The 57,552-nt window shown below is 41.4% G+C and overlaps 2 protein-coding genes across 6 annotated transcripts; both read right to left on the bottom strand.

The window, feature by feature from the left end:
- Window positions 1-8,016: 8,016 nt before the first annotated feature.
- LOC106098949 (uncharacterized) lies at window positions 8,017-19,909 on the bottom strand. Of its 3 annotated transcripts, none has more exons than XM_025905943.1 (4): window positions 19,521-19,909; window positions 17,301-17,651; window positions 14,329-14,679; window positions 8,017-8,547 (listed from the first exon to the last, which is right to left on the bottom strand). In XM_025905943.1, the coding sequence occupies exons 1-4, from the start codon at window positions 19,612-19,614 to the stop codon at window positions 8,369-8,371; spliced, it is 975 nt and encodes a 324-aa protein (XP_025761728.1). In that variant the 5' UTR covers window positions 19,615-19,909; the 3' UTR covers window positions 8,017-8,368. The 3 variants fall into 3 exon arrangements, with proteins under 3 accessions (XP_025761728.1, XP_013132602.3, XP_025761729.1); XM_013277148.3 differs by having other exon boundaries at window positions 17,301-17,520; XM_025905944.1 differs by lacking the exon at window positions 8,017-8,547 and adding an exon at window positions 9,150-9,658.
- A 2,052-nt stretch (window positions 19,910-21,961) lies between these two features.
- LOC100703296 (NXPE family member 3) lies at window positions 21,962-56,101 on the bottom strand. Of its 3 annotated transcripts, none has more exons than XM_019360274.2 (6): window positions 55,371-56,101; window positions 38,835-39,293; window positions 27,516-27,805; window positions 27,028-27,098; window positions 24,001-24,207; window positions 21,962-23,905 (listed from the first exon to the last, which is right to left on the bottom strand). In XM_019360274.2, exons 1-6 carry the CDS (start codon window positions 55,407-55,409, stop codon window positions 23,352-23,354), a joined length of 1,620 nt encoding a protein of 539 aa, XP_019215819.1. In that variant the 5' UTR covers window positions 55,410-56,101; the 3' UTR covers window positions 21,962-23,351. The 3 variants fall into 3 exon arrangements, with proteins under 3 accessions (XP_019215819.1, XP_019215818.1, XP_019215820.1); XM_019360273.2 differs by lacking the exon at window positions 55,371-56,101 and adding an exon at window positions 48,906-49,674; XM_019360275.2 differs by lacking the exon at window positions 38,835-39,293.
- Window positions 56,102-57,552: the final 1,451 nt, after the last annotated feature.

Genomic DNA, 57,552 nt, shown 5'->3' with positions numbered 1-57,552 from the left:
TTCAACATGAAATACAGTAAGAGTGCACTCGGATCGTCTGCAGCCTGGATTTAAAAACTACTCTAAGCTACATTTATTTTTAGTTGTTTTTGGATGTTGGAGAACCAGAAAATTCATCCACCATTGCTACGATTGCTGTCTGCATTAGTCACACTGCTATCATGTGTAGTATTAAAACCACATAAAGTTTTCCTTTTTTTTTAAAGCAACATGTTTTTTTCTCAGAAAGCTCAGAAGCTGCACATGAAACAATAAAACTAATGCTAACGTAGACAGAAAACACTACATGTGGTAAGGCTAATTTACTTTGGGATCATCTACCTGCTTCTCATCCTATCCCTTGCATCCTCCTCGTTACACTAGCACTCTTGCTATCCTTCGTCACTCAATCCACAGACCTTCTTTGTGGTCTTCCTCCATCTTCAAAAGCATTTGTCCAGTATATACACTGTATCTCCACTGTTTCTGTTAGATTTGTATTGTGATTGTCATTTATGCTTAGAAATATTTACTCATATATGCTTAGAAGTATATAATCATTTGTAGATTGAAAGAATGTCTCCCAGGAGGTCTGTAACAACTCTGTGTAGCATGAAGAGGGGAGTGCGTTCACTCCTCTTCAGAGTGTTCTGGCATAGATCACACACCTCCTAGGAGAGGTCGTATCTTCTCCTGCTGATATATGGTATAGCAAACACGCGTATATCTGTTTGAGTCTAAGAGCCTTTTGTTCAGATGTACCGCTAGACTCCTGGCACCAGCTTTGGGGAGTCTTCCTGGGGTTACATCTTGACCCCATACACACACACACACACACACACACACACACACAGGGTATTCTTTGTCCACATGCATACCTATATAAGATGTCATATGTTAATGAACCTATGCATATTCATGTAACCACAATAAAAAGAGTGCTATGGGGAACCTGGCTGAGAGTCTGACGGAGGTCAAGTGGGTGGAACGACACTTGGCTCCAGGCAGGCCTCCCTCATGCATGAGTACTACAAAGAACTTTGCCTACTTGTGTCTTGATTTTGCTGTGTAGCAAATTGTCCTGAACGTTCCAGCGAATAGGTTTATGCTACAAACCTATCATTAATTGGTCCTTTGAGAGCCGGATCCTTGGAATTGACATTCACCGAGGGGAAAAAGAGACACACCGAAAGACGTCAGCCAGGACTTATAGAGGTCCTGCAGCAAAGACCCGAGACGTGAGAATTCGTCATCGGGCCGGCGGATTAGCCGTCTGTTTTTCTCCTCGATGGATGACGATTGACAGGATCTGACGGGACTGATGCTGCACGCAATAAGCAACACCAAGTAAGTTCAAAGAGAACGACTAAGAGATTACTGTAGCTGCGCGGGTACACGCGAGCACGGTCGCGCGGCTTGCACGCGGACCTTAGCCATGCGGTTAGACGCAGGCTTATAAAAAAAGAGAGCGACGGCTCCTTAATTGAGTGCGGCCGCGCGGGTTGACACGGGCCTAAGCCGTGCGGGGTCGCGCAGGCTGGGGAAAATTATAGGCCTATTGTGTTGTTGTTGTTGTTGTTGTTGTTGTTGTTGTTGTGTGAATGACTGCGGAGCAGGCGCGGTCTGTGACACGGTTGTTGTTATCATGGGTTCCCGAGCAAGTAAGACTGCCTCACAGGGAGACGACACATTCATGCAAGGATTTACTCCCGGCAGTGCGAGGTATTTATATGCTCATAACTGTAATCACCGTAAACCAGTTGTTGGAGAATGTCAAATGTTAGAAGTTTTCAGAAAACAGCAGCCTTGAAGAGCGTGTGGAGAAGGCCAGTCCACATCAGCAGCAGTTAAGATATGCTCTGGTGAATGGCTTTCCCCCACCCCGTGCTGACACAAAATGTTTAGATGATTTCCCTGATCAACAACAGCCTGTGCTCCAGACCATTAATTTAACCAGTTGTTAACAGTAATCTGCATTAAGCTTAAGGTTGCTCAAATTCAGTACAATGACATATGAGATGAAGTAAAATAGATAAATATTTTACCTAATTACGTGCATAGAGGCACTTGACCTGTTTGCAAACTGTCATCCTAATATGAGCCATTGTTGAGATATAGAGCACACCTGTGAAAACAACTATTATGCTGAACCCTGTGTGAAACAGCTGAAAACTACATGATGGAGAAGCCGAGTTAAATATGAAAGTGTAAGTCTTTGCCACTATGGGCAAAGCACGCAACCACTGTGTGAGGTTGTGTTGCTGTCTCTTCTGAGCTGATGAGCAAGCTACACATTATCAGATCAGGAGCTGGCTGAGAACTCATCAAAGAGAGAGAAACAGAACTATGATAACTCGAGTATGTAGCGTATCCGTGAGTTCAGCTTCTTCTTTCAGATGCGCAGCAGTTTTCCTGGATCTTGATTCATGTGTGTAGAGTGTTCATAGCATCAGCATCATGTTTTTGTTTATTTGTTTTGTTGGGTTGAAAAATAATTAAATAAACTTGTGATCATACTTATGGATCACCATGGCATATATCATCAGCCATATGATTTATTTATGCAGATGAAAAAAGTGAGTGTGAATGTGTCTGACGTCACAGTGTGTGCACTGTGTAAAAGTAATTGTCTCCAATTGTGAGAACGGTGATTCTGCAGGTCACCAGTTATAAAAAAAGAGTAAAAAAAGAGACGAAGTTTATATTGTAGATGAAAACAATAATAGGAAAAAGGTTTTGTGTTTATCAGCCAAGAACAACTACAATCTCATTTTCTGCTTTTAAGAAAGGAGAGTTCACAAAAAACAGAGAGAGAGTTCTGTGTGTCGGTTAAGTAATGAGAATAATGATCAAAATGTCTCAGTGTGTCACTTGCAGGTGAGGAGCAGACCCGGATCAATTTCCCATATGCAGCAGTCGGAAGGAAATTATAGTTTAACATCATTGGAAACATTCGGGCCAATTTTTTGGCTAACTTATTTACAGCTCCATGTGTTCCTCATCCTCGCAAGCGAGCTCTCACTCCTCCCTGAAGACAAGGAATGCAGTTCCAAAGAGCAATATCATGGCAGATAAAGAGACAGCAGCAAAGTCCTGAGCAAAGAGTCCCAGCAAGCAGCAGCAGTGTGGACAAACAGCATCGGAGAAGAAGAGCAAACCATCATCCTGATTAGATGAATGGCACTGTGTTTCCAACAAGCTGCAACTTCACTGTGCTTGTGAAAAGAACGTTTGAGGAGAACTGAGGAGACTGTTGGAGTTTGACATTTGCCACTTTCGGAGTAAAATGGCAAGAAGAGACAGTGGAACAGGACAAAGCTGAAGAAGAACTGCCGGCTATTGGACTGTTGAAGTGGGAGAGGACAACAGAGTGAGAGCAGGAGGTAAGAACACAGAGAGTGCTGTTGTTTAATGTGGGAAATCAAAATTTGGGTTAGCAAACCTGGGGAAAAGAAAACTGACTGCTTAAGTGGAGAATTGTGAAGGAATCTGAAACACTACAAAAAGAAACATATACAAAATCACACACACAAGCAGAACATGCATTAACCCTACTAACACAAACAAAAGAGCTCATGAAGAGTAGACAGCATCTTGAGCATGTGAGTCTGTTTATCATCTTATCCAAGTCAGTGTGATGAGGAGTGATGCAAAGACCAGTGGACTCATAGCACATTAGTAAGAAAAAAAATAATGATCAAATAATAGCAGAGAAGTGTGTAGGAAAGGCAGCTTTAAGAACATGCCCTGCTGGAGATGCAGCTCCACAGACATCGATTAAACCTGCCTAATAACACAAACACACATGCAATGAAAATCAGCTTGTTATCTCTCATCAGTCTTAAAATAGTGTCAGTTTAACAGACACTTGTTATCAAATGTTGAATTTATCCAGTGCTGACAATTAACTCTCTAGGTTGCAGGACAATAGTTTAATTTTTGTGAAAAAAATAGAAAAGAGATTCTGGTTTGACCAACCAGTGATCAGACAATAAATTTAGTTGTTAATATAGTAAATTGGGAGATGCTTTCTGCCTGATTGATGCAGCACAAGTAATTTACTGTATGAGGGAAAATTCTATTTTTGTGATAATATTTTGAACATGCATTTCTGTTGTCCTGTCATCTTAGTGGGTTAATAGCTGATATGCAAATTAGTTGATGGTTCTTAGATTAATGAAAGGTGACTGAATTCTAGCACGAGTGAATGGGATGTGTTGGAGTTTGTTAGAGTGGAGACTCTAAAACACTGAGTTTCCTGTTTTGATGTGTGAGTGAATCCTGCACCCAGATACACAACTCTGAATACATAAGAACAAACGTTTTTTGTGAAATACCTGATGACGTCACATGTTTTATGATGACGGGGAAAAAGGAAAACTAAATAAAATTTGTGGCCTAAATGAGTAAAAAGTACAGTCCTGGGGATTAAATTCATAGCTAATAAGACATGAGGCTTATGTTGTGTGTTGTGCGGCTGATGGTTGGTTTGGAGTTTATCTAGCTGATGATTTTTCTTTTGTTGTGAAGTTGAGCCTGACAATTAGTATGATGGTATGATAAATCATGCTAATGGTATGATTTACCCTCCTGAGATGAGGAGCGTGTGTCATGACTTAACGAGGCCTTTTTATTTTGATACTTTCACAGTGCACTGAAAGTTTTGTTTGATGACCTCGTTTGAAGCAGATCTGCACGATTAGAACCGAAGCGCTATACGACACGTCGTCGAGAAAATTGTTGCAAGTGAGTTTCTCCACATTAAAATGGGCTCAGGAGAAAGCCACTTATCTGGGACAATTAGAAAATAAGTTCCTGTCCAAAAGGATTCAACGAGAAAATCCAGTCTAAATTCTTTTCTTTTTGAAATGACGTCATTTTGCTGAGAAGTGGAAATGAAAATGCGACGTTAATTTCCACTATCAGCAAAGAAAGAATGAATGAATGCATGAATGAATGAGTGAGAGAAAATAAAACTGACTGACTGGTAAAAGCGGACAGAAGCTGACAGACTGACTGACATCACTGTGCGAAGTTAACCCCCACCTGACAAAGGTGCAGACGAATCTATGTGTGTTTCTCTTTTTTGGAGCAGAAAGAGGACAACAACATTTGAGGTTGCGTGATGATTTAACTTTTTAAATGCCACTTTCTGTGTCTGAGAATCTATCAGGGGTGTGTTATTCATGGGCTTGTGCGCAGCGCTAACATTTCTACAGCATTACAGTTCTTCATGTGATCTATACCAGGACAGCTGGTTGATGTTTTTCTACTACAGGATTTCTGGGTTTATGTGTGAGGAAAACTGTGTTTACAGGTTATGAGTTGGTGATGCTGTTACACTGTGTTGTTGGGAAAATGTGAAGGTTACTTTGATGATGTGAATAACATGTGAGACATTCCCTGTGTTGAAACTAGTGTTACTTCTTTCCACAGCTATGGATGGCTAACTTTATGGTCTTTTTACAGCACCTCTGGAACCTGTCGATCTGCGCCTGACCACCAGGATTGTCCATGTGTGTTGCTAATGTTTGTTTTTCTAAGAGTGCATGTAGAGGATTCAGCAGAGACGGACAAGTAACATGAGAAAGCAACTAAGAGATGCAGTGTTTGTGGAATAGTTTGATATGGGGCTCATTAGCTGGCCACTACTGAGCTCCTAGTGTTAAATACATGGAGTGACTTTGCTTAAGGGAAGTCACCGATTACACTAATGTTAACTGAGTACATGGGATGATCCATGTCTGAGGCAAATTATGCCAATAATTGTAGTCTACTGATTTGAGAAAACCTGCACATGATACTTGTCCTGCTGATGCTGAATGCTTTATTGCTACTTATGATACAATTGTTTATAAGTGTGAAGTTTGATTTCACTTCCAGGTTTTGTTTTCCAGGCCATGATGGTGTGTATGATGGCTCCAGGCGGAGCCAGATGTTGAGCACACTTACTGTGCAAAACACACTAACATCTTTTATTGCAGGGTTATGGAGCTGCTCCAGAGGAGATGCCCTGATGTTGCTTGGGACGTGATCTGGCTAACCTTTTTCTTTCAGACAGGAATCTAGGTTTGATGAGTTGACTCATGGGAGTGTCCATGCGTCAAGAGGAGGGGTCCAGAATTACAAGAATTACATGAAACTATGTTTTCTATGTTTTCTAAACTATGTTTTTTAAGATTGTTGCAGTGATTTGTGTGATTAACAGTTAGTCAACGGGTATTAAACCTATGCAAAGTGGTGCATCTGTGTTCAGATGAGGCTTTGATGGTCCATAGATGAAGCTCACTGAACTAAAGAATGTGGTTTGATGATGCTTTACATGCTCTCCAAATAGGAGTTTTTCCTCCTAGCAAGGAAATAGAGGTGCAGCAATTAAAGTATTGCTGAAAGGAATCTCCTGAGAAATCTTCAGAGGCCCAGTGAGAAACAAGAACCATCCCAGGCATAGCTGACAGTCCAGGCAGTGGTTGAGGTCAAAGGTCGAGCTGGTTGGGGCCCATCATGAGAGCAGACTTCGGAGCCACAGCAAGGACCACGAAGCTGCGTTGGAATGAGAGCTGTGCCAAGGGGGCTTTCCAGAGGCCAACAGAGGAGATTGTGGACAACAGACGGGCACCTGAAGGATGAGGGGAGCGTGCCAAGCTCCATCGACAGAGCAGGGGGAGTCCAAGGATGGCATCATGATTCTGTGAAAAGCACAGGAACCAGAAGCTATGGTGGTGATGATAGCGGTTTCCTATGAACATCACCTAATGCTGTGTCACTATACTGTGCATACGATTACACTCTGAAGACTGCTGGGATCATAGCAGCAGTAAGATAACTGGATCCAGCACCCTTTCCACAGAGGGGTTTTCCTGCAGAGGATGGACAATGGAGGAGTCATATGTATCCCCCACAGTACAGAGGCCTGAAGTGAGGTGATGGGGGTTGGTAGAGGCCATAAAACTAGAGTGCTGAAGAGGTCTGCAGCTTTCACGATGTTGACAAACAACAAACTCAACTGGTATGTTTGAATGTCTATTCTACATACATTTGGACTCTGGTCCTATGGACAGTGATGGAAACAACTGGAAGACACATTTATGACGCCCTGCAGAACTTAAACCACTCTGCAGAGGGACGTGTGATTTACATGTCTTGCAGAGGAGCACCACCAAGCTGGAGTGTTTTTGAAAATGTTAATTTCTCTTTTGACCATTAACAATTCATTTGTTTGCTTGTAGGATGCAGTTTACCATTGGGTGAGAACTTGGATAACTTCTAATATTTTTGTCAGACTGTGTACATTGACATATGCTGAGTATAAAAATGGCTGCATTGACACTGTCAGACATGAGGTGATCATAACTGGGGACTTTTCTAGCATAATTGCCAAAAGGGGGGAAATGTTAGATTTGTATTGTTTATTGTCATTTATGCTTAGAAATATTTACTCATATATGCTTAGAAGTATATAATTATTTGTAGATTGAAAGAATGTCTCCCAGGAGGTCTGTAACAACTCTGTGTAGCATGAAGAGGGGAGTGCGTTCACTCCTCTTCAGAGTGTTCTGGCATAGATCACACACCTCCTAGGAGAGGTCGTATCTTCTCCTGCTGATATATGGTATAGCAAACACGCGTATATCTGTTTGAGTCTAAGAGCCTTTTGTTCAGATGTACCGCTAGACTCCTGGCACCAGCTTTGGGGAGTCTTCCTGGGGTTACATCTTGACCCCATACACACACACACACACACACACACACACACACACACACAGGGTATTCTTTGTTCACATGCATACCTATATAAGATGTCATATGTTAATGAACCTATGCATATTCATGTAACCACAATAAAAAGAGTGCTATGGGGAACCTGGCTGAGAGTCTGACGGAGGTCAAGTGGGTGGAACGACACTTGGCTCCAGGCAGGCCTCCCTCATGCATGAGTACTACAAAGAACTTTGCCTACTTGTGTCTTGTTTTTGCTGTGTAGCAAATTGTCCTGAACGTTCCAGCGAATAGGTTTATGCTACAAACCTATCAGTTTCCACTTTGCTTTTTTTTTTTTTTTTGGTCTCTAAACTGCTCAGCCTTACCTGTTCCTCTGATGTACTAATTTCTATTTTTTTTCCATTCTGGTCACTCATAGTCAAAATCTTAACATCTCCAACTCTCTCACCTTCAGCTCAGCCTACTGTCTTTCTTTGCCACCATTCTAAATCCTACATCACAGCCAACCCTCAATGTTTGACCAAAAAAACCCTCACAAAACATACAACATACCACCTGGGCTCATTACAGTTAATTTTAACAAACTCTTAAACAATATTACATGAACAGGAATACATTAATAACTAAACCTAACACTGAAGAAGTTCAAAAAGGTTAAAGAAAAAAATTATTCTTTAATAAGCAGGTTGGCTATGCATGGAGCTGCCTTATGCCAGCCAACACAATATTTCAAAATACCTATGATGACAACAGTAGCTCCCATAGCAAAAACAAGTGGCTGAAAAAATGTAGATGGATCACACGCTTCCAATCTCTGGTCAATCTCAAACCCTTCTGGTACTGGTACTGTTGGTGAGAATTAGAAGAGAGGTGTCAGACATGATCTACAGGGTGGGCCGTTGGTGATATTTTTTGATGCATTCTCAATCATCCAGGAAAGTTAATCTCCAAAAGTTGAATCTGTTCATCTGGACGTAGCGTTTTGTGGGAGAAACATTTCGTCACTCATCCAAGTGACTTCTTCAGTCTCTGGCTGAGTGACCGAAGAAGTCACTTGGATGAGTGACGAAATGTTTCTCGCACAAAACGCTACGTCCAGATGAACAGATTCAACTTTTGGAGGTTGGTGATATTAAAGTCCTGTTTGTGGCACATTAGTATATGTGAGGGGGTAAACTCCTCACACCACACCACTGTTTTTCTTGTGACATTACCAATAAGTGTGACGTGTCACATGGCCCTCTTCCTATTGAAAAAACAAAAGTTGTATCCAAGATGGCCGACTTCTAAATGGCCACCATGGTCACCACCCATCTTGAGGAGTTTGCCCCCTCACATATACTAATGTGCCACAAACAGGACTTTAATATCACCAACCATTCCCATTTTATTACGGTGTATCCATATAAATGGCCCACCCTGTTCTATTATTACTTTATGCAGTCTCATCAACAACATGTTTACAGAAAAATACATAAAATTAAATTAAAAGACAAATAAACCCATGTTCCTTTCTCACAACAACAATCTGACACCTGTACTACAAAGCAAGCTTTGGATCTCAAAGAGTCAACTCTGGGTTTTCAGTGTTGAGCTACATTCACAGTGGATTCTGATCAATGAAAAGTTAATGACACTGGATGACTTCAGATGAGTATAGGCAAAGTAACCTTCAACACAGGTGAGTGTGAGCGGTGAGTGCTTGAAGCTACTACCAATGAGAATGCAGTATGCAGTGTACCACCGAGTGACGTTTTACCTGGAAGTAAATACATTTGAGGTTACCTAGGCAACGGAATTATGGGATGTGTGCATGTAACCGGTCGTCTTCAAATCAATGTGCAATGACTTAATCAATTCCAGTTTGGATGCAGCTTTAGGAAAGCGGTTCACTTCTTATTGGGTTACAACACCACGTGAAACTCAACTGCAGACCTAAGGCTGATCAGTCAGTCATCTGGAAAACAGCATCAGTAAGAAATTCACATTCACTTTATTACTGACTTCATTAGGTACAGGATGTTCAGCTGCTCATCAGTTCAGACATCTAGTCACCCATTTTCATAGTTTTAACACTAGAAGTCCCAGAGAAGAGCCATTTGGCTTTTCTACCTATAAAACCCACCGTCGAGCCAAATGGCTGGTAGGCTTTTAGCTAATATCCTTAATCACCTGTGAACAGCTGCTTTTGTTATGTAAATAAGGTGGGGCCATGCTGAACCACTTGGAGTGGTTAGTTTCCTGAGCCACAAGGAAACTTGTGTTTCAGTTTGCCTTAGGGAGAAATCAACACACATGGGTGTATTTCCTTTGTTGCTGAGATTTATTGATAAAACAGTACAAAAAAACAACCATTTGTACACATATTTACAAATAACAATAAAAAGTGAGTGAGTACATTTCAACATTTTCAGCAATCACTCACAATCCTGGCACTGCCATGGTATCTGTAGTCTGCATTTACCATGTGTATCTGTAGCAGTGAACACATCGCACAGTGGCATGATTGTTCTTGCATTTGTGTTTGACCTGACACGTGGCTCTTTTTGCAGGGCTAGGTGTGGAGGGTTGTGTCCGAAGCAACTGTTCTTTTCTTGCCTTCTTCCCAGCCATATGAGAGTTAGCCAACTCTCTTGCAAACTCCACCAGGAAGTCCACCCGTCTTTCCTGCGTCCCGTTGCATGCTTGATACAGCACATGTGCATTCAGTGCTGCCATGTCAATCATGTTATAGAACACGGCAACTGGCCAGCGCCGTGTTCCTCTGCGGACCGTGTACTCCCGCACCATCTGGTCCATCACATCCACGCCACACTTTGTGGTGTTGTAAAGGGTGACAGTGTTTGGCTTCCTTTTGGTGGTGTTATCAGTCTGAACCATGCTGTGCATGCTGCTAAGAATATAGACTGTCTTTTTCCGTTTGGCCGCATACGCCGTCAGCGTGGCAGCAGAGGTTGAAAATACCTAAGAAATAAGATAAATTGTTATTTCCATAGCACTTTTACACACAATGAAACACATAAACATAGAACCACAAAAGACCTGCAGCCTACCTGAGTGGTGAATTCATTGCGATTTGTGTATCTAGCGGATTGAGGAATTTCCCGGCGAATCTTGCTGACTGTGCCGAGGATGGTGGTTTTCCGTCTAAGAAGTTTTTGCGCAAGTGAAAGTGATGTGAAGAAATTGTCCGTGGTAACATTTCTGCCCTTGTCTAGGAATGGTTCCATCAGCCTCATCACTACATTTTCAGACAGTCTCTCCCCACTGGGACGATTGGGGTCCTTGCCAAGATATAGGAGGACATTGCAAATGTACTTGGATTTTAGGTCGCAGGCCACCCAAAACTTGATCCCAAACCTGTCAGGTTTACTTGCAATATACTGCAGGAAACAGCACCGAGTCTTTGATGGGAAGAGCTGTTCATCAACGGTGATATGTAGACCAGGGTTGTAGCACGTGATGCAGTTGGTGACAAATGATCCCCACACACTGGAAACTGCAGCGAACTTATCAGTCTTTGCTCGATCACTGCGGGTGGACCTGTCATCAAAGCGTAGGTGTTGCATGATGTCTTGGAAGCGGTTACGCGGCATAGTTCCAATGATCTGTGGGTTTCCCAGGTTTGCTGACCAGCAGTCACGTAGTGATGGAACCCTAGTAACCCCCCGCAAGATCAAGATCTTTGATCAAGATCAAGATCAAAGACTCGGTGCTGTTTCCTGCAGTATATTGCAAGTAAACCTGTCAAGTTTGGGATCAAGTTTTGGGTGGCCTGCGACCTAAAATCCAAGTACATTTGCAATGTCCTCACATATCTTGGCAAGGACCCCAATCGTCCCAGTGGGGAGAGACTGTCTGAAAATGTAGTGATGAGGCTGATGGAACCATTCCTAGACAAGGGCAGAAATGTTACCACGGACAATTTCTTCACATCACTTTCACTTGCGCAAAAACTTCTTAGACGGAAAACCACCATCCTCGGCACAGTCAGCAAGATTCGCCGGGAAATTCCTCAATCCGCTAGATACACAAATCGCAATGAATTCACCACTCAGGTAGGCTGCAGGTCTTTTGTGGTTCTATGTTTATGTGTTTCATTGTGTGTAAAAGTGCTATGGAAATAACAATTTATCTTATTTCTTAGGTGTTTTCAACCTCTGCTGCCACGCTGACGGCGTATGCAGCCAAATGGAAGAAGACAGTCTATATTCTTAGCAGCATGCACAGCGTGGTTCAGACTGATAACACCACCAAAAGGAAGCTAAACACTGTCGCCCTTTACAACACCACAAAGTGTGGCGTGGATGTGATGGACCAGATGGTGCGGGAGTACACGGTCCTATAACATGATTGACATGGCAGCACTGAATGCACATGTGCTGTATCAAGCATGCACCGGGACGCAGGAAAGACGGGTGGACTTCCTGGTGGAGCTTGCAAGAGAGTTGGCTAACTCTCATATGGCTGGGAAGAAGGCAAGAAAAGAACAGTTGCTTCGGACACAACCCTCCACACCTAGCCCTGCAAAAAGAGCCACGTGTCAGGTCAAACACAAATGCAAGAACAATCATGCCACTGTGCGATGTGTTCACTGCTACAGATACACATGTGGTAAATGCAGACTACAGATACCATGGCAGTGCCAGGATTGTGAGTGATTGAAATGTACTCACTCACTTTTTATTATTATCTGTAAATATGTGTACAAATGGTTGTTTTTGTAGAAATATTTTTTGGTTTTTTTGTACTGTTTTTATCAATAAATCTTTTGGAGATTTATTTTCCTGGATGATTGAGAATGCATCAAGACGAACACAAAATGAAGTTCACAGCTTTTAGCAGTTCCCCCTCCCCACACACAAACAAAGAGGCAGTTTGCAGTTAGAAATCCGCAATCATTCACACACCCCCACTCCCCTCCACAATTCTCAGGTAACGACCCAATTTACATATGAATTGATGCTAAAAGACTAGCCAAGTTAGCTTCCACTTAGCTGACAGAGGGTTAGAAAAGCCTGGGACTTCTAGTGTTAACTGAATGAAAGGGGGCACGGGGGAGAAAGGTGATATGAGTGACTGTTAATGTGGCACCAACAGCAATTGGGTTATTTCAGTTTTTCAGAAACTGCTGATCTGCTGGAATATTTCAACACAACCATATCTAAGATTTACTGAGGATATCCACCCTCAAGTGACACCTAGAGGAACAGCAGTTTTTGCCATTTACATGTTGGCTTCTTTTGAGCACCGGTACACTTTGCACAGGTAGGCAGCCTATCACAGGCCGGCACACAGAACCAGAAAAAAACATTCATTCTCACATTCACACCTACAGCCAATTTAGAATCAATAGTCAACAAAGCAAGCAAGTCTTTAGACTCAGGACAGAAGCCAACAATTGGGGGTGGGTTTAAAAATCGATTTCCAGATTCAAATCATTTTTAGTTTGAATAATGCGATATTGATTGATTTTTGTTCCACACAAAGTTGTAAACACAAAGATGTAAACACTTTATGTTTACATCTTTGTGTTTACATCTTTACTTCCTGCACAGTGCTCTCTGTCAGTGTACTCAGAGACCAGTTTACCATCAAAAATCTGTTTATTACACAATTCGCTTAAGACTCTGCTGTTGTGTACAGTGCTGTCCACCACTATTTTTTTGTTTGTTTCTTCTTTTAATGACAAAAAAGCCTAATACAGTGGAACCCCGAGTTACGAAATTAATTTGTTCCCGAGGGTCTTTCGTAAGTCGAAAATTTTCATAAGTCGAAGCACCCATCACGCCTTTTGAGTGAGGCGATGCTGAACGATAGGCTATAGGCTAATTGCTAATAACAATACGTTGTTCAAGGGGTTGTCACATGATCCGGAAGGCATTGTAGGCTCAGCCAATCAGAACCAGCGGATTTCGTTACACAGGCATTTTGCCGTAACGCGGGCAGAAATATTGCCGTTCAGTGCCTTTGTAACTTGAATTTTTCGTTAAAAGGGGTATTCGTAAGTCAGGGTTCCACTGTATCTTTTACAAATTATGCCCTCTGCTTCACTTCAGCAGCATCAGGTAATGTTCATATGTTGATTCTGGGTTTTCTTCCGTTTTTGTTCTACTGCAGAATATTTTTAAGGAGGTAATTTGCTATTCTGTGTTTTATCCTCAGTAACATTGATACAAAGGCATCTGCTGTGATGGTTACACCTCTGATGAAGTCTCACAAGTGTCAGCTTTGTTTTTCTATACAGATATAAAAATATGGGTATGCACTGAGAAATGAGCATAATAGCATAATAGTTCTGACAGAGTCTAAATTGAATTGTGTCGAATCAAATCAATTCAGGACTTTTGAATCAGAATTTAATCAGTAATTAAAATCAGTGACGATACCCAGCCCTTTTAACAGCTCATGTTACAGTTTTCACTCTGTTTGTAAGTCACTCTGCTGACAGTGGACAGAAGCTGTATTTCTGATTGTTTAAAGCAGCTAGATTGATAAACCCAGTGTTGACTTACTGATTTAATAACCACCTTCATGTGAAACCAAATGAAGAAAAGATCATCTGGATATGTTAAACTTGTTTTGTAGTACAGGCTCCAGGAAGATTCATTTCTTCTACAAACTCACCCATTGTCAGCTTGATGATTTTGATTGGCGTAGTCTTCAAAATGGCTGCCTTAGAGTTGTTTGTTCCTACCTGGGTGACATGACACTCGTACGTTCCATCATCAGCAAATGTTGTGCCATACAGAAACAATGTCAATTTCCCATTTTGCATGTCTGTATACATGAGACGTACACGGTTCGCATAATGTGGTGGCTGAGTGCTTGGATCAGATGCATTGCTCTGGTAAAAAAGTTCTTTTTCTGGATTCAAGTCACATCTGGTCCACATCACAGCTCCAATGGATTCCTTATTTGGAACCTCGCATGGCAGAATGGCAATTTCTCCAGGTGCAACGAAGATTTTCATTGGTTCTGAAACGGAGAGGAAACAACACAGAACTGTTTAGAGCTAATATGATACCAAACAAACCAGAATACACTGCATGCTAAATATTTAAAAATTACTGAGAATCACATGAGGAGAATAATTTAGATTCCCCACAACACAAATAGAAATCAACTATAAATTTAAACCTTTCACAGTCTAAGGTCCATCTATTAGATCAAGTAACACTGGAAAAAATGTCTCTCTCCCTCAAACAGAAACTTACATTACAGAATTACACTAACATGCTCCAGAGTGGTCAAATGTCACTCTGGTTCCCATTTTTTGGATTATGGTTCATTGTTGCTTATGTCACTCTTAACATTTCTGTTTTGTTATATTAATTTCTACATTCTTCATGTCCTTTTATCTTACAAATTACTAAAAGAGTAGTTGTAAAAGAACAAACTGATCATCTGAAGAGATTTCAGAGCTCACAGTACAGAAACAGCTTTAGTGAAGGTTTAAAAAAGTTTAAGGTTCTTATGGCCTCTGACAGTGGATTCATCTCTGTGCTTGACCTACTGGAACTAAATGCAGTGTTCAGTACTGTTGACTGTAATACTTTATTAGGGTGATTAGTGCTGTACAGTATTTTTGTAAGTTTTCTCCCCAACAAACACAACAATGTAGACGAAACTTTTTGCACCGTCAAAGGTACATGCGCTAGCACCCAAAAGGCAGAGGAAGATGCTAATCATCGCACAAAAAGTTGGACTTCTGGACAAGCTAAAGGAAGGTAGAAGTTACCATATATTGTGAGGCGCATTATGCAAAACAAAACAGTCAGATAAGTCAAACTTTACTCAACTCATTCTTCTTGCTTCCTCTACTTCCGTACCATTGATTCATTAATGTTGAATTCTCTGGCAGCTGCTCTATTCCCATGTTCTGGATCTGAAAACAGGGTTTGATCTTTGGTTTCACTCTATAATATTGGACTTATTTTTCTACCAAGGTTTGAACTTTGAGAGTGTTTAAAGAAGAGAGAAAAGTGTGAAAATGTTCAAACCTGTCTGAGAAAAGTGTATAAAGTGTGTAGTGAGGGGTTTTACAGCCTTAAAACATCTATAAAATTGTTAAAAAAAATAAATAAAATAAAGCTGACTATGCAGATTTCACCTATCACGGGTTATTTTTAGAACGTAACTCCTTCGATGAACGAGCGACCACTGTATGCAAAAATCGCAAAAAAACAAAACAAAACAAAGACAGTGCAACACCAGGCACAACAGACTGATACAGTCACAAGACAGTGCAGACACTGCAACAATGACAGTGGGTTGTGCAAAAGACTGAGCACTGTGTGTGTATGAGATTGGGCAGATAAGTGCTTGAAGTAGTGACCAGTATGAACGTGTTTGTGTGTGTGTGTGTCAGTCCACTCACTGAGTGTTCAGGAGTCTGACATGGGGAAAGAAACTGTTTCGCAGTCTGGCAATGAGGGCCCGGTACCTCTGATACCTCTTGCCAGAAGGCAGCAGGGTAAACAGTGTGTGTGAGGGGTGTGTGGGGACTTCCACAACTGTGGTTGCTTTGCAGCGCTGTGGTAAAGGCTGTGTAAATTCTGATATGACGTTATTGTACTCGGCCCTAAAAATCTTAGAAATATGGTATCTAACCAGATTCTTACTCTGGATGGCATTACCTTGGCCTCCAGTAACACTGTGAGGAACCTTGGAGTCATTTTTGACCAAGACATGTCCTTCAACGCACATATTAAGCAAATATGGAGGACTGCTTTCTTCCTTCTTCTTCTTTTGCACAATATCTCTAACATTAGAAATATCCTGTCTCAGAGTGATGCTGAAAAACTAGTTCGTGTATTTATTACTTCTAGACTGGACTGCTGTTCTTCATTATTATCAGGATGTCCTAAAAACTCCCTGAAAGGCCTTCACTTAATTCAAAATGCTGCAGTAAGAGTAAATAATCAGGGACCATCTTATCTCAATGACCTTATAGCACCATATCACCCTATCAGAGCACTTCGCTCTCACACTGCAGGCTTACTTGTTCTTCCGAGAGCATTTAAAAGTAGAATGGGAGCCAGCCTTCATGCCCATCTTCTGTGGAATCAGCTCCCAGTTTGGATCAGATGACCCTAAATCCTCTCTTATTTATGCTAGATGTTTTTAAACACCTTTCTCCATTTAATTATTAGTTATTATTAATCTTTGGCTCTCTTCTGCAGCATCTTACAGCCCTCACCCAGAACTGGTCATGGCATGTGGCCGCCCTTCCCTGAGTTTGATTCTTCTTCCCACTGTCACCAAAGTGCTCGCTCACAGGGGGTCATATATCATATTTTCTCTCGTCTTTGTATTATTGTATGGTCTTTACCTTGCAGTATAAATTGCCTCAATGCAACTGTTGTTGTGACTATATAAATAAAGTTGATTTGAATTGAATTACTGGTGACATCAATTTGGTCATGTCAATATTTCTGATTGTTTAAAGCAGCTAGATTAATAAACCCAGTGTTGACTTACTGATTTAATAACCACCTTCATGTGAAGCCAAATAAAGGAAATGATAATCTGGCTATGTTGAACTTGTTTTGTAGTACAGACTCCAGGAAGAAGATTAATTTCGTCTACAAACTCACCCATTGTCAGATTGACAGTGTTGATTGGCTTGGTCTTCAAAATGGCCGCCTTAGAGTTGTTTGTTCCTGTCTGGGCGACATGACACTCATACATTCCAATCTCATCAAATGTCGCCTCCACTATAGACAAAGACAATTCACCATTCCACATGTCTGTATACAGCAGATGTATGCGACTCAGAGAAGGTGACGTCTGAGTGTCTGGATCAGATGCATTGCTCTGGTAAAAAAATACATATTTTGAATCCAAGTAAGACCTGGTCCACATCACAGCTCCAATTGATATATCATTTGGAATGTGACATGGCAGAATGACATTATCTCCAGGAAAGATTTTGAGGGTTGTGGAGTCTGAAAGAAAGAAAAAATACAACACAGACCAGTAAGCTGGAGTTACAGCTAATATGATACCAAACAAACCAGAATACACTGCATGCTAAATATTAATAAAATTACTGAGAATCACATGAGGAGAAACATTTAGAGAGAATCGATTGCCAAAGACACAGATAGAAATCAAATATAAATTTAAACCTTTTACATGTAAGAATCCACTAGATCATGTAACACTGGAAAAGATGTCTCCCTCCCTCAAACAGAAACTTCCCGCTCAGTTGTTTTTGTACAGATGGGATGGGACATCCAATAATTTTTGTTACATTGCAGCAAAAACCTCTGAAATGTTTGGTTCCAGCAGCCTGCTGTCAAAAGCTTTTAGACCCAACATGATGTGTCTCAGATAGGATGAGTCACCCACTTCACATCAAATCTACAGGTACCATTAGAGTTACCTGTACCTGAGCTGGACTGCAGTAAACATACGTGTAATCACACGTGAGCTTTAGACACAAACAGGTAAAGAGTGTAGTTGAAAGTATGGAGATAATTCAAAGACAAAGGCATCAATTTAAAAAAAAAAAAGAAAAGAAAAAGCCTCTCCTCTCCCATCATCAATTTGCCTGAAAAAAAAAAATCTACAGAAAAAACACTCTTATAACACTAATAGAAAATGTCTAAATAAATACAAAAATGTAAAAAATCAATTTTCAGACAATAAGAGAGTACACAATATTATATTAAATTAAACTAGAATGATTTCAGTTTCTGTGAACACCTGGGGAATATCACACTGAAGTTGCACTTTTATACTTTTAAGCTTTAATATCTGTAAAACCATTAACAATGATTTGCACAGTTTAACTAGAAGTTTATGCCTTAAATATGGAAATTTGTGCATAAAATCTCAATCCCCTACCTGCTACACTGTGATTTTGAGAGTCTTTGAAATCTGCTGTCAAAGATGGGACACCCAATAATTTTTGAATTTCCAGTATCCATCTTTCTGTGTGAGCTTCACCTCTGACAGTTCACATTCATACAGACATGTGATGTCCCTTAATGTGTTTTTTTTAGATAATAGAATTTTAAATTAACCTCTTCAAAGAGTCATATCAGCAAAATGTCTAACAACACCCTGATACCTGCTCATATGTAATTGAACATTTAATTTTTTCAAACAAAAACATTATTACAACAGGAACCTAAAAGTTTGCATAATGTACATTGAGAAGTTTATATTTGCCTTAATTTTTTCCAGCAAATCTGGGATGATCGGGTGAGAGGTATTTAATGAACTGATATGGAATGATCCCAAAACTGAAACACTTTAATCTGAAAAATCACTTGAATTAAAAGCCTTCCGAGCTGAGAGTATCATCAAGATCCAACAGAAACATGTCTCATCACTTTTGATATTTTTATTTTCATGATAAAAAAATAAAAAAATATTTCAGGATTCCCCCTTTAATGCCTATTAAGGAAAATTGATCTTGAATCAATGAGTTTTGATGAAAAAGATCAACATTGCGCTTCATTTTGAAAAGCATTCTGAGTTTTTCTTCTGCATTTGATTCAAATTGAGGCTCTGCTGTTTAGATATTTTTGTCCTGGTGATTCCTGATAGATGCTTCAGATGGTTTTCATTTACTCACACGTGTGAACTTAACACCTGTCTGTCCTCCACCTGTTGATATTTATCACTAGGACAAAAACGCTCTGTCAAAATCCACACACTAAGTGCAGCACACGAAGTATCTAACATAGTACAAAGTAGGAGAAATACGCATCTCTGTATATACATGTGTCGCTGTTGGCTGCGAGCCTGACATCAGACATTCAGCCAAAAGAGCTGATTTACATCATTCTAATGAAAAACCTCACCTCCAGAAGATGATGATGGTGACAGACAAAGGAGAATCAAACCCAGCACGGCTCTTCTGGACATGTTCATCTTCGTCGGCAGTAGCAGTAACATCTGAAGAGCTGCTTCTTCTTCGTGCGTTAGGGTGCTGTGAGCACTTGTACTCTTGTCTAACTGGACACAGTTTCCACTGTTCAATCGCAGTTTTTCTGCTTCAGCCCATCTGCCTCATCCTTCAGACTGGATGCAGAGTTGGAGGTTTGCTGCTCTCTACTGTTCATCTGTGAACTGCCTTAAATCCACATTCAGCTATTATTATATGAACATTGAAAGTGCACACAATGGGGAGGGAGACTGCACATAAGATCAGATTTCTTAGTTTTTCCATATTTGAGACACTTGCATGTTTGAAATCCTCAAACAAATGTTAGTATTTGACAAGTAAAATCCAAGTAAATAGAAAATGCAGCTTTGAAATGATGATTTCATTTGTTAAGGGGAAAAAAATTATCCTAACCTTCCTGGGATCACGTGAAGAAGTAATCCTCCCCCAAACCTGGTATATGGTTATGTTACTACTGGCAGGGGCATTCAAACATTAGTAATAACTGTTGATGAGTCTTTCACATCACTGTGGAGGAATTTTACCCACTCTGCTTTGCACAATATGCAGCAAACTCAGAAACCAGGAGGAGGCTAAACACTTTTTACAGCACTGTGAATTGATTTACCGCCCTTTAATGTAAGCAAGATATACTTTATCTATGCTAGAAAATGAGATTTATATGTTTAATAATGATTTTTAAAAATACTTGAGTGTTGAATTACACACACAGACAGCAGGGGGCGTCTGTTTCTGCTGTGATGAACACCATACAAGCAAAAAGAGATCACGCTAAAGAATGTTGACTGACTCTTAGTCAGTGAGACAGAATCACTCATTTCAGAGCAGAGGATAGCACTGCCTTGCATGAACTTCATAACAAACATTCATAAAGCTGCTTGCAAATCAGGTAAAGACTTCAGTTCCCACAATTTGATTCTCCTCTGGTTTAGTTTTAGTCTGAATTTGTCTTCAGTCTGACTTTGATGATAATCAGAGTTCTCTGGTGAAATGGCCCCCATGGCTCTGAGTTGTGTAAATACTGAGGAATGTCACCATTCCTCAGTATTTACACAACTGACAGAAGAAGACGGCCGTAGTGATAGACGGAGCGGTTCCGAACGACAGCAACATCAGGAAGAAGGAACACAAGAAGCTGGAGAAATAAAAAGGCCTCAGCGAAGAGCTGGAGAGGATGTGGAGGGTGAAGGTAACAGGAACAGCTAAGCGACTGCGCAGGACCCTCAAGCTCCCAGGCCTCTGGTAGATATTATCATATAATTATTAATTATTACTATAAAATAAGTAGATTTTATAAATATCCTGAACAGAAATGTTAAGTTATTTAATTGCAAAGATGGTGACTAAAGTTTAAATTTCAGGTGGAAATAAATTAATTTCCTTAATTAAGGCATAAAAACTGTACTGGACCAAAATCAGGAATGTGCAGAGTGCAGCAAACAGGGGCGGTCCTAGCATGTTTGCTGCCCTAGGCTCTGCAGTCGTCCAGTTTCCTGTTTCTCCTTATGAATAAAAGATACATAAGCTGAGAGTGTTTCTCAAAACTGGGTTGGTAATTATAATCTCTTTGTCTTGTTTTCAGAACACATAAAATTTTAATGAATTTAAAATAATAATATTCTGCATGTACACCCATCAAATACATAATATTTTAGGTTGTTCATTTGATATAAAACTGCTTCCAGGTTTGTCACACCAACTGTTTCACTTCATAGATGCTTATTTTTCTGATCTAGTTATTTTTTTCTTAAAATCTAAAATTTTACAGTCCTACTATTTATCCTAATATGATCTATCCTAAGGTCCCAAAGAAGGATTTACTTACTTGGACTAACATGAACAAAGAAAAAAGTCAAAAAATGCTTTCAGTGTCGAGTGCTTTCAACTAGGACATTTTGTATATTTATTATATATTATTAAGTATATATAAAGTATTGAATTATTATAGCCAACAGTGAGAGGACATTTATTCTCTTGGCATCTGTAGCTCTAGTATCTCCAGCAGCCAGAGCTGGAGATTTTTATGAATGGGAGTCACTGGTAGGATCGAGAACAAGGGTGAGGGTGGTGGTGGCATTTTCCCTTTGGAAAAAAGGTCAAAGAGAACATATGGCATTTAATTCTATTTTAATTAAATGCTTATTTTGTATTATTTTATTATAATTTAACATGTACTTTACAACGGACTAAACACATGACATGCCTAGCAAAGTATTACCTTGAGTGGGTAGTAGGTACATTTATTGTTAGTATAACTCCAAAAATGGTGCTCCTGTGTGGTACCTCACAAAAACAAAGAGAAAAATATTTTTTTCCAAGCAGTTTTATTTATTTAACTTCAATTCTGGACATAATTGGCAAGCTAGCGAAACAATAATCAGCATCTATCTGTATATTGTGAAAATGATTTTAAAAAAAAATCAACTCAGAACAACCTCTCCAAATAATTCATGCACCACATAGTCACATGACATTTTCCAAACACCTTTCAGACACAAATTAGCAAGCACAATGCAAGAGGAAAGGAAAAACTACTTCACACTTAAGAAACAACAAATCATGTCCCAGATACTTCAGTATACTTAGAAAAAAAAAAAATCTTTATTAATCACCAGTTCACTCCAGCTAAGTTCAGTGAACAGGGAGGAAAAAAAAACCTTTGGTTTCCAAACAGTCTGCAATGTGGAAACAAAAGAAGAAAGTGTGTGAGGCATTCTCAGGCACAGAATTACAAAATTTTGCAAAATCAAGAAACAAATTCAGGGCTGGCAGTCAACCATAATAACCAGCTGGATGGACTTAAAACAATAGAGTTATGTTGATTGTTCACAGCCTGTTAAATTCCCACTGATCCTGTTGTCCAGCAGTTTTGTTTGCTTAGCCTAAACAAGATGCATACTTAGTATCAAACAAGGAGGATAAATAGTTACAAATCATAAGATCAGTCACCTCAAGGTGCTTTATATTGTAAGGTAAATACCCTACAATAATAAACAGATAGTGAGAAATCTCAACAATTAAATGGCTCCTACGAATGAGCATTTGGTAACAGTGGGAAAGAAAATCCCTCTTTTAACAGGAAGAAACCTGCAGCAGCACCAGGCACAGAGAATGGCAACCATGTATGGCTGGTGGGGGGATCGATAAGCTGTGACACAGATTTGGAGAATAACTTTGGCCCGCTTCCTTACCGGCCTCTCTTCACACTGACAACGAGGCATATAAAAAGGAAAAATGGGTTGGACATTCAGTGAAGCACCAAATCCGAGTGATGTAATTGGTTGACCAGCACAATGGAAACACATAATTATATAAAATCACATTTAGAGACAGCATAATATTTTAGGTTCTTCCCATCTTAGGAACACACTGGAACATGTCAGCTTTGCTGGTTGTTTTTCATTTTTACCCCCTCATGTTACTATTTTATGTTTGGTGTAATAACTAAAAAGTTAAACTGGCTTTTTGAAATGGATTTTGATTTAATATTATGAATACTGAAAGAAACAGAAAATACGAAAGGGATAACAGAATTGTTTTTCCCTCAGTAAATATAAAAGCACTAATTAAAAAAAAGCCCCAATTGAAGTCTAAGGAGAAGCCAAGAGTTGACATCACAGTGGAACTGTGAAAACCGGAGCAGTCTTCATAAACTGCACTGTGAAGAGTGAAGTAGATAGATTAGATGAGGACTGAATATATTAATACATGGAGTACTGAAACACATCTATCCACCCTTGGGAGAACATATGTAGGACAACAGAACATTAATCATGTTCTTGATAATTGGAGGTTGTGGGTGCATGCTGTGTGGCAGGTGGTGGGCCAGAACCATCTCCCAGGCATCCACCAGATGGACATTCAATCCTTTGAATATAGCCTTGAGTGCCTTTAGCCGCTGAAAAGTGTACCAGTCGCTGTTGACAAATGCACCATGAATTGTATAAGGTTTGGGGTTTCCAGTCCGAATGACAACCACTGTGCCCGGAGCCCTGGACAGTAGCCGTACCACTGCACTGCGGATGGACATCAGTCGACGGATGTAGAACTCAATAGGGAAATTGTCAAAGTGTGCCCAGATGCCAAAAACTACTACAGTGTTACTGCCTCCAACCACATTGTCCAGCTCATTGGCAATATAATGCAGCTCCATGGATGGGACGCTGACAGTACGTAGAGGAGGACCGTGGGTGCGATACCTCACAAGGATGTTATTTGCATAGTCCAGAGCCATTAAAGGTCCGATTGATTTGTGGCTATGCAGGTTAAACTCCTTTAGATCTAAAAGAATTCCAAAGGAAATAAGTTAAGCTACATAAATAAAATAGTGTGAATAAATTATTGTTGTTTGCTAGAAAGGTTTGCAGAGCAGCTACCTGGTAGTGCTGCATTAAGGTACTCAAACCACTGCCTCATTGTGGAGTCTCCATACATATGGACCACCTTTCCTTTCAGACACTGAGTGATGGCTGAGGAAGTGTTGAACTGATGAACGGTAGTGCCACCTAGTGCTCGCCACACACCCTGGTAATAATAGCCAGACGGTTCAGACTCCACACTGCTGCTGCTCACCTCTGACTGACCTGGTAAGCAGTAAAACAGACAATTGTGTGTGTTTTTACTTAATATGAAAAAGAAATGAACAAAGCCTTTCCTTTACCTGCATGTAGCAATAAAACTCAATTAATCTGACAAATGCAGCATATGCAGTGTGCAGACACAGTACCTGGTCCATGAGGCACTGGAAAGTGGCTGGGGCTCCAAACAAGTAGTTCGTAGTTCAGTAGTTCATAAGCGATTACAAGATGACCCACCTTAGTAACAGCACCACCCTCAGCACTGACCAAGTGTGTTTGCTTTTAGAACTGTTTTAGAATCCCACCTATTTCACAAAATGGCCAATACTACAAGCAGAAACATGGGTGTGCCGTGGATTCCCCAGTTTCACCCATTGTGGTCAATTAGTAAATGGAAGAAGTGAAAAAAAGAGCTCTGTTGTCCTACACTGGAACACCACCAAGTCATTGGTTCAGGTATCCATCCATTCTCTCCTGCTTATCCTTTTCAGGGTCCCGGGAGGGGGGCTGGAACCTATTCCAGTTAGGGCGAGAGGCAGGGTACACCCTGGACATGTCACCAGTCTGTCACAGCACTAACACATAAAGACGAACAACCATTTGCACCCAGATTCACATCTATGGGCAATTTACAGGGTGGGCCATTTATATGGATACACCGTGATAAAATGGGAATGGTTGGTGATATTAAAGTCCTGTTTGTGGCACATTAGTATATGTGAGGGGGCAAACTCCTCAAGATGGGTGGTGACCATGGTGGCCATTTAGAAGTCGGCCATCTTGGATACAACTTTTGTTTTTTCAATAGGAAGAGGGCCATGTGACACGTCAAACTTATTGGTAATGTCACAAGAAAAACCAATGGTGTGCTTGGTTTCAACGTAACTTTATTCTTTCATGAGTTATTTACAAGTTTCTCTTTGTTCATAGCCATTGACATGTCGAAGAGGTTAACACGTGAGGAGCAGATCGAAATTGTGTTGATATCTGGCGAACGCAGTAACCGGGTCATTGCAGCAGATTTCAATGCAAGACACCCTATGAGACCACCCATCTCCCATGCTACAGTTAGCAAACTGCTTGCTAAGTTTCGTGAAACTGGTTCAGTGTTGGATTTGCCAAAATGTGGACGCAAGAAAACTGTCACTAATGAAGAAACATGAGTGGCTGTCCTAGCTTCATTCAGCAAGAGCCCACAGCATAGCACTCGCCGCATGTCACTGGAGAATGGCATTAGTCGAACATCCCTTCGGCAGATATTAGCTACTCACAAATGGCACCCTTACAAACTGCAGCTACTGCAGCATCTCAACGAGGATGACCCAGATCGGCGCACAGAATTTGCAGAATGGGCAAAACAAAAATTGGAACAGGACCCTCAGTTCACGCAGAAGATTTTGTTCAGTGATGAGGCAAACTTTTATGTGAATGGTGACGTTAACAAACAAAACCACCGCTATTGGTCTGACACTAACCCACATTGGATGGATCCCTCCAAGACTGTTGGAACAACAAAAGTGATAGTTTGGTGTGGTATATGGGGTACAACGATAGTGGGTCCATTCTTCATCAGTGGAAACCTCAAGGCCACTGGATATTTGAAATTGCTACACGATGATGTGTTTCCCTCTTTATGCACTGAAGCTGGCACGTTCTCTGAGTTTTTCCAACAAGATGGTGCACCACCACATTATGGGTGCCGGGTCCGAGCAGTCCTAGATGAACAGTTTCCTGGAAAGTGGATTGGTCGTCGTGGGCCAGTTGAATGGCCCCCAAGGTCTCCCGATCTGACCCCCTTAGACTTTTATCTTTGGTGTCATCTGAAGGCAATTGTCTATGGTGTGAAGATACGAGATGTGCAGCACCTGAAACTACGGATACTGGATGCCTGTGCTGGCATTTCTCCTGCGATGTTGCTATCAGTGTGTGAAGAGTGGGAGAAGAGGGTTGCATTGACAATCCAACACAATGGGCAGCACATTGAACACATTTTATAAGTGGTCAGAAACTTGTAAATAACTGATGAAAGAATAAAGTTACGTTGAAACCAAGCACACCATTGTTTTTCTTGTGACATTACCAATAGGTTTGATGTGTCACATGGCCCTCTTCCTATTGAAAAAACAAAAGTTGTATCCAAGATGGCCGACTTCTAAATGGCCACCATGGTCACCACCCATCTTGAGGAGTTTGCCCCCTCACATATACTAATGTGCCACAAACAGGACTTTAATATCACCAACCATTCCCATTTTATTACGGTGTATCCATATAAATGGACCACCCTGTAGATTGACCAATTAACCTAACCCCACATACTGCATGTCTTTGGACTGTGAGAGGAAGCTGCAGTACCTGGAAAGAACCAATGCAAACACGGGGAGAAAATGTAAACTCTAGACAGAAAAGCCCCAACCATGTGTTGGAATTGAACCCAGGATCTTCTTACCTTCTGGCTAATAATTGCACCACTATGCTGCCTGGTTCAGGTATGTCAGTGAAAATAAAATCTCAGGACTTACCACAATTCACTGATCACATTTAGTTGGTGGACCAATACATCATATTCACCAAGGAGAAAGGTGGCAGGTTAGCCTTCTTGGAGGCCTTCTGTGAGATTTCCATCAGTAATGACGGACATTTAAAACTCGATGTGTACCATAAACTAACCCATACAGATAAGTATTTAAAGTTTGACCATTGGCGTACAAACTGGATGTCATCGCACTGTGAGACAGAGCGAAAACCATCCCCACAGAGTGGCCAGGAAAGATATGGAGATGAAGATTAAGATATAGATGTTAGCAGTAAGATTTGTATTTTTACCTTTCTGTTTTGGAAAAACAGTGACACTGGCAGGTCCTGAAGCTGGAAGGAAGACTTTCATGTTTACGCCACTGAGGAAAGTACACACAATAAAATCTTTTCACAAAAATTGGAAAGTATTAAAATGATTTTTAAACTAGAGATGTATTAAATACAGTCAATCAAATTCAAATTTTTATCATTGTCATATTTAGGTAACAATGGCACATCACTACTGACGATGAAAATTTTAGGCTCAGTAGGCAGCAAACATAGCTTGAGCTATAAACTACCAATCATTAAGCTTCAGACCAGATAGAGAAAATATGGAACATTTTTCCAGGTAGCAAGCTACACAGTTCCCTCTCTAGTCTAGCAAATATTAAAAAGTGAGGGGATTTATTTCATGTGTTTTGAAAGCATTTGCAAAGTACCCCTTATTTTCCCTTGTATTAGCTTAGATATGATTTCAGTAACTCTAGAAATTTAACACCACAGGTAATGCTCACCTCTGAAAAAGCTTCTCCATGGTTGTTAGGCTTGTTTTATATCCTCCATTGTAGTTGCTGATCCTGGTGTCACAACTCATATTTGCTGGCTTATAGCAGAACCATGGCTCACCTGTACGTAAATCAGTGTAGTTGCACACAGGCTGGGTTGGACGTAAACATACGTTGCAGGTGGTTGTTCTAGTGAGCAAGCTCGAGCGAAACTGACTCTTGAAGTAGATCCTGTCGAGTTCTTCTATGTTCACCCTGCGCAGCTCTGTGACTGCCTCACTGGGATGAACCAGCGTCACCTGGTAGGACAAATAATCAAAGTTTTGAAATTTGCGTCTCACAGAAGTACATATAATATGGATTTGAAACATGGTACTGTGAAATATTATTAAGCAAGCCAGAGCTTCATTGTGCTACAGTAAATGTGAAGTTGTTAATATAAATAGCCCTTCAGCCCAGGATAGGTCTGAACCTTTGATCTGGCACCAGGAAGCATCCAGTCTCCTGAAGTGTCACCTCTTATAACAACAATAATAATAATAATAATAATAATAATAATAATAATTATAATAATAATAATACATTTTATTTAAGAAAGTGCCTTTCAAAACACTCAAGGACACTGTACACAAGCAATAACAACAACAAACATATCAATTTACAAAATAATAAGGATAAAACATTGAGTAAATAAATAAAATAAATTAAAGTAGCAGGATGGAAAAGTTTATGTGGAATAGGCTATTGTGAACAGGTGAGTTTTGACTCTGGACTTAAAAAGAGGGAGGGAAGTGATTATTATTAGCTATATGAGTGGAGTTGTGTGGCGACTATCTTTTCAAGAATTTTTGATAGAAATGGTAAATTGGAGATAGGATGGAAATTATTCCTGTGACCATTAGCTTTCTTAATCTGAGGCCTCCCGCATCCTGGGGAGACTGCACGTCCATGAATCCACACACAACCTGAGCCACTTGCACACATATGGGTCCTTGTGTGCCTGACCTCACACACCTGTGGGTCCTGTGGACTTTCACCCTGAAGGTGAGCCCGAGCCTGTTTCCCATCCCAGATGTCCAAGCCTCCCATGTCTTTTGAGCCTGAGAGTCTCCACCTCTACTGCTCATCATCTGCCAAGTTTCCAATGCCACATAATTTCCTTAGGGATTAAGTAAGTATCCTGAATCTGAAGGGATTTTGCCTCCCTCCTCCATTATTGTTGGCCTCTGGCTATAATCCCAGAGCGTCATCTCACTATTGGTTTATATATATATATATACATATATATATATTCTCTTGCCCACCGATGCTTAGCTACAAGTTGAACAGCCACAAGGGGCAGTACCCTCCATGGAGAAGGAGGCTAGAGGCTAAGATCAAGGTAGCACGGAGGGAGGTCAGCCAACTATCGGAGTTGCAGAAAGGTGCGATGAAGAAGGTGCCTAAGAAGTACAGGAAGCTGTCCATACCTAAGGCCTTGGAAACTGCCAAGCAACGACTCACAGCCTTGGCCAGCTGCTTGAGGAGGTACACCAGAGAGATAGAAGAGATAGAAGAGAGGTACACCAGAGAGATGGCTGAAGAAGCTGACTGCACTCCACGAGCGCCTGGCAGCACAAATGAACCAGCTGCTAGTTGACGAGAGACACCCAGAATGGCTAACCGAAGGCCGGACAGTCCTGATCCTCAAGGACCCCCAGAAGGGACCGGTCCCCTCCAACTACCGACCAATAACCTGCCTCAGCACCACGTGGAAGCTCCTGTCAGGCATCATAGCAGTTAAGATGAACAGGCACATGGGTCAATACATGAGTGGGGCACAGAAAGGGATGGGCAAGAATACCAGAGGCGCAAAACACCAGCTCCTGGCAGACCGAGCAGTCAGCCGAGACTGCAGGACTAGGCTGACCAACCTGTGCACTGCCTGGATTGATTACAAGAAGGCCTATGACTCAATGCCCCACACCTGGATCTTGGAATGCCTAGAACTATATAAGATCAACAGGACCCTAAGAGCCTTCATCAGGAACTCAATGGGGATGTGGCGGACAACACTGGAGGCCAACCTCAAGCCCATAGCACAAGTGACCATCAAGTGCGGGATCTACCAAGGAGATGCTCTGTCCCCACTGCTGTTCTGCATAGGCCTTAACCCCCTCAGTGAGATCATTGACAAGACTGGTTACAGATACCGACTATGGAATGGAACAGTTGTCAGCCACCTCCTGTAGATGGATGACATCAAGCTGTATGCCAAGAGTGAACGAGACAGCAATGACATCGGAATGTCGTTCAGACTGGAGAAGTGTAGTCGGATGATAACAAAGAGAGGGAAGGTAGTCAGAACTGAGGGGATCGAACTACCAGACGGCAACATTGCAGACATAGAGGACAGCTACAAGTACCTGTGTCATGGCCTGGGTGAGTGCTGAGTTTTCCTGCGTGCCAGTAAATCCACTATTAGGTAGAGTCACCACACCCCCTCGTTTGTGGCACCTGTGTGTAATTAGCTGGCAGGCTCTTAAGACCAGCGTTCTCAAACATTCCTCGCCGGAACGTCAGCTAACCCACGTTAGTGAGAATCGTAGCTCAGTAAACCCTGTTTTGCTGTTTACGTCTACTTGCCTCTGCCGCTTCACAGTGGATTGGATCTTGCTGTCAGTAACCACTCTACTCCCCGTCGCTGGCCTGCTTTCTATTCTCGGCGCTATTCACCTGTCTGCCTCCCTGCCCAACACTTCACAGTGAGTGTACACGAACTGGTTTAGCCTCACTCGGACCTCTAATCCCCCCCAAGCCTCGCCTTCAACCCAGACAAGTAAGACTATGTATTTTGTTGCCTCCACTTCTTAGACTGCTGCATGGGGCTCGTATTGACTCTACACACCTTTCATTACAGTGACTCAGAGAGAGAAACCCTGTGACCCTGTACCTTGTGTGCCTGCTCCGGAAAATACCAAATATCATGCCCAGCCAGATAAAGAGACTATTTCCTTTGGACTTTGCTGCTGCACACGCAGTGTGATACTTATTTTCTTGTTTAACAATAATTGTGGAGATAGTCCTAGCCAAGCCTCGTGTCACATAGTCTTGTTTACATTCACAGCATCCCTAGTAACAGTTTTGTCTTCTAGCCCTTGCCAGTTACAGTGTGTTTGTAGCTACAGATTCTTAGTACCGTAATCTGAAACTTTACGTTAGTTTAGTAGGTAGCTAATATTCAGAGGTCAAATGTTTTCCCTCTCGCCCTTAGTTCACATATAGCGTTTTTTGTTTCATTTACCTCTTTCATGGTGTGCCATTTTTGAGTACCAAAAAAATTGTTCGTTTGCACTATACCTCCGAGCCTCCATGTGGTGTCTGCATTTGAGTCCACTTACCTGTGTCTGGCCACCCGGTCGTGACAACCTGGGGATCCCACAGGCAAATGGAAACCAGGAAGAGGCCACTAGGAAAGCTGCAACCACTAAGTACCTGCAGAGGGTCAGGCAAGTCCTGAGGAGTCAGCTGAACGTCCTGAGGAGTCAGAACAAGATCCGGGCTATCAACACCTACGCCCTACCTGTGATCAGGTACCCTGCTGGGGTAATAGGCTGGCCAAAGGAGGAGATAGAAGCCACTGACATAAGGACAAGAAAGCTCCTTACCATGCATGGAGGGTTTCACCCCAAGTCCAGCACCCTGAGGCTGTACGCTAAGCGGAAGGAAGGAGGCCGGGGACTGGTGAGTGTCAGCACCACAGTCCAGGATGAGACAAGGAACATCCACAAATACATCACAAAGATGGCCCCAACTAACAGCGTGCTCAGTGAATACCTCAGGCAGCAGAAACCCAAGAAAGAGGAGGAAGGCGAGGAACCATCATGGAAGGACAGGCCCCTGCACGGAATGTACCACCGGCAGATAGCGGAGGTGGCTGATATCCAGAAATCCTACCAGTGGCTGGACAAAGCTGGACTGAAAGACAGCACAGAGGCACTAATCATGGCAGCACAGGAACAAGCACTGAGCACAAGATCCATAGAAGCTGGGGCCTATCACACCAGGCAAGACCCCAGGTGCAGGCTGGTTAAAGATGCCCCAGAGACAATCCAGCACATAACAGCAGGGTGCAAGATGCTAGCAGGCAAGGCATACATGGAACGCCATAACCAAGTGGCCGGCATAGTGTACTCCTCCCCCTTTGAGTGTGGACGCTTCCTCTCTTTGCTCTTTAAATGCTTTGCTTCTTTTATTGATTTTTATGCTGATTTTTTTCCCTTTTTTCCGTATGAGCTTACCTGCGATAGCTTCTGGACACCTATAGATCATTAGGACTAAAGTGTTCTTAACAGAAACAGCAACATTTTTATAGATACCTTATCTTCAGCGCTCCGTGTGTCTGTGGCCTACACACAGCTGAAGCCTGATTACAGCGTCTGGGCACCGAACAGCCTCAATAGCCTGGAAAGGTGCTAACCGCTAGGCTAACTAGCACAAGATGCCTTCCCTCTCCACAGATGACTACTAAGCCTCCTGCAGAAGATTGCAGTACTGGAGATAAAAATTCATCGCTTAGAAGTAAACGTGGAGGTAAATGGACTGTGTGGAAATGAAACAACCTTGCCTTTGATTCAAAACAATGGCGATGAGCAAGCTAGTACACAGCTAAGGAGCACAGATAACATGACCAAGAAAGTAGACTCTGTGCATTATAATAAATCCTCAAGCGATAATCTCCCCTTGGACTGTCTTGGTGCAAAACCAAGAGATAAATCATGTCTCCTGGAAGGGGGAGGACGTATCACAGGCAGGGCACAGCGAGCTGAAATCTCTGAAACCGACTGGCCTTCACTTCCTACGAGACAGAGAAGCTGTTCTACCCCTGTATGCGGGAGGAAATAGGACTGGACAACCGTGAATAGGAAGGTTAACAACAAACCTCCAAAACAACTGAATGTGAAACTGCAGAACAGATTTGCTCCACTATCAAAGGACCCTGGATCTATATCGGACAACCATCCATCTAAAAGTAGCGAAGTAAGGTCTGAAAATCTGTTGAAAAGTAAAAGGCCACTGGGAAAGCTAAAGGCTAGGCCTGAAACTCTGATTGTGGGTGACTCTGCCGTAAAGGATGTACAAAGGATGTGTGGTAAGAACACTAAAGTCCTCTGCTTTCCTAAGCATATGGTCAACAACCTGACCACAGAGAATTCTTCAAATTGCAGATGGATATCCAACTGTGACAAACATTGTTCTGCATACAGGGTCAAACGATGTGTCCAAACAACAGTCGGAGGTTCTGAAACGGGGCTTTACTGGATTATTAAATACTGTAAACTCTCTGAATGCAGCTGTATTCATCAGTGGACCTGTACCGCCCGTCAGAGGAGGAGACGAGAGATTCAGCAGGTTGTTTGCACTGAATAAATGGCTCATATCAGCATGTACTGACCACTCAGTGCAATTTATCAACAATTTTAATATTTTTTGGGAACGCAGGCATCTGTTTAAAGCAAATGGATTTAATTTTAACAAGTCAGGGGTGAAACTGTTCACCTCCAACTTGTTTTATTCCATACGTCATCCATCTGTGCTTGGTGCCAAGGCTGAGATAAACGAGGAGTTATCTCACAAAGAGGAACAAACAGTACTCCAAGAACAGACAAAGCCCAGCAGAAACCTTGAGGAGGAACCTCATCTGCCCCCACCTGGGAAGAGCCTCAGAAAGGAGAGTCATCCGAGGCAAGAAGAGGGGTCCCTATTTGCCTCCAACTCTCTCAACAACACCAACGACCAGGACCAGGGACCACGACCTTCCCCAGTCCCCCAAACCCCTGAGAGGCCATCACCCTCCTCTCCCCCCTTTCTCCCTCCTCCCCACACCTGAAATTCACTGAGGAGATGATGGAGCGGGTCAACGCTGGGCTCAAATCTACCCCCCGGCCCAATCCCTTTTTGTCCCCCATAAACCCCCCACCAGAGCAGCCAAAGGTTCGCCATCGAGCCCCGCCCTCAAAAGAGCAATCGAAGTTACATTGCCCAGCCTCGCCCCCCTTTGTTGCTCCTTACCACCTTCATGCTCTGTCTCCGCAGTCTGATGTGTAATGTGTGGAGGGTCCGGGCTGCGAGGATTATGGCAGTGGTGATTTTTCCCAGGAGAAGTTGGGACTCTGTTTACTAGAAGGTTTTAAAATTTCGGTACTTTTAGGTGACAGAAGGTTACATGTGGCCTGGTCAAAACACAGAGGGCTGCACTCTAAAAGATCTTTAAATATAGTAAACATACCTTGTGTGCCAATTACTGCTCCCAAACACGAGGGGGCAAATAATACCTCTAAAACACTTAAGTTGGCTTTATTAAACGTTAGATCTTTAGCTGGGAAAACATTTTTAATTAATGATTTAATCACTGAGCACAGCCTTGATTTTATGTTTTTAACTGAAACTTGGTTGGACCAAAGTAACAGTGGAACTGTTCTCATCGAGTCTACAGTTTTATCAGTGAGGCCAGGGTGAGCAGGAGAGGAGGAGGGGTTGCTGTCTTATTTAATGAATCATTTCAATGTAAGCAGCTGTCTCCTGGAAGTTTTCAGTCTTTTGAATATGTGGCTTTACAGCTGAAGGCCCCATCCAAAGTTGTGTTTCTTAATGTTTACAGGCCTCCCAAATACTGCACAGACTTTTTTAATGATCTCAGTGAACTGCTGTCTGTGATCTGTGTTGATTCCGACTGTGTAACTATTGTTGGGGATTTTAACATCCATGTGGACAACCCCCAGGACAAAGGGACTAAAGACCTGAGTAACACTCTGGGCAACTTTGGGCTGACTCAGCATGTAACAGAGGCCACACATAATAGAGGACACACTCTTGACCTACTGATCTCCAAGGGCCTGAGCATTTCAAAGGTTACTGTGTGGGCCTGTCTGATCATTACTGTGTTTTCTTTGAAAGTAAAATTTCAGCACACACAAATATATCAACAGCAGTGATCACAAAACGGTGTATAACTGAATACAGTAGTGAGATCTTTAACCAGGTCTTCCCATTAACACCTGACCTGTCCAGAGGTTCAGTCAATGAGCTTGTCAATAGCTTCGATGCTAAAATGTTAAATGTAATGGACACTATTGCTCCCATTAAGGTGAAGGTTATCTCTGGAACGAAAAAGTCTCCATGGAGAAACTCCACACAGGTGAAAAATGAAAAAAGAGAGTGTAGGAAAGCTAAGCGCAGATGGAGAAAAACAAACCTTCAGGTTCATTATGACATCTATAAAGAGAAACTTCACAATTATAATTTACAACTGAGTGCAAGGAGGTCCTACTTCTCTGACATCATCACCAAAAACAGTCATAACGCTCGGGTCTTATTTGCTACAGTTGACAGGCTAACAAACCCTCCTGTGTCATTGGCAGCTGAACTCCATTCGAGCATGGCCTGCAATGACTTTGCCAAATTCTTCACAGAAAAAATCCAAAAGATTAGACAAGCAATTGGTACATCAACAGCACATTCAGGATATGTACTGTGTCCACTGAAAAACTGTTTAAACACCATCAAACAGTTTCACCCTATTAACAGCAAAGACCTGGAAGACATCTTAGGTCAACTGAACTCCTCCTCTTGCTGTTTAGATGTCCTGCCAACAAGTTTTTTCAAAAAAGTCTCAAAGACTTTGGAGTCAGACTTGTTACAGATCATCAACTTTTCTTTAATGTCAGATCTGTTTCCAGAACCACTAAAAACTGCTGTAATTACACCTATACTGAAAAAGGACAATCTTGACAAGACACAAATGAACAACTACAGGCCGATCTCAAATCTCCCATTTTTAAGTAAGATCATTGAAAAAGCAGTTTCTCAACAGCTCAATTACTTCTTAAAAAAGAATAACTGCTATGATGCCTTCCAGTCAGGTTTTAGACAGAACCACAGAACTGAAACCACTCTGACCAAAGTGTTTAATGACATATGTCTGAATACAGACAGTGGAAAAATGTCAGTCTTAGTTTTACTGGATCTCAGTGCAGCATTTGATACAGTTGACCACAACATATTACTCAAACGACTGGAGAACTGGGCAGGTCTTTCAGGAACTGTACTAAACTGGTTCAAAACATACTTAGAAAACAGGAAATACTTTGTATCAATAGGTAACTTCACATCTGAGCAGACAAGTATCACATGTGGAGTTCCCCAAGGTTCCATCTTGGGACCCCTTCTGTTTAACATTTACATGCTCCCACTGGCACAGATTATAAAGAACAACAAAATAAACTATCATAGCTACGCAGATGACACACAAATATATATCACAATGTCACCAGGAGACCGAGGCCCTGTACAGGCTCTTGGTAAATGCATTGAGGAAATTAATGACTGGTTGTGCCACAATTTTCTCCAGCTAAACAAACATAAAACTGAGGTAATAGTCTTTGGTGCCAAAGAAAAACGATTACAGGTCACCAGAGAACTTCAATCTATACACCTAAAAACCACAAACCAGGCGAGAAATTTGGGTGTAGTGATGGATGCAGACCTAAACTTAGAAAAACACATTAAGACAATAACAAAATCAGCTTACTATCACCTCAAGAATATATCAAGGATAAAAGATCTTATGTCTCAACAGGACTTGGAAAAACTAGTCCATGCATTCATCTTTAGTAGGCTTGATTACTGTAACAGCATCTTTACAGGTCTACCTAAAAAATCAGTCAGACAACTACAGCTCATTCAGAACTCTGTTGCTCGAGTCCTCACTAAGACCAAAAAAGTGGACCACATCAGTCCAGCTCTGAGGTCTTTACACTGGCTGCCTGTCCGTCAGAGGATAGACTTTAAAGTTCTGATGCTGGTCTATAAAGCTCTGAATGGTTTAGGACCAAAATACATCAGTGAACTCCTGACCCAGTATGAACCTTCCATATCCCTCAGGTCATCTGGATCCGGTTTTTTATCAGTTCCCAGAGTCAGAACCAGACACGGAGAAGCTGCATTCAGCTTTTATGCTCCATATATCTGGAACTCAGATCAGCTGAAACACTCAGTTTATTTAAATCCAGGTTGAAGACTCACCTATTCTCAGCTGCATTTGAATTAAACACCAAATCCACACTTTAAGCTTAAATTTCAAAACTTACATTTTAACTACTGATTTTATCTACTGTTCTGATTTTATCTACTGTTTTTTTTAATCAATTTTAAATAATGCTTTTTATTTGTTTTTTAATGTCTCTGTAAAGCACTTTGAATCACCTTGTTGTTGAATTGTGCTATGTAAATAGCTATGTAAATATATGTAAACTTGCCTTGCCTTGCCTTGCCTTACAGCAGAGGTTCCCAAAGTGTGGGGCGCGGTATGAAAAAAAAAAAAAAAAAAGAGCGCTTGGACACTGTGGACAGGTTTTTGACGGGGCTCCCACACAAATGCAAAGCAGGAGATAAAGCATCGCCAAATATGTTTCCAAACCAACTTCCTTCCAAGCCAAAGACTAGAAAATATGGTGAAGCATATTTTCCCTTTGGCTTCACCTGCACAAGTGCCAAGGTAGGTCTCCCCTGCAAAATTAGTTTTCCCTGCGTCGGGAGCAGCGCTGGGCTCTCCAAATCACGGACAAACAGTATCCCACATTCTTGATTTTTAGTTCACAAACACTTGTTGTAATGACTAACTACTCCTGACATTTTGGACATGTTAGCTCTTTATGCAGTAAAGTTACAGTGGGATACAAATAATATCAGGCTGATCCTGCCGTAATTTGTTCCCCCTGTTCAAATCACGGACAAACAGTATCCCACAGCTGTTTATGTGTTTAAACCCATTTTGCACAGAGAGGCATTTTTTGAAAAATGTATTGACAGCAATGTTGAATATTATTACACAGGAAAAAAAACAACTACACGTAAAATAATTACCCCGTGACGCCTCTGCCTTTCTAAATGGAGGGACAGTAACTGCGTGTGTATGTAAGTGTGTAAAACCTGAAGATAGTCAGATTAACAGTAACAGTATTTTGTCTCTATCTGCCATTCTGCAATTCATCTCATGTAAACAATAACGTGGCGCACAGCGTGACGTGAAAAGAGGCACATACCTTTGACGTTGCGTGACAAACTCTGTAATCCTCGTCTACACGTAAACGCAAAAAAGGAGTTTTAAATAATCTCCGTTTTCGGTGAATCGCAACGCCGTTTACGTGTTGACGAAAAGCCCAAACGCATAGAAACAGCTGAGTTTTCAAAAATACCCGTGTAGGTGTGGACGAGTTAGTAGTATATTTTATTACTACCTGTAATTTATTGCCATTTACTTGTATTTGCTTAATTGTTTACTAAATGCTTGAGGTGTGAAATAAACCACAATGGAGTTTGTAAACAAAATATGGGTGTGTGTGTTTGGAGGATGTGCTTGTGCGGGGGGGGGCGAACATTTTTCTTGTAAAAAACGGGGGCCTGGCAAAAAAAGTTTGGGAACCACTGCCTTACAGGAACATCTGTGCCGAGTATAACCTGGAAGTCCCGAGGTCAAAATGGGAGATGCCCCCAAGGGTGATGGAGAATGACCGAGCTAAGATCCTGTGGGACTTCCAGATACAGACGGACAAAATGGTGGAGGCTAACCAACCAGACATAGTGGTGGTAGACAAACAGAAGAAGACGGCCGTAGTGATCGATGTAGCGGTTCCGAATGACAGCAACATCAGGAAGAAGGAACACGAAAAACTCGAGAAATACCAAAGGCTCAGCGAAGAGCTTGAGAAGATGTGGAGGGGGAAGGTAACAGTGGTCCCAGTGGTAAGCGGAGCACTGGGTGCAGGGAACAGCTAAGAAACAAGAATTCAGTAAGATAATTTTCAATAAGATAAAATTCAATAAGAATTTTTGGCACTGGTGCTTTAGCATAACATCAAGTATGTAGTCATTAAGTGTCCCTTAAAGCAAGTAAGCTTGAAACTCACCTTAGACCTCATTATCCATAGCTGCTACAGCAATATTAGTCATCACAGAGTGATGTGCTATTTACTTAATCACTTATCTTTGCTCATACACTTATTTTATTGTCCAGCTATCAACATAAATAATGTGAGGCCCTTGACTACTAAAATACACACATTTTATTTTATTTTTAGTTTTTTTATTTCTATTTTATTATTAGTAGTCTTATTATTTTTTGTTATTATTTTCTGTTTATTTCATTATTATTTCAGTTGATGCAACAATAAACTTCACAAATATGGGATAAATTAAGCATTCCTATCTTAAATCTGCTAGCAACTACAAATACATAGATAAACTCACAACAACTCTAGTAACAATAAAAAATATAAGTTTTATCATCACCTCAACCTGTGCGCTTCCTTCCCAGAGTAAAGAGAATACAGCAAAGTAGGAACCATTGAGATGATCCACCACTTGTCCTGCAACACCAGCACCAAGGGTGGGGTTGTGCAGCCGGGCAAGTAAGACGTCTCCCCCATACTTCTTTGGACGGCCCATCAAGTCATATATTTTGATCAGGGCCTCCAGTTTATCCCCTATTTGCCACTGTCCCTCTCTCTTCCTGGGGAGAATGGTGAAGGTGCTGTGGGCTGGATCACTGCTGCTGTTCATAATAAGAGGTGATGGTAAAGATGGGGTTTCAGGCCAAGCAATGGACTCTAACAGAAGTTGTTCTTCAAGAGACTCCTCAGGGGACAGTGGTTTTAACTTGCAGAATTTGTAATGTATGTCAACAGGTTGAGTTACAATGGCAGCTCTTGGGTAGGGGATGATGTAGGTGGTGTTTATTTTCTTCTGAAACTGGAAAAGGGAGAGAGCAAGGCAGTTATCTAAATGCTTCAAACAAAAGAAGTCTGTCTTTAGTTTTAAACACAATATAATCAATGATTCCTCTTGACGTGACATTTCCTGCTTTCACTATCTTACTTGCAATGTATAATGCATGTCAGCTGAATTTCCCTGAATTTCCCAAAGGAACTCACCCGAGCGATTAATTAAGTTTTATCTAATCTAATCTAGCTCTTTATTCAATATGGTCATTGAATCATTAAATTATTACTTTATACCCGGATGTGTAAATGGGGGCTGGATCCAGAAAACGGTTAGTCACACTACAGGAGACGTCCGTCCGGGTGGTCTGGGTGAAAACTTTATTTTTGATTGTATGGTAAAGAAACATGGAACAGAGTGTGTGATGGGTCAAAAAAGAAAAATTTAAAAAGGGGGAAGGGGAAAAAAGAGAGTGGTTTTCCTGAAAATGGTTTCCTCAGCTTTAACTGGTTAAAAAGGTGGAAGAGCAACTGGGGGAGGAAGATACACAAGTGTTTGTAACCAAGGTGACATCATGAGATTTAAGAGAAACAAAATTAGAAACAAAACGACTAGCCATAATGATCATGGGGCTGTCTGTTTCATGAAATATTTTCAACATTTTCACCATTATTACTTTGTTAGTTCCTCATAAAAGTACCACGTGTGTAGTTGCATCACTTTGACATTTCAGAAAATACAAATGTCTGGAAAAAATTATTATTTGTTGAAATTATCCCGGAAGAAGGTATCATACATTTGGATAATTCTGAAAATAAAATACCAGAGCATGTCATTTTGAACTCATTGTAAAACAGCATATTCAGCATATAAACAGCATTTCTTGTTAAAAGTCTCTTAGTCTGTTCATTTTTAGTCACAGTTGTGTCACCTGACATTATGATTCATTCATTTATTATTATTTAAATTCATCTAAACACATTCAAGCTAAAACCGTTTTCTACAATGTGTCCCGGCACTGGGTCTGGTGACCCTGTTTTTGTGATTTTGATTTAAGTTGTATTCTTTGAATTATTGTATTCTGTTTGTGTTGTATTCAGTGGCGGTCCTAGCCTGTTTGGCTCGTTTCTCCTCCTCTTCTTTTTCCTCTTTTTTCTAAACTGAGCACCTGATGGCTTTGAACTTTTCTTGTCCATCTTCCATTGGTTTTAATTTTGCACTCCAGTATGAACACCCATCCCCCAACCCGAGGATCACCACAACATAACCTAATAGACCTACACCTTAGTTCACAGATTCGCTTTGTCTAGGGCAGGGGTCGGCAACCCTAGGCACGCGTGCGACAGCTGGCATGCGAAGGGTTAACTGACGGCACGACCATAGCTGGACTTGCCATCGGGCATACCGGACATTTGCTCAGTGGGCCGATGGTGATTTTTCATTTTTATGGGCCGATGATTTTTAAAAACAAAAATTTTTGTAACGGTATAAACAATGAAAGGTGGTGGATTGGCCAGATGCTGGCCGGTGTGTAAAAATAACTCAGTTGTTTGGTGGTGGCTATGGCGTAGCTTCCACAGATTCAGTAACATTAGCAAGTGGTGGAGGCCAGCAGGTGGATGAGGGAAAGGGGAGGCAAGAGGAGAGACCCGAGGCGGCCGCCGGTCCGAGTGTCAGGTGAACTGAACTTCAGGTAAGAAGTTATGACCTGCAGTCTATCTGGGTCAGATATAAACCAAGTTTAGGTGGAGTTGATTTTCGTTGTGCTGAGTTTTTACAGTCAGTTACAATAACTTGTACTGCGTACTAGCTAGCATGACGGAGTTTCTATACAGCTGGGTGGGTGCTATGATGTTACTGATAGTGAACTTTATTTTATTCATAAGGTTAGTTAGTAGAGTTGGCAACTGTCCCATAAAAACGGAATCGTCCCGTATTCAGAGAAAATATTACGCGTTTCGTATTGAGCTGAAAAGAAACGCGATTTGTCCCATACTTCAGCTAGAATGGAAAAGACACAAAGCTGGAGTTATTCTGCGTCTTTGCTGCACAGCTTCCTCTTTTCCTGTCATTCTCTGCCCTCCCTCTCCTGTTGCTACTTCAATCATGAAACTGATCAATGATCAGCTGATCGGCTTTTCTCTCTTGTTTGTTTATCGCCCACTTTGCGCCAGAAAGAGGAAACCAGCAGATGTCGCGCTAAACAACAGCAGCACGTTTAAGCTTGATCAGCTGTTGTTAGAATTTATTTAATATTAATTTCTAGTATCAGCTGATGTTTGCTGGAGCCACAACTGTAAAAGTTGCTGGTCATGATATCGGTTTGGTTATCTGGTGAGAGGGAAACATGAAGGTGAAACCAGAAGATGTCCTTACTGAATCATCAGAGCTGAACAGGTGACGGAGAAACACGTTTACCTTTTAGGTGACATGAATGAGTTGAAGGGAAGTTATGAACTGTTTCTGAGAGACAAATAACACCAGGATCCTTTTCTAATAGGGGTATCGTCACTGATTTCTAGAATCGATTCGATTCCGATTCACAAGGTCCCAAATCGATTCAAGGTCCCCGATTCAAATCACATTGAACTGATTCGATTCAGTTCGATTCAATTCAATTTGATTTGAATCAGGGAAATTTTGCCTCAGACAGTCAGAAATATTATAATTCAGATCAGTACATTTACATATTTTTGTATCTATAAAAAGGAAGCTGACACCCGCAAGACTTTATCAAAGGTGTAAGCATCACAGCATCACAGCAGATGCCTTTGTGTCAAAGCAGCTGAAGATAAAACAGAAAAACATGAAGGTGATTTTCCTGGCCTGGGATTTTATAAAAATATTCTGCAGTACATCAAAAATGAAAGAAAACCATTAATCAACATATGAACATTACCTCTGAAGTTACAGAGGTTTTATTAGAGACACGGCTAAGCGTTTTGCATTTTGCATGATTTTAAAAAGTTTAAATTTGTTCAGAAGCTTATTGAATGGCAGAAATTAGGTTTTCTTTTCGGAAGTAAGTAAAAGGAAAAAAAAACAGCGGCCGACAGCGCTGTAAACAACGGTAGACTTGTGCGTAACAAGCAAGCAAATAATGCAGAAAACACGGTTTTAGATGGGGAAACTGTTCTTGAAGTATACAGAGAGAGCAAGAGAGAGAGAGAGCTGTGTGTGAAGTGTGGTGGAAGCAAAACAGAAGAGTGAATTCATGACGATGTTTATGTGAAGCGTAGTTTTGGATCTTCTTTTGCTGCTTGTTCAGTCAATGTTGTTTGGAGAGAGATAAAACTAACAGCGCCAGACGCCCCTAATTTGACGCGTGCAAATTCACACCTCGATGCGTGTCCAATGCGAATCAATCCGGAAATGTGGGAGGAATGTGGGAGGAAGTTGTGCCAGATGGTATGTTTGCAAGGTGGCAGCTGTCGAGCTGGTGTTTGAAGAGAGAGTCTCCCTTCTCTATTTACTGTGGAGAGCAGAGCAGTGGCGTTAAGGACGTCCTCACCGTACCTGGGTCCATCAGGTCCTCCAGAGGCGTCAGCAGTTTGGTGAGTTTCACCATTTGCTCCAGGAGCTGCGCCTGGATGACGGCCGCTTTCAGCGGTACCACCGTCTTTCCCTCGCCCAGTTTGAGGAGCTGCTGTCCCGCGTTGGTCCAAGCATCGCCCGCCTAGACACCAACTACAGGCACTCAATCCCACCTGCAGAGCGCCTGTCCATCTGCATGCGGTTAGTAAAAGTGTTTAATACGGTAGTCCTTTATTGATACCTGTGCTAATATATGCAAAACTATCGTTTATGCTTACATGGATGTGCTATGCTATCAGTGAATGCTGTCGGTGCTTACTAAGCAAACTGTGGTATGGAGACGACTGTTTATAATATTTCTAGTAGGGCTGGGCCATATTATACCGTTCATGGTAATACCGGTACAATGCTAGGCAACGATAAGAAAATGAAATATAGCGATAGAATATGGGTAAAACGCGCATGCGCAGTGCCGAAAAAGCATGGCGGTAACGGAGAATGAGAATGGGGAAAGCAGATTGTCGAGTGAAACGGATGAACCAGAATTGGTTTGTAAAAATGGTGCAACTTAACTGGTTTGGTGTTTGTCCGTCAGATACACGACAAAGCAGATTTTTTTGTAGAACATGCAAGCGGGCTGTCGTTATTGCCGTATTTGTCGGACTAAGGTGCTCGTAAATCTGGGAGTAATCTGGGTCCTAAACTCCGTCCTCTTCAGGTCCCGAAGTCAAACGAACATCACTGAGAGTTAAAAACTGTCTAAATTCTTTCATCTTTAATAAAACAATCAGCATTGCTGCTTTACCAGGTGTAACTATGATGTTTAACATTCAGGCATCCATGAAAACAGAATTCATTACGTTTAACGGAGTTAGAAGTTAGCAGGAAGTTAGCGGAAGTTAGCTCGCTAGTTTCGCTAGTTACCTAAACATGATATAGCATGTTCTGACTGAGAGATTTCTGAAAAAATTCAAACGTACAGCTCTGCTATCACTTCCAACATAAATGAAGACAGGAAACTAAACAGCAGTGACGTTTGTAGGGTTACTGAAGTTGGGCTAGCTGGTATATAATGATGTGCTACGTGATCGCTAGCGACACAGCTATGTTAGCATAACATAAACAGTGAAGCTGAAGGATGAAGGCTAACACTTTTCCACTCGATAAAAGTTAACGTGAAGGTTCCTGATGGTTAGAGAAAATGCAATCTCATGGCAAGATGCTGTAAACGGACCAAACTTCAGTCAGGAGAACAACTGAGATAATCCATCCACAATAGGAGGTTAGTCATTAATATACTGCAACAACATGGGAATAGAGCAGCTGTGACAGAATACAGCATTAATGAATCAATGGTACAGAAGTGGAGGAAGCAAGAAGAATGAGTTGAATAAAGTTTGATTTATCTGACTGCTTTGTTTCGCTTAATGTGCCTTATAATCCCGTGCACCTTATGGTCCGAAAAATACATATGACTTTTTTATTTGGCACACTGCAGTTTCATGTTGCAAAGCACCTCTTTTTAACTTCAGTGGATATTATACATGTCAGCCCATTTCTACTGGAAATGCCTTTTGGTTAAACTTTCAGCAAGGAATTTGCATTTGCACTGTTAAATGTTTATATAGCTTTAATGCACATAAAAAAAACAGCTGCTTGTTTAAGTAAAATAAATGGATGGGTTTTATTTTTGCGCTAGTAAAGTTGTGGAGTTGTATTTTGTCTCGCAGAATTTATATCGTCAGTTATATCGTTATCGCAAATTTTCAAATATATATCGTGATATATATTTTTGGCCATATCGCCCTGCCCTAATTTCTAGTGATACTCGAAAGGTCTCATCAAGTCCTGATTTAATTCGATTTATGCTGTTATCAGTGTTAGCAATGATAGCATGGCTGTGGTGTCATATCAATGTATGCTCTCGGTGTTTCCTGATATCAAACTGTGGTATGAGGACCACTGTGGGTTAATCTTTGTAGTGATACTCACTCCTTATTATTATGATTTATGTAGACCTGGTTTAATTCTGGTATAGTTGAATATTTGTATATAATCCCCGCAGCTGTCAGACTCTATAACAGGGGTCACCAGCCTTTCTTAAAACTGAGAGTTAGATAAAATTGTGAACAGTTTGGTTCATCTTTAGTTATATGGTTCTATCTATCATATTCTATCTTGATAAGCTATGTCTTATCACAGGTTAATTTTTCAAAAATATTAACAATGATTTAAGCAAGGAAATGGCTACATGTCAACATACAACTCTTTATTTCTATTAATGTCTTACTTCATTCCTACCTGATTGACATGTCAAGGAATTATGAGTGATTGGCACACTGTAGTGGTAAAAGTTGCTACCAGTCAAATTATGATATGGTAAAGTTAAGACAAAACACAACTGACTGTTTTATATTATATCTAATATAGTTCATGTAATTATCCTTATTATTACAAAATGTTTTATGTAAGATTTATGTTTTGTAATCTAAATCTGACATCACAAAAGTATTTTGGAATTTGAATAATGTATTTTGTAACTGCAGTACACATAATGCTAATTTTGAACAATTTTTGTCCAGGTCCCTTGCCACCGGGGACTCCTTCAGGACCATCGCGTTCAGTTTCAGAGTCGGTGTGTCCACAGTGTGCCAGATCACCCCCCAGGTAGCGACGGCCATCTGGGACTGTCTACTGGACGACTTCATGGCTGTGCCTTCACCTGGAGACTGGCGGTCCATCACAGAGGGATTCCAGGAGCGCTGGAACTTCCCTCTCTGCTGTGGAGCTCTGGATGGGAAGCACGTCCAGACAAAGGCACCCCATATATCATTATAGGAAACACGCACATTGATATACACTAAATATTTATTTCATTTCTTTTTTTGTGGTGCCCAAATTTATGCACCTGCTTGATTTTGTTTAAACAATTATTTCACACTTTTTGTAAATCCAGTAAACCTGTTTTCACTTCTCAAATATCACTGTGTGTGTCTCCTGTATGATATATTTAACTGACATTTTTTATTGTAACAACCAACGATTTATACAGGAAAATAATGGCTATTAACAAGGTTGCCCACACTTTTGCATCCCACTGTATTAGTATATTTTCTCATTAGTATAATATGAAACAAATTCTACATGTGTCGTGTGCCAACATCTGCTGTGTAGTAGAACTGAGACATTAGTCATTATAAAAATTTATTTGAAATAATATTAAAATTCTCAAACAGAAAAACATTAAACATAAATATATAAAATATAAGTATTTACAGAGAGACAGGAATAAAAAGGACCCAGCTGCTCTCCAGAGCAGGAACGAGGCTGAGGAGGAAATGCTCCATTGGAGACTGGTGTGGCCTCTTCAGGGACACCAGGATGGCCAGCTCCACCGCCGATGGACCGTCCTGGGACCCGTCCCTCATCTGCCTCGGAGCTGTCCTCCTCTGTGGGCCTGTAAAACACAGCACAAAACACAAAGAAATGAGAAGGCTGCTACTAGATTTTCATTTTCAACATTGATAAAAAAACCCAGGATATAATCAGATTGGTTGTAGATATTTAGTAAAGGTGATCACAAGGGAATCCCACCGAGTAAAAAGCTATCAGTGCGTGCTGTACATCTGATGCTAGAATTACATACCTGTGGGTGCAGCAGCAGGAGCTCAGGGACCAGGGACTGGGGAGCCAGGAGAAGCAACAGGGGATGCTCTGCTGCAGAATCAGTTGGTTCTGTCAAGACAATATTAAATGTTAACAGGTTGAATACAATAATCATAGCGAAAGTAAATACAGTGGTCCCTCATTTATTGCAGCAGGGGTTGTCAGAATAACTAGCCCCTCACCACGCACTCTATACACTTTTCCCCCCACACACATGAACATTAGTCACAGTTCTCACAAGTTGATTCTCAAAGTGCAAACCTTTGTAGATTGCAAAACGTAAAAGTATTATTATGCCTCTCCAAAAGTTGAATCTGTTCATCTGGACGTAGCGTTTTGACACAGCGGCCAGGGAGGCAGAAGAACAGCACATCAAGAAGGCCCTGAGTAAATGTGGTTATCCCTGCTGGACTTTTGTCAAAGCTGGGAAGGCAACTAAAGAAAGCTCCAGCCGATCCAGGAGAGAAGGACAACCGCTGCCCAGGCGAAAACCTGTAGTGATCCCATATGTGTCAGGAGTATCGGAACAGTTGAGACGCATTTCTTCTAAACACCGGGTCTCTGTGGCTTTTAAACCCCAAAATACGCTGCGCCAAAAACTGGTCCACCCCAAGGATCGGGTCCCCCGACACAAACAGAGTAACATAGCGTACGCTGTTAAGTGCCAGGAGGATTGCCAGGATTTATACATCGGGGAAACCAAACAACCTCTACCGAAGCGGATGGCACAACACAGAAGAGCAACCTCATCAGGCCAGGACTCTGCAGTTTATTTACACCTACAGGCCAGAGGACACTCTTTCAACGATGAGGATGTACACATCCTGGACAGGGAAGAACGCTGGTTTGAGCGCGGAGTCAAGGAGGCCATTTACGTGAAAAGGGAAAGACCATCTCTGAATCGAGGAGGGGGCCTAAGGGTACATCTTTCGCCATCTTACAATGCTGTGATTGCAGCCATTCCCCAACTCTCTGTGAATGGTACTCATGGCCATTGATCAGTGTTCTTTGATCAGTCGGTTTTGGTCAGTGATTGTTGATCAATGGTCATGGGAATTTGCATAATTATGATTAAGGAACTGACCTCACAGCCCATTGTTCCCTCAGTGGGCTGGTTTCAGTCATTATGCAAATGTACTGTTTATAAGGTTTGGGGAAACCTGCAGTCAGCTGAGACTGAAGAAGTCACTTGGATGAGTGACGAAACGTTTCTCCCTCAAAACGCTACGTCCAGATGAACAGATTCAACTTTTGGAGATTTACTTTCCTGGATGATTGAGAATGCATCAAGACGTATTATTATGCCACGTTTTGTCTTGATGGGCCTGCCACTTTCGTGCGCCTTTTTCCCTCGCGGTGCAGGTGTCTATTTCGAAATGAAGGTCATAGTTATGGGTGTTTTTGTGCTGTTTTTTCTATTGGACGTGATGGTTATCAAAACAAAACATGATAAATTTGGCAAGCGCAGGAGACACGACATGGAGGAGATTTGTCAATCAGGCTGCAGAATGCAATGCTGTACTGTTCAATAAAAAATCAGCGAAAAAGCGAGGCAGTGACGGATGAGCGGGACCACTGTGTGCTGTTTATTAATAAACAATAAAATATATTCCTATATGTCAACATCCATAAAAGCAGAACGGTATTTGTACATCAGTGGGAAAATAGCGGTGGCTTGCTAGCTTTTGTGCGGCTTCGCCGGGTCAGTGAAAAATGTAAAAAGAGAAATTAATGAACTTACCAGGTTGCCCGATCTCTTCATATATCTTCCTCCAAGCTCGGTCCTTTATATTCCTGTCTCGGTACAGAAAGCAGCTGGTGTCGTACAGCTCCGGGTGGTTTGCTACAGCGTTGATTAGCCTTTCCTCCATATTGAATAAAGTATGAAGGCGCTTTGGCTGGATCTGCCCCTTTGACCTAGAGCCACGTCACCAGGCTCCTGATTGGTTGTCGCGGCGCGAATTGACGCTGGAGTTCAGATTTTTCCAACTCGAGCAGTAGACGCGATACGCGCGTATGCACAAAATGCAACACAAAAACTGACGTGCGTGGTTTTATTCGCGAGTCAAACGCGCCAGACGCACTGCTGTGACGCGCTGCTGTGACGTGCGTTTCACGCATTTTCGCGACGCAAATCTGCTTCCGAAGTTTCGCGGGACCCGCAATCGCGCGTCATCGCGCTTCTACATTGACTTTACATGTAAACCTGACGCTCTGGTCGTGTCTATCGCATTTGGTGTGAACACACCGTTAGAATCAGCGCAAAAAGGGCGTAGTTCAATGTCAGCATTCAGACATTAAACAGACTTTGACAGGACTACAGAAATTCACCACACTGACATCCGTGCTCACCACAGGTGTTCCCGGGTGTTTTGTTCCATCTTGCTTTGTTCTGTATCCTGCCTTATGTTTCAACATATAAAAAAAATAAAAAATTCTCACCTCGAGAATGTCCATGACATATATCATGGAGATGAATACAAAAATAGCCAATAGTAGGAAAATGCAGCCACATTTCAGAAGGCGAGAATAAACCTGCATTTTACAAAGTGGAGACATCGTAAATAAACAGTGAATACTCTGGGTGTAGTACACTGTGACTTGCTCAACTGGTTTTGGAAAAAACAGCATTCAATGGTCTGAGTGAGGAAAAGTAAATATCTCTGCGCCTTTGCCTCTGCACTCCTTCTCGGGATGGAGCCTATGTGGCTCCTCCCAGGACTCCCATCTGATGTCAAACAGGTGGACATATAAGCTACCTTTCTGACAAGATTACCACTCAAGAATCTTCTTTATTGGGATAGCAGTTCTGAACTCTAAAAACAGTTATTGACAACAGCAGTTGTTAGACATGCATATATGCATTAATTTGCTCATTGAACTGCAGTTCTGTGACTCTACAGAAAACTTTTTTACTGAACGCTAGTGATGTGTCGGTCGTGAACGAAACGGCTCTGAGAGCCAGATCTTTGAAGTGAACGACGGGAGCCGGCTCCTTATTTGGAGCCGTGTTTCTTTTTTTCTTTCTCTCACTCTCTCGCTCACTTTTTTTGCTTCACGCCACACGCGAGCCTTGTGTTTGCACTGAGCAGAGGGAGGAGGGGTGGGAGTTACACTCTAGTGATGGGATTTTCGGCTCTTTTTAGAGAACCGGCTCTTTCGGCTCCGAACCGGCTCTCCAGGTTGTTTTGTTGCTTTAATTAATTTATTATTAACAATAATACAAAATTATGCACAAAAGGAATTACTAATGTAAAACAAAAGTGGTTTCATTTATATATGTTTATATATAAATATATGTGGTGGCCCCTAGAGACAAAGCACATACAAACTCTAAAACACATTTCTAGCGTTAACTGAACTTCCAAAACAGAGCTACCTAGATCACTTAAATTACACAATTTGAAAGCATATGTGTATTGTTTGTGTATTTATACACAAGCACTCATATATATTCAAATAATTTAGAAAAATGTTCATTTACCTGTCACTACCACACACCAAATCCGGTCGTTGGTACTTCCTGGCTTGTGTAGCCACTAGGTAACAACAGCTCAACACTCCGCCTAGCATCCTGGAGCACTTCTGTTGTGTTTTGTACGTGTTTTGGAGTTTGTACGTGCTTCTGAGTTTGTACGTGTTTTGGAGTTTGTACGTGCTTCGGGGTTTGTACGTGCTTCGGTCGGAGTTTGTACGTGCTATGGAGTTTTTATGTGTTTTGGAGTTTGTACGTGCTTCAGGGTTTGTACGTGCTTCGGAGTTTGTACGTGCTTCGGAGTTTTGTTGCTTTAATTAATTTATTATTAACAATAATATAAAATTATGCACAAAAGGAATTACTAATGTAAAAAAAAGTGGTTTTATTTATATATAAATATATGTGGTGGCCCCTAGAGACAAAACACGTACAAACTCCGAAGCACATTTCTAGCATGAACTGAACTTCCAAAACAGAGGTACCTAGATCATTTAAATTACACAACTGAAAGCATATGTGTATTGTTTGTGTATTTATACACAAGCACTCATATATATTCAAATAATTGAAGGTAATGAAGATAATTGCAGGTAAATGAATAAAAATGTTCATTTACCTGCTATTACCACACACCAAATCCGGTCGTTGGTACTTGCTGGCTTGTGTAGCCACTAGGTAACAAAAGGTCAACACTGCGCCTAGCATCCTGGAGCACTTCTGTTGTCTTTTGTACGTGTTTTGGAGTTTTTACGTGCTTCTGAGATTTTACGTGTTTTAGAGTTTGTACGTGCTTCGGGGTTTGTACGTGCTTCGGAGTTTGTACGTGCTATGGAGTTTTTTACGTGTTTTGGAGTTTTTTCGTGTTTTAGAGTTTGTACGTGCTTCGGGGTTTGTACGTGCTTCGGAGTTTGTACGTGCTATGGAGTTTTTTACGTGTTTTGGAGTTTTTTCGTGTTTTAGAGTTTGTACGTGCTTCGGGGTTTGTACGTGCTTCGGGGTTTGTACGTGCTTCGGAGTTTGTACGTGTTTTGGAGTTTGTAGGTGCTTTGTCTCTAGGGGTCACCGTAAATATACTTTTACTTATTCACTCCACATAAAATGTAATAAATAAATCATATAATACAAAAATCAACTATTCACATTTCAATTTTTAACTACTGAAATTTTCAGCTTTTTCCTTTTACAAATTTAAAGTGAAACAACACAAAACACTGCAAACCACAACACAAATATAAACTAAAATATGAAAACAAAAAGAAGATGCACATTCTCTGTCATATGGGCCTGCATGAATAAACTTTCTGAATCCTTTATCATCTGCAACTGAAAATACATGATTACTATACCTTTTTAATGTGCCGTTGTTGTCCCTGGCTCTTTCTCTCTCTCTCCCTCCCGCTCAGTTCCTGTGCTACTGAGTGTAACTACCGCCCCTCCCCCGTCATCCCAGCGTAAAGCACAAGGCTCGCATGCGGAGTGAAGCGGAAAAAAGTGCGAGACAGAGGGTGAGAGAAACAAAGAAAAAAAAAAACACGTCAAAGATCCGGCTCTAACGGTGTGTTCACACCGAACGCGATAGAGGCGGCCAGAGCGTCAGGTTTACATGTAAAGTCAATGGAAAGAGCGCGATGACACGCGATTGCGCGTCCAGCGAAAATTCGGAGGCAGATTTGCGTCGCCAAAACGCCTGAAACGCGCGTCAGTGTAGCGCATGGGGCGCGTTTGACTCGTGAAAAAAACCACGCGCGTGAATTTTTGTGTTGCATTTTGTGCATACGTGTGTTTCGCCTCTACCGCTCGAGTTGGAAAATCTGAACTCCAGCGTCAAATCAGGAGCCTGGTGACGTGGCTGTGACCTAGGTCAAAGGGGCAGATCCAGCCAAAGCCCTTCATTCTTTAATGGAGGGAAGGCTAATCAACGCCGTAGCAAACAACCCGGAGCTGTACGACACCAGCTGCTTTGTGTACCGAGACAGGAATATAAAGGACCGAGCTTGGAGGAAGAAATGTGAAGAGATCGGGCAACCTGGTAAGTTCATTAATTTCTCTTTTTACATTTTTCACTGACCCGGGGAAGCCGCACAAAAGCTAGCAAGCCACCGCTATTTTCCCACTGATGTACAAATACCGTTCTGCTTTTATGCATGTTGTCATATAGGAATATATTTTGTTTATTAATAAACAGCACACAGTAGTCCCGCTCATCTGTCACTGCCTCGCTTTTTCGCTGATTTCTTTTTTTTTTTTGCACAGTACAGCATTGCATTCTGCAGCCTGATTGACAAATCTCCTCCGTGCTGTGTCTCCTGCGCTTGTCAAATTTATCATGTTTTGTTTTGATAACCATCACGTCCAATAGATAAAACAGCACAAAAACACCCATAACTATGACCCTCATTCGGAAATACACACCTGCACCGCGAGGGAAAAAGGCGCACGAAAGTGGCAGGCAGATGAAGACAAAACACGGCATAATAATACTTTTACGTTTTGCAATCTACAAAGGTTTGCACTTTGAGAATCAACTTGTGAGAACTGTGACTAATGTTCATGTGTGTGGGGAAAAAAGTGTATAAAGTGCATGGCGAGGGGCTAGTTATTCTGACAACCCCTGCTGCAATAAATGAGGGACCACTGTATATACTTTCGCTATGATTATTGTATTCAACCTGTTAACATTTAATATTGTCTTGATAGAACCAACTGATTCTGCAGCAGAGCATCCCCTGTTGCTTCTCCTTGCTCCCCAGTCCCTGAGCTCCTGCTGCTGCACCCACAGGTATGCAATTGTAGCATCAGATGTACAGCAGCACTGATAGCTTTTTACTCAGCGGGATTCCCTTGTGATCACCTTTACCTTTACTAAATATCTACAACCAATCTGATTATATCCTGTTTTTTTTTTCTTTTCAATGTTGAAATTAAAATCTAGTAGCAGCCTTCTCATTTCTTTGTGTTTTGTGCTGTTTTACAGGCCCAGAGAGGAGGACGGCTCCGAGGCAGATGAGGGACTGGTCCCAGGACGGTCCATCGGCGGTGGAGCTGGCCATCCTGGTGTCCCTGAAGAGGCCACACCAGTCTCCAATGGAGCATTTCCTCCTCAGCCTTGTTCCTGCTCTGGAGAGCAGCTGGGTCCTTTTTATTCCTGTCTCTCTGTAAATACTTATATTTTATATATTTATGTTTAATGTTTTTCTGTTTGAGAATTTTAATATTATTTCAAATAAATTTTTATAATGACTAATGTCTCAGTTCTACTACACACCAAATGTTGGCACACGACTTGACACATGTAGAATTTATTTCATATTATACTAATGACAAAATATACTAATACAGCGGGATGCAAAAGTTTGGGCAACCTTGTTAATATCCAGTATTTTCCTGTATAAATCGTTGGTTGTTACAATAAAAAATGTCAGTTAAATATATCATACAGGAGACACACAGTGATATTTGAGAAGTGAAAAGAAGTTTACTGGATTTACAAAAAGTGTGCAATAATTGTTTAAACAAAGTCAAGCAGGTGCATAAATTTGGGCATCACAAAAAAAGAAATGGAATAAATATTTCGTGTATATCAATGTGTGTGTCTCCTATGTGATATATGGGGTGCCTTTGTCTGGACATGTTTCCCATCCAGAGCTCCACAGCAGAGAGGGAAGTTCCAGCGCTCCTGGAATCCCTCTGTGATGGACCGCCAGTCTCCAGGTGAAGGCACAGCCATGAAGTCGTCCAGTAGACAGTCCCAGATGGCCGTCGCTGCCTGGGGGGGTGATCTGGCACACCGTGGACACACCGACTCTGAAACTGAACGCCATGGTCCTGAAGGAGTCCCCGGTGGCAAGGAACCTGGACAAAATTGTTCAAAATTAGTATTATGTGTACTGCAGTTACAAAATACATTATTCAAATTCCAAAATACTTTTGTGATGTCAGATTTAAATTACAAAACATAAATCTTACATAAAACATTTTGTAATTACAAGGATAATACATAATGTATATTACATATAATATAAAACAGTTGTGTTTTGTTTTAACTTTAACATATCATAATTTGATTGGTAGCAACTTTTACCCCTACAGTGAGCCAATCACTCATAATTCCTCAACATGTCAGTCAGGTAGGAATGAAGTAAGACATTAATAGAAATAAAGAGTTGTATGTTGACATGTAGCCCTTTCCTTGCTTATATCATTGTTAATATTTTTGAAAAATTAACCTGTGATAAGACATAGCTTATCAAGATAGAATATGCTAGATAGAACCATATAACTAAAGATGAACCAAACTTCACAATTTCATCTAGCTCTCAGTTTTAAGAAAGGCTGCTGACCCCTGTTATAGAGTCTGACAGCTGCAAGGATTATATACAAATATTCAACTATACCAGAATTAAACCAGGTGTAAATAAGAAAAAGGAGTGAGTATCACTACTAAGATTAATCCACAGTGGTCCTCATACCAGTTTGATATCAGCAAACACTGAGAGCATACATTGATATGACACCACAGCCATGCTATCATTGCTAACACTGATAACAGCATAAATTGAATTAAATCGGGACGTGATGAGACCTTTCGAGTATCACTAGAAATATTATAAACAGTCGTCTCCATACCACAGTTTGCTATCAGTAAACACCGACGGCATTCACTGTTAGCATACCACAGCCATGTTAGCAGTGTATAAACGATAGTTTAGCATATATTAGCACAGGTATCAGTAAAGGACTACCGTATTAAACACTTTTACTAACCTCAGGCAGATGGACAGGCGCTCTGCAGGTGGGATTGAGCGCCTGTAGTTGGTGTCTAGGCGGGCGATCCTGGGACTGACGCGGGACAGCAGGTCCTCAAACTGGGCGAGTGAAAGACAGTGATATCGCTGTCATCGCCGTCATCCAGCTCCTGGAGCAAGTGGTGAAACTCACCAAACTGCTCACGCCTCTGGAGGACCTGATGGACCCAGGTACGGCGAGGACGTCCTTAACGCCGCTGCTCTGCTCTCCACAGTAAATAGAGAAGGGAGACTAGCTCGACAGCTGCCATCTAGCAAAGATACTGTCTGGCACAACTTCCTCCCACATTCCTCCCACATTTCCGGTTCACGCGCGTCAAAATCTTGGACATGCGTTGAGGTGCGAATGTGCACGCGTCAAATTAGGGGCGTTTTCGCTCGCGCCTATCGCGTTCGGTGTGAACACACCGTAAGAGCCATTTCGTTCGCGAACGACACATCACTAGAAAACAGACCCGTTTGTCAACAGTGCGCCTTATAATCCCTTGTGCCTTATGGTCCGAAAAATACGGTAATAGTAATGCGTTCCTGGTGTCATGTCTCTAGTTTAGGTTTTGTTCTGTATTCTTTTTATATCATTTTTTCTCTGTGTTTTATGCTTGTCTTTGTTCTCTGTCACTATACCTTCCCTGTGTTCCAGTTATTTTTGTCTCTGTACTTCATGTATCCTCTGTTCCCATGTCTTCCATGTTTCCACGTCTAGGCTTCGTATTTATGAATGTCATCCCTCCTGTTTTGTCTCTGTCCTGTATGCATTGAGTCTACTTTTGCTTTCCCCTTGTCTCATTATGTCTGATTTGTCCCAGCTGTGTTTCCACCTGTTGCCCCATCCTCTCGTTATCCTGCCTGTGTATTTTATTCCTCAGTCTGTCCCTGCTTGTTGTTGCGTCGTTAACCATCAAACCTCCTCGGTGCTGTGTGCTTTTCTTCAATGTCCTTAGTATTTTTCCTAGGTCTTTGTGCCAGTTTAGTTCCCTACTTATTTCATGTTTCTAGTTTCTTGTTTATTTTTTTCCTGTATTCAGTGTGGAGTATTTCCAGCAAATGAAGCTGCCATTTTAAGCTTACTTTTCCGTGTTCCGAGTCCTGCATTAATGTCCTTCCTCCTGCCTGCCACACAGCCTAAGCATGACAGACGGAACAAACCATGACTTGAAAATATAACTTTAAAAAGAAATGTTACACTCTGGCACAGAGTTAAATGCCAGCATTCAGACATTAAACAGACTTTGACAGGACTGCAGAAATTCACCACACTGACATCCATGCTCACCACAGGTGTTCCCGGGTGTTTTGCTCCATCTTGCTTTGTTCTGTATCCTGCCTTATGTTTCAACATATAAACAAATAAAATTTAAAAAAAAAAAAATTCTCACCTCGAGAATGTCCATGACATATATCATGGAGATGAATACAAAAACAGCCAATAGTAGGAAAATGCAGCCACATTTCGGAAAGCGAGAATAAACCTGCATTTTACAAAGTGGAGACATCGTAAATAAACAGTGAATACTCTGGGTGTAGTACACTGTGACTTGCTCAACTGGTTTTGGAAAAAACAACATTCAGTGGTCTGAGTGAGGAAAAGTAAATATCTCAGCGCCTTTGCCTCTGCGCTCCTTCTCGGGATGGAGCCTATGTGGCTCCTCCCAGGACTCCCATCTGATGTCAAACAGGTGGATATATAAGCTACCTTTCTGACAAGATTACCACTCAAGAATCTTCTTTATTGGGATAGCAGTTCTGAACTCTAAAAACAGTTATTGACAACAGCAGTTGTTAGACATGCATATATGCATTAATTTGCTCATTGAACTGCAGTTCTGTGACTCTACAGAAAACTTTTTTACTGAACATTAGTGATGTGTCGGTCGCGAACGAAACGGCTCTCAGAGCCGGATCTTTGAAGTGAATGACGGGAGCCGGCTCCTTATTTTTTTCTTTCTGTCACTCTCTCTCTCACTTTTTTTGCTTCACGCCACACGCGAGCCTTGTGTTTGCACTGAGCAGAGGGAGGAGGGGTGGTAGTTACACTCTAGTGATGGGATTTTCGGCTCTTTTTAGAGAACCGGCTCTTTCGGCTCCGAACCGGCTCTCCAGGTTGTTTTGTTGCTTTAATTAATTTATTATTAACAATAATACAAAATTATGCACAAAAGGAATTACTAATGTAAAACAAAAGTGGTTTTATTTATATATGTTTATATATAAATATATGCGGTGGCCCCTAGAGACAAAACACGTACAAACTCCAAAAAATCACGTACAAATCCAAAGCACGTACAAACTTCAAAGCACATACAAGCTCCAAAACACATTTCTAGCGTTAACTGAACTTCCAAAACAGAGCTACCCTAGATCACTTAAATTACACAATTTGAAAGCATATGTGTATTGTTTGTGTATTTATACACAAGCACTCATATATATTCAAATAATTTAAAAAAAATGTTCATTTACCTGTTACTACCACACACCAAATCCGGTCGTTGGTACTTCCTGGCTTGTGTAGCCATTAGGTAACAAAAGCTCAACACTGCGCCTAGCATCCTGGAGCACTTCTGTCGTCTTTTGTACGTGTTTTGGAGTTTGTATGTGCTTCTGAGTTTGTACGTGTTTCAGGGTTTGTACGTGCTTCGGTTGGAGTTTGTACGTGCTATGGCGTTTTTACGTGTTTTGGAGTTTGTACGTGCTTCAGGGTTTGTACGTGCTTCGGAGTTTGTACGTGTTTTGGAGTTTGTAGGTGCTTTGTCTCTAGGGGCCACCGTAAATATACTTTTATTTATTCACTCCACATAAAATGTTA

The sequence above is a fragment of the Oreochromis niloticus genome, linkage group LG3, assembly GCF_001858045.2.
Source record: "Oreochromis niloticus isolate F11D_XX linkage group LG3, O_niloticus_UMD_NMBU, whole genome shotgun sequence".
NCBI classification, from domain to species: Eukaryota; Metazoa; Chordata; class Actinopteri; order Cichliformes; family Cichlidae; genus Oreochromis; species Oreochromis niloticus.
This window is presented reverse-complemented; position numbering and strand designations above follow the sequence as displayed.

Coding starts and splice junctions, on each gene's coding strand:
- LOC106098949 (XM_025905943.1), bottom strand. CDS start 19,614: ATGTTACTGCTACTGCCGACGAAGATGAACATGTCCAGAAGAGCCGTG. Junction 17,652..19,520: donor ACCATCATCATCTTCTGGAG/GTGAGGTTTTTC, acceptor TCTTTCTTTCAG/ACTCCACAACCCTCAAAATC. Junction 14,680..17,300: donor CACTGTCAATCTGACAATGG/GTGAGTTTGTAG, acceptor TCTCCGTTTCAG/AACCAATGAAAATCTTCGTT.
- LOC100703296 (XM_019360273.2), bottom strand. CDS start 49,094: ATGCTGTTTTTTCCAAAACCAGTTGAGCAAGTCACAGTGTACTACACC. Junction 27,806..38,834: donor AAGGAAGCGCACAGGTTGAG/GTGATGATAAAA, acceptor TTGTCCTACCAG/GTGACGCTGGTTCATCCCAG. Junction 27,099..27,515: donor ATGGAGAAGCTTTTTCAGAG/GTGAGCATTACC, acceptor TACTTTCCTCAG/TGGCGTAAACATGAAAGTCT.